General features: G+C 56.5%; 3 protein-coding genes across 7 annotated transcripts; all 3 read left to right on the top strand.

Annotated features, from left to right (window-relative positions):
- The first annotated feature begins 6,829 nt into the window (after positions 1–6,829).
- CNN2 (calponin 2) lies at positions 6,830–14,961 on the top strand. The gene is made up of 7 exons (XM_079772544.1): positions 6,830–6,987; positions 10,562–10,683; positions 11,385–11,451; positions 11,553–11,690; positions 13,097–13,213; positions 13,331–13,477; positions 14,003–14,961. The coding sequence occupies exons 1-7, from the start codon at positions 6,925–6,927 to the stop codon at positions 14,276–14,278; spliced, it is 930 nt and encodes a 309-aa protein (XP_079628670.1). The 5' UTR covers positions 6,830–6,924; the 3' UTR covers positions 14,279–14,961.
- Positions 14,962–16,933: 1,972 nt separating this feature from the next.
- On the top strand, positions 16,934–37,524 carry ABCA7 (ATP binding cassette subfamily A member 7). 5 transcript variants are annotated; one of them, XM_079772540.1, is made up of 45 exons: positions 16,934–18,191; positions 18,279–18,372; positions 18,549–18,690; positions 18,778–18,911; positions 19,031–19,110; positions 19,448–19,528; positions 19,751–19,955; positions 20,036–20,175; positions 20,382–20,498; positions 20,718–20,885; positions 21,049–21,314; positions 21,917–22,093; positions 22,440–22,662; positions 22,799–23,020; positions 23,103–23,304; positions 23,555–23,665; positions 23,879–24,050; positions 24,353–24,484; positions 24,584–24,723; positions 24,970–25,107; positions 26,318–26,502; positions 26,593–26,665; positions 27,000–27,202; positions 27,402–27,450; positions 27,627–27,731; positions 27,816–27,970; positions 28,160–28,284; positions 28,364–28,462; positions 28,599–28,886; positions 29,074–29,106; positions 29,226–29,403; positions 29,490–29,659; positions 29,950–30,127; positions 30,358–30,473; positions 30,747–30,915; positions 31,003–31,126; positions 31,511–31,833; positions 31,908–31,970; positions 32,510–32,616; positions 32,805–32,946; positions 35,271–35,405; positions 35,490–35,593; positions 35,912–36,004; positions 36,650–36,890; positions 36,999–37,524. In XM_079772540.1, exons 1-45 carry the CDS (start codon positions 18,126–18,128, stop codon positions 37,152–37,154), a joined length of 6,624 nt encoding a protein of 2,207 aa, XP_079628666.1. In that variant the 5' UTR covers positions 16,934–18,125; the 3' UTR covers positions 37,155–37,524. The 5 variants fall into 5 exon arrangements, 4 of the variants coding, with proteins under 4 accessions (XP_079628666.1, XP_079628668.1, XP_079628667.1 ...); XM_079772542.1 differs by having other exon boundaries at positions 27,402–27,462; positions 27,657–27,731; XM_079772541.1 differs by having other exon boundaries at positions 27,402–27,462; positions 30,771–30,915.
- A 1,156-nt stretch (positions 37,525–38,680) lies between these two features.
- On the top strand, positions 38,681–51,467 carry ARHGAP45 (Rho GTPase activating protein 45). Its single transcript, XM_079772543.1, has 23 exons — positions 38,681–38,954; positions 39,794–40,124; positions 42,709–42,852; positions 43,071–43,155; positions 43,237–43,309; positions 43,418–43,484; positions 43,603–43,740; positions 43,841–43,905; positions 44,074–44,184; positions 44,259–44,339; positions 45,800–45,988; positions 46,197–46,334; positions 46,431–46,621; positions 46,733–46,851; positions 46,961–47,044; positions 47,183–47,287; positions 47,396–47,568; positions 47,741–47,929; positions 48,023–48,160; positions 48,417–48,643; positions 48,727–48,934; positions 50,081–50,189; positions 50,283–51,467. The coding sequence occupies exons 1-23, from the start codon at positions 38,865–38,867 to the stop codon at positions 50,612–50,614; spliced, it is 3,387 nt and encodes a 1,128-aa protein (XP_079628669.1). The 5' UTR covers positions 38,681–38,864; the 3' UTR covers positions 50,615–51,467.
- The last annotated feature ends 2,855 nt before the right edge of the window (positions 51,468–54,322 follow it).

Genomic DNA, 54,322 nt, shown 5'->3' with positions numbered 1-54,322 from the left:
ACAGACCCATACCTGCGCTACCACAACCAGGAGGCAAACGTCATTCTCTTCCTGTGCCCCTCGTGGTGCCTGCATACAGTAGATGCTCAAAAATGCACACTCTTGAAATTATTATGCATCACCCCCACCCCCCACCCCCGATCACTTCTTAGTTGCAAAGGAGGGAAAATAATTTTTTCCAGTGGAGAGGCCAGGCCAACTTTATCCCCTTGACCTGGGGAGCATACCCAGCCGCACTGCGGCAGGCGCTGTGGGTCTCTGATATGTCCACCAAGGCCCAATGCACATGGGCTCCTGAGCAGGGAAATTTAGCCAGTGTGGCCAAGAAGCAGAATTTTAAACTTAGTTTATTTTTATCAATATAACTAGGGGCCCAGTGCACAAATCCGTGCACCTTGAAAGGAACTGTGGGCCGAGAGGCTGCGGTGGGCACAGGGGCGGGTCTTGGCCCATCCTCTGCGCCCCTGCCCGCCCCTCCCGCTATGGCCCCCAGTCCTGCTGGCACTGCTTTCATGGACTGACAGCGCCCCTCAGGAGCAGGGGGAGGTGGAGAAGCCATCAGGGGTGATCAGGGCCAGCAGCGGGTGTGAGTGGGGCTGGCACCAGCAGTGGGTGCAAGCGGTGGCTCTGGTGCTGGCAGCAGGTGCGAGAGGGGGTGACTGGGCGCTGGCAGCGGGTGCAAGCGCCGGGCAGGATTGTGGCATGTGGGAGCAAAGAATTTTCAATAACCACCAGAGGCTCGCCCCAATGACAGCAACTGGCACCCCACCTTGGTCTGGCACCCCTGCTCACCTGCTCCACTATCCCGCTGTGGCCGACGCCCACCATGTTCCATGCACACCTCCTGGTGGTCAGCACACATCATAGTGACTGGTTGTTCGGTTGTTCCTCCGTTTGGTCTATTTGCATGTTAGGGTTTTTTATATATAGATAATATACATTGAAATAGCCCCACGTACCAGTGGCTGCTGTATCCAGCAGTGCAGTCTAGAGCTCACTCCCACTTAATAGATACACAAGACCCACGATGCCAGTGCAACTTCACCACGAGTTAAAACTGGCCAGCCTCTGGACAGTGCCTGGCCTCCTTGGAGAGTCACCATCAAGAAAAAGAACAAGTGGGGAAAGACAGTTCTAAACCTAAACCACAGAGATAGAGGAGGATTGAACGCCTCGCTATCCTTCTGGGGACAGCAGGGAAGTTAGAAGCTTGGCTGGATTTCCGAGGGTGCTGTGGGGTGTGTATAAGTGGGGGGTGTAGCTGGTTTGGGGCAGGTTGAGAGTTACATTGGGACTTGTGAGGGGGGCACTGAGCAGATGACCTTCCAGCAGGGGCTGGAAGGAGGACAGTGCTGGAACCAGGTAGAGAATGTCAGGCAGAGGGCATAGCTGAAGCAAAGGCCCTGAGGCAGAGCAAGGAGAAGGCCCGCATGCCCTGAGCAGAGCATGGTGGCCTAGCAGACACTTTTGTAGAGGGGTCAATGGGGATCTATGGCGGATTGTGAGCAAGAAAGATTCCTGATCCGAGTTAATAGGCTGAGATTGTTACTTTTGTTGTTTTTGCTGCATCATGCTTGTTTTGTCTGAAGTGTCCAGGAGCAAATAATTCCTTTTTGCAGAGAGCAAGGGAAACACCTGAAGCCCCGCCCCCCTCCGGAGGCGCCCAAAGCCTCTGCTGAAGGCCCAGTCCTGGGTCCCACCCTGACCCTCTGGGGTCCAGCTCAGAGCCCAGACACTGCAGGGAGAGGATTGCCATTGAGGTGGCTGCCTCTGCTCCTTCAGCCCCCCTGTGCCCAGACACCAAGACCCCTGGGCTCATACCTGGCTGGCGTGGCTCAGTGGTTGAGAGTCAAACTATGAACCAGGAGGTCACTGTTCAATTCCCAGTCAGGGCATATGCCCGAGTTGCAAGCTCAATCCCCAGTGTGGGGCATGCAGGAGAAAGCCAATAAATGATTTTCTCTCATCATTGATGTTTCTATCTCTCTCTCTCCCACTCCCTTCCTCTCTGAAATCAATACAAATATATATTTTTAAAAAATATCTCTGGGCTCAGACCCCTGCCCAGCACCCAAGACCCCTGCAACCACTGGTCCTCCAGCCCCTGCATTCTCCCCAGGTTTCAGCCTGGTTGGATCAGTGAGTGCCGTGGGTTCAAGGGCACAGGGTAGTTGCAGAAGCTCAAGACCTCCCTGCCAGGTTCCCTGGCTGAGGCCAAAATCCCTAAGATTTTGACATGTGTAACTCAACAGCCTTTATCTCAGAGTTTACACAGATGAATCCACAGATGTCACTCCTAAGGGCAGTAGGTGCTTTACAGACAGGAGAGGGAGGCACAGAAAGGTGGAGCATAATTGTGGAAGGCCACACAGCCAGGTGGGCAGTCATAATTTGAACCCAGGCTCCAAGGCAAGGGACATTGAAGTCAGACAACTAACTACACAGAATCATACTAGTATAATTCTACTAGAGGCTGGGTGCACAAATTTGTGCACCAATAGGATCCCTCAGCCTGGCCTGTGCGGGGATCAGGCCGAAACCAGCCCTCTGACATCCCCGAGAGGTCCCAGATTGCGAGAGGGTGCAGGCCAGGCTGAGGGACTCCACCAGTGCATGATCAGGGCCGGGGAGGAACATGGGAGGTTGGCCAGCTGGGGAGGGACCGCGGGAGGGCTCCAGGGCATGTCCCGCCCATCTGGCTCAATCCTGATCAGGCCGGACCCCAGCAGCAAGCTAACTTACTGGTCAGAGCACTTGCCCCCTGGTGGTCAGTGCACGTCATAGCGAGTGGTTGAGTGGACTTAGCATATCATTAGCATATTACACTTTGATTGGTTTAACGGACAACCAGACAACCGGATACTTAGCATATTAGGCTTTTATTCTATAGGATCGGTCTGAGTTCCTTGGGCAGAGGTCCTGTAATTACAAGCACACCTCATTTTACTGAGTTTCACTTCCTTGTGCTTCACAGGTGTTGCAGTTTTTACAAATGGAAAGCAAGACCCTCCAGTGGAAAAGCAAGACCCTCCACCAACAGAAAGGTTATTACCTGCTTTATTTCGATACTCACTGTGTTAAGATGGTCTGGATCCAGCCCCACAGTATCTTCAAGGTATGGGTATATAAATAGTCTAAGCTCTGGAACCCCAGGATTTCAAAGTCTGGGAGGTCTGAGTCTGGATTTCTAGGGTTCTGGGGGACTCAAGAGCCTAGACCAGGGGTTGGCAAACTTATCTGTAAAAGGCCAGAGAGTCAGTATTTCAGCTCTGCAGTCCAGAGACCACCCAGTCCTGCAATAACGGTTAATGCTAAAGGTGAAGGGTCAATAAGCCAAGTAGCTGGGCACCAATAAAACTTTGGACACCGAAATTTATTTATTTATTTTAGTTAGTTAGTTTTGGTTTTCTTTTTTTGTATTTTTTTGAGGGGTAGGGTACCGAAACTTAAATAGTTTGTGATTTCCAAGCTTTGTGTAATAGTATATATTTTTTTAAAAAACATTTTTTTAAATTGATTTCAGAGAGGAAGTAAGAGGGAGAGAGAGATAGAAACATCAATGATGAGAGAGAATCATTGATCGACTGCCTCCTGCACGTATCCCACACTGGGTATCGAGCCCGCAACCAGGCATGTGCCCTTGACCGGAATCGAACCTGGGACCCTTCAGTCCTCAGGCCGACGATCCATCCACAGAGCCAAACTGGCTAGGGCTGTAATAGTATTTTTTTTTTAATTATTTTCACCCAGCTGGTGTGGTTAGGTGGTTGAGCATTGACCTATGAACCGGGAAGTCACAGTTTGATTCCAGTCAGAGCATATGCCCAGGTTGCGGGCTCAATTCCCAGTGGTGAGTGTGCAGGAGGCAGCCGATTAATGATTCTCTCTCATCATTGATGTTTCTCAGGCGTCCTCAAACTACGGCCCGCGGACCACATGCGGGTGTTTTTGCCGTTTTGTTTTTTTACTTCAAAATAAGATATGTGCAGTGTGCATAGGAATTTGTTCATAGTTTTTTTTAAACTATAGTTCGGCCCTCCAACGGTCTGAGGGACAGTGAACTGGCCCCCTGTTTAAAAAGTTTGAGGACCCCTGATGTTTCTATCTCTCCCTCTCTTAAATTAATAAAGATATACTTACAAAAATTCTTTCCAACCACTTAAAAATGTAATATCCATTCTTAGCTCACGGGCCACCAAAAAAAAAAAAAAAAAAGGCAGTATCTGGATTTGGCCTATGGGTCCAAACAGCCCCGGCCAGTAGAAATACAAGACAAACCACACACATAATTTTTAACTTTCTAGTAGAATTAAGAACAGTTTTGTAAAATGTTTCACATCACTCTATATCTCAAAAATATGATCATTTCAGCATGTGATCAATATGAAAAATGACGAATGAAGTTTGTGACACCTTTTTCTGGATCACATCTTTGAAATCTGGCGTGTTTCCCACTCACAACACAACTAGAAACATCTATGAGAGAAACATCCATCAGTTGCCTCTTGCATGCCCCACACTGGGGCGTGAACCTGCAACCAGCCATGTGCCCTGACCGGGAATCAAACCGGTGACCTCGGTGTCTGGGACAATGCTCAATCAACTAAGCCACATGGGCCAGGGCTAAGGTGCCCAGCTCTTATGTGGCACAACATCCCAGGCGTCCCAGGCATATTTGGGGGCGTGTGGTGAATATCAGTGCCTGGGAAGCAGACCATTTCACAGGTGGAGACTGAGGCTGGGTGGTTTTGCAGGGCTTGCCCCGGTCTCCAGGAGGCGCACAGGCTGGCAGGTGCTTCTAGGATTTGGAGCCATCTAGGCTCAGTCTTCCTGTTTCTGTTTCAGCTCCTGGCCTCCCTAATAGAAATGCTGTAGGGGGACCCAGCACCCCGGGATGTGGGCGGGCTACTGTCCTGTGAGTATGCCTGCCTGGACTGGCATGAGTTGGACATAGGGCTGTAGGCATAGGTGGGGGGGTCACATGCAACTTTTCAGAGACCCCCAACTCAGATGGTATCCCTAGGGCCGTGGTCGGCAAACTGCGGCTTGCGAGCCACATGCGGCTCTTTGGCCCCTTGAGTGTGGCTCTTCCACAAAACACCACAGCCTGGGCGAGTCTATTTTGAAGAAGTGGTGCTAGAAGAAGTTTATGTTTAAAAAATTTGGCTCTCAAAAAGAAATTTCAATCGTCGTACTGTTGATATTTGGCTCTGTTGACTAATGAGTTTGCCGACCACTGCCCTAGGGAGTAAGTGGTTGCCCACTGGACAAGCACCAGGGGCCAGGGCATGGCAAGGAGACCCATGGCCATGTTGCCAGCAGCCACTGACCTCTGCAGGCCGCCTTGAGACCTCTTCATAGTGCCTCCAGAGTGCCCTGGGGCCCACCTCTTGCCCAACAGGACCTGCATGGAATCTACCTGAACACCCCATGCCCCTACCACCCTCACAGCTCCCACCTAGACACCAAGAAACTGCACTGTCCCCATACTCAGGGTTGCATTGCCTCACTGTTGACCCTCCCACTTTCACTGGTCCCCATTTCACAGATGATGAAACTGAGACCCAGAAGGGAAGGGACTCCTCCAAGACCATCCAGCTAGGACTTGAACCCTGAAGAAAGGAGTCTTCAGATAGATGGAATGGGAGAATGACAGGCAGAGAAAGAGGAAGCAAACATTGAGAGAGTGGGGAGCCAGCGATGAGTGCTCCCCAGGGAAGGGGCATCGGTACGTCATCTCTGAGCCCTCACAGAGTCCAACCAGCCACTTGTCAAATGTGTCAAACTCCTATACATGCTTCAGAACCCCATCTCATGTCTCCTTTTATGTGCAACTTTCCTTGATCCGTCCAGCCAGTGGAGCCTCGACTTCCCTTCCAGGTTCCTCCACCCCAGACCCCTTTTCTGTACTGTACTTGTTCACATGGGGCAGGGGACTTTGTGCCTGGCTCTGTCTTCCCAAGGACGGGCAGGAGCTAAGGTCTCATGGAAGCCAGGATTGCCTAGCAAGGAACTGGCCCAGAGGCCGTGTCAGGGAACTTTTGATGAATGAACAAATTACTGAATAAGTGAATTAATTTATTCTGTTATTTATTAATTTATTGGTTTTTCTGTACAAACAAACATCACCTATTGAGCACCAACTGTGTGCCTGGTCGGGTAGCTTGGTAGCTTCAGCCTTAACCCCAAGACATCTCCTGACTTCAACTCTGCTATTTCCTACACCCCTCCATCCCCCATCATTCCTCAGCCCAGAATTCAAGGTCCCTTCTCATCCCCCATCCCCCAGTCTATCTGATTGATCTCTACACGCTTTGGATCACTGATGGTCCCTCTAGATCTTTGCACCTTTTTTTCTGCCAGGAACACGAATCCCTTTTGGACTGGCAAACTCCTACTCATCCATCAGAGCCCCAGCTCCAATGCCCCTTCCTCTGAGGACTCCTCTAGTTCCCTGGTCCACCACCCATCTATGGAGTTCCTGGAGGGAGGCTAAATTGGGAGGTGCTTCTAAGTGGCAGGGAGGAGTCCTCACTCGTGCACCAAGGGAATTAGGGTTCCATCCAACAATTCCCTGTCTGCCATCACTGCAGAAAGGGAAACTGAGACCAAGAAAGGGTGAGAGAGCCACTTATTGGGCCCCCAGCAGGGAGAGGGCAAGCGTGCCACGCCTTGGCAGTCGAAAGCCCCTGCCCCTCCCTTCCTCAGTTTCCCTTCGGGACTCCTGGGAATGCGGCGCTCCGCCGGGGCGGGTGTAGGGGCGGCCGGCCGAGTGCAGGAAGTCCGCGGCCGCAGGAATCCAGCGCATCCCGGCCTTATAAGGACAAGTGCGGAGGGGCCAATCAGCGGTGGGGGCGGGGTCGGACCCGCGCGTCCCGCCGGCGCACCCGCCAAGTCGTGGGTCCCGCCGTCGCCGCCGCCGGCATGAGCTCCACGCAGTTCAACAAGGGGCCCTCGTACGGGCTTTCGGCTGAGGTCAAGAACCGGGTGAGTGAGGGGCGCCCCCGGAGATCCTGCACCGTCTAGGCTCCCGGACATCTAGGCATAGTGGCTCTGGGATGAAAGTGGCCCTCCTCGTCCCCAACATCTGCGGTTCTGGGGGCGCCCACCGAGACTCCCGAGATGCTGGGGGAGCAGAGAGATCTGCGACCTGGCACTGCCCCAGCGCCCAGGAGTGATGGGGTCTGACCCCTTCCCCCGCCCTCCCCACCTAAACCCCACAGCCCTGGGCCCTTCCAGCGCTTCAAGGCCCGAGAGAGCACTGAGGGGCTCAGAGGCTCCGGCAGCCCCTCCTCCCCGGGCCACACGTCTGTTTGGGGGACACTTAAGCGTAGGAGGGGAAGCGGGCGGGCCAGGTGTTCTTTTTAAATTAGGGTGTGGGCACCCCCCACAGGAATTTCCCAACCTCTCACACCTGGGAGGGAGGCGACAAGGGGAAGTTGTTCGGAGGAGGAGGAGGCCGGCTTGGGCTGTTCCCTGTCTGTTCTCTTTGTCTCCGTCTGACAAAGGAACAGCAGAGGGGTCCTCAGGACGCCCGGGTTCCCTGAAATGTGTGTTTCATAACCTAGAAACACGGGGTGGGGCCAATGGGAGACACTTTGTAAGAAAACTCTTGTGGTTCTGGCTCAGAGAGGGGCAGACACTTTTGGAGGGTCACACAGCCTGGCCCATCTAGGGAAGGGGGAGCACAGGGGGTGATTCCAGATCCATGGGGAGGTCTCAGGCCTGATAAGCAAGGGCCTTTCCAGCTGAGGGGCGTTTGCCATCCCCCTCCCCCCCCCCCACACACACACACATACATCCTCCCACCAGACATCTGGGAAGGAAGCCTGCCTGGGCATGCTGAGGACACAGTCCGGCCAGCCCCGGACGGGGACCTGCAGTTGGCACCCTAGGACCTTCAACAGGAGGGAGAACTCTCCATTGCCTCAGTGGGCTCCTTGGAGCCTCCCTCCATCCCTTTGACAAAAGGGGAAGCTGAAGCTTAGGAAGCCATGAGATAGAGAATAGTCACTCAGCTGGCTCTGCCCCCCGCCCCCCATGAATCCCCCTCCAACAATAATCCCACAGAGTGAACACGGAACGTTGACAGACTGCCTGTGCAGGCACCTGGCATGCTGTCCCACACAGCCCAGGCAGTTTAAGGGCCCCAGTTTGCACACAGGGCCCAGAGCTGCCCAGGACCACACAGCTTGCAAACGGCAGAGTCAGGACTGGAACCAGACCTGTTGCATCCAGCGCCTGATGACCCCTGGTCCTCCTGGACCTGGCGCTGACCCCTGGGCAGCAGGAAGCGTGTGAGACCCGGGCAGCTTCAGAGATGGAGTGAGATGGGGCAGGTTGATACCTGCACAGGCGAGTGAGGTCAGAGGCTCCCTGAAGTCAGGCCTCGGTTTGCAAGTTTGGAGTGTGAGTTGGCCACCTACCAGCTTGCCACGGCCACTTGTCCCTCTTCCTATGGCTTGGAGCCCAGGCCCTGCCCACTTTTCCAGCTACTTAAGACGGGGGAGACCCAGAGACCTCTGTCTGGCCCCCGTGCCTCAGTTTACCCCCAGCTGGATGGCCTGAGGCAGGCGGTTGTCCATTGTGTCCCTCTGAGCAGCTGTGGCCACTTGATTCTGGGCTGGGTGACCGGCTTTTAGACCATTGGGAACAGCTGGTCCCAATTTAGCAGATTTCGCAGAAGGCGGTGGCTGCATTCCTGGCAGTTTGCGGTGGTGAAGAATGCTTCAGGCCACTGTGGGGAGGGCCAGACGCCTTTGCCCAGGACCCTGGCCCCCTTGAGCCGCCCTGGACGGGCCCCAGCTGGGCAGGCGTTCCAGGCATCCAGACCAGCCCCTCTCCCTCCGGCTCAGCCATCAGGACGTGACCCTGCTCATTCCTCAAGCTGAACAAAGCTTCCTCTGGGCTGGGCTGCGCCCCCAGCCCTGGGAACCGGGAGCCGGCAGCCTGAGGGGGTGGGCCGAGCGGATCGGGTTAGCCGACCAGCCTCCTGCCTTTGTCTCCCCTGGGCTCTGGGCGGGGATTCCGTATCCTATCACGAGGGTTTATATGCAGTCACCGGGAGGCAGGCCAGGGTTCAGGAGACCCCTGTGCAAACCGTTCCAAACACTGATGGGAAACTGAGGTACGGGGAGGAGAAATCATGGGGGAGGTGGGGCGGAGCTGAGAGGAATTAGGTCTGCCAAAGGTTTCAGTCCCCTGGGGGATGGGAGGAGAGGGAAAGGGAGGGCCTCCCCAGTGGGGATCTGTGAGTAAAGGTGGGCAGGGGGTCTGGAGCAGAAAACGCACCCAGTTTTATCCAGTCTGGTCCTGAACGGGGGCTGGACTCAGCTTCCCACCACTCCCAAGGACTGCCCTGGGGCTGACCAACTCTGCCCATTTTGGCCTGGGTCTCCCTGACTTCTTGGGGCTTCCCGGGGCTTCAGCCATTCTGACTTCCTCAGCCGTCCGTGCTCTGAGATGCTGCCACTGGAAACGGTGTGTGTGTGTGTGTGTGTGTGTGTGTGTGTGTGTGCTTGTGGGCAATGGGCGTGCACTGATGGGGGACCAGGAGTACTTTTATCCAGAGACAGCACTGAGCTGGACAGCAAAGCTCAAGGGGGGTGGGGGGGGATGCATCATAAGCGAGAAGCTGTATTATAACAGAAGGTGGGGATAAAAGACAGAAGGAAAATAAGGAGGCAGGGCCAGGGAGAGAGGGGTACCCGAGGAGGGCCGTCATAGCTAGCGTGGTCAGGGAAGTCCTCTCCAAAGGGGTGGCCTTCAAGCTGTGACTGGAGGGAAGGTAGGGACCCAGCCATGCAAACATCTGAGTCAAAAGGAACAGCACATGCGAAGGCCCTGAGCCAGTAACTGGTGTGGCCAGTTCTAGGCACAGGGAACGGTTTGGTGGTCCCTCTGTAAGTCAAACAGAATCACCACGTGACCCATCCATTCCACTCCTAGATAGGTTCCCAAACTAATTAAAACAGGTGTTTAAGAAAACCTGTACATGGATATTCACAGCAGCAGGATTCACAATGGCTAAGAGATGGAAACGGCCTAACGGCCCATCAACTGGTCAATGGGTACACACAGTGGGGTCCATCCACACAGCGGAATATTACTCAGCCATGGAAAGGAATGGGGCACTGACACGCTACCACATGGATGGACAGACCTTGGACACATGCCACTAGTGAGAGAAGCCAGACGCAAAAGGCCACACGGTGTGTGAGTCCATTTATGTGAAATGTCCAGAACAGGCACATCCACGGACAGGAAGTGGGAACAGAAGGGTTTGTCTCTAGTGCAGGTAGAGCAAGGAGATGAGGGTGTGGCACCATTGGAAGTGGATTAGAGCCAAAGTTTGTCGGGGGGAGATAGGAGCGTGTCTGTGGAGGGGGGTTTATCTGTGCCTGTGAGTGTCCCTGCTGATGGGACACGGCGCCGTAGTGTGGGGCCGTCCAGACCCCTCTGTCTCCTCCCTGTGGGGCCACCAGCCTCACCCCATCAGGAGCTTCAGAGAACCTCTGCCGGGTGTGTCCTCAGCCCCATCTTCTGCCCTCTGCTCCCGCAGCTTCTGTCCAAGTATGACCCTCAGAAGGAGGCGGAGCTCCGAAGCTGGATCGAGGGACTCACAGGCCTGTCTATTGGCCCCGACTTCCAGAAGGGTCTGAAGGATGGGATTATCCTGTGCACGTGAGTGTGGGTGTGGGCACGGGCTTGTCACCGGATTGTCCTGCACAGGGTGGCCGTGCTCCACTTGCCGTTTGAAGCCTGCTTGCTTTTCCCTCAGTGAGTCTGTGTCTTTCTGCGTGTGTGTGTGTGAGTGTGAGTGTGTGTGAGTGCGTGTGTGTGAGAGTGTGTGAGTGTGTGTGTGTGCGTGCGTGTGTGTGTGAGTGAGTGTGTGTGTGAGTGTGTGTGTGTGTGTGTGTGAGTGTGTGTGTGTGCGTGTGTGTGAGTGTGTGCGTGCGTGTGTGCGTGTGTGTGTGTGTGTGTGTGATTGCTTTGTTGAGGATTGCTAGCAGGAAGCATCCTTGCCTTGTGCCCTTTCCTGGGAGAGCCACTGAAGTTTCCGGAGGCCTTTGCTGCATCCTGCCCGACTACAGTTCAGACATTCCGTGGTTTGCACATGTGAATGGAAATTCTCAGATTCGCTCCCCGAAGTCAGGGCTTCTGGATTATGCTCTCAACACCCATTATTGTCACTCTTTAGCATCTTTGCTTTGTGGGTGAAGATGCCATTGCAAGAGGGGAAACTAAGGCCCAGAAAGAAGCAGTGAGGTGGACAAGGAAAGTGGCTAAGAGTAGAATTAGCCTCTTGGGTCTGTGACATCCAGGCTCACCTGTGCTCATGGAGGTTCCTGTTTCCTCCCCACCCATGTCTTCCCTCCCCCCAGGCTCATGAATAAGCTGCAGCCGGGCTCAGTCCCCAAGATCAACCGCTCCATGCAAAACTGGCACCAGGTGAGGGACTGTCGGGCGGAGAAAGGATGGGGCTGGGGGACCCCATCTGACCTGCGGGCAGTCTGAGGTCCTCTCACAGCCCCTTTTGTGTCTCCTCCCAGCTAGAAAACCTCTCCAACTTCATCAAGGCCATGGTCAGCTACGGCATGAACTCTGTGGACCTGTTCGAGGCCAATGACCTGTTTGAGAGTGGAAACATGACACAGGTGCAGGTGTCTCTTCTGGCTCTGGCAGGGAAGGTGAGGCCCAGAGAGGGGCAGAGACCTGCCCAAAGCCACACAGCAGACGATACAGATTTACAGAGGCTGACAGTCTACCCCTTCTTGGGCTCACAGTCTGATAGAGGAAGCAGACAATAAACCAAAAAAAATTTTTTTTGTTTAAAAAGTCTTTTTTTTTTAATATATTTTATTGATTTCTTACAGAGAGGAAGGGAGAGGGATAGAGAGTCAGAAACATCGATGAGAGAGAAACATCGATCAGCTGCCTCCTGCACACCTCCCAATGGAGATGTGCCCGCAACCAAGGTACATGCCCTTGACCAGAATCGAACCTGGGACCCTTGAGTCCGCAGGCCGACGCTCTATCCACTGAGCCAAACCGGTCAGGGCTAAAAAGTCTTTATATTTAAAATTTTTAATTTTTTTTGGTATTTTTTGTTAATCATCAACAAGGATATTTTTTCATTGATTTTTAGAGAGAGTGGAAGGGAGGGAGGAGGAGAGAGAGAGAGAGAAAGAGAAATATTGATGTGAGAGAGACACATCGATTGGTTGACCGGGGCCAGGGATTGAACCTGCAACCTAGATATGTACCCTTGACTGGGAATTGAACCCGAGGCCCTTTGGTGCACAGGCGATGCCCCTACCACTGAGAAACACTGGCCAGGGCAAAACTTTCTGTTTTAGAGCAGTTTTAGGTTCATACCAAAATTGAGAGGAAGCTACAGAGATTTCCCATATGCCCCCTGGTCAGGTACAGCCCACCCCCGCTCAGACACAGCCTCCCCCGCCATCCACATCCCCACTGGAGTTTGAACCCTGTGTCACCACTGATGAACGGCCAAGCCCAGAGTTTACAAGAGGGTTCCCTCTTCAAGTCATTTTCTTATAAGCTGTAAGTCATCGATTGTGAGACATGCCTGGAGGAAGAAGAAAGAATTAGACCAGGGTGTGGGGTCTAGTGACCCTTAAACAAAGACCAGCATAGGTTGGAGCAGTGTTTCCAGAGGAAGGAATAGCCAGGCCCTGATGTAGGAACAGGGAGGAGGTTCTCATGTCAGGAACGGTGTTCTGAGTGGTGTTTTCAAGGGCTGCCCCATGAAGACTGGGGACGGGGAGATCAGCGAGGACCCAGGGGCAAGTGTCCAAGTGAGAGATGGTGGTCATGGCCTGAACAAGCAGCAGTGAGAGTTGAGTAGAAGGAGATGAAAGATGAGGATCCCCCCCCCCGCCCCAGAATGCTTGGCCTGAGCAACAGGAAGGCTGGGGGCCAACAGCACCTCTGAATCTGAAGCCTAAGTCACTGGGCAGCAGGCGAAGGGGACAGGTTGCAGCCCGATCCTCCTCCAGGCTCACACACTCTGGGACTGGCTCAGGAGTCCAGGCTGCCCCTCCCTGATACTCCCAGCCCCCCTTCCCTCCAGGCCAAGACTAAGGGGCTGCAGAGTGGCGTGGACATTGGCATCAAGTACTCAGAGAAGCAGGAGCGGAACTTTGATGACGCCACCATGAAGGCGGGCCAGTGTGTCATCGGGCTCCAGGTGGGCACCAGGGCCCATCGGGGGTAGGGGGGAGATTCTGCTGTGACCCCAGCCCTGTCCCACTCCGTGGCCTCTTGAGTTTTGGGCAGCCTGACCTCTCCTGCCATCTTCCTGCAGATGGGTACCAACAAGTGTGCCAGCCAGTCGGGCATGACGGCCTATGGTACAAGAAGGCATCTGTACGACCCCAAGAACCATATCCTGCCACCCATGGACCACTCAACCATCAGCCTGCAAATGGGCACCAACAAGTGTGCCAGCCAGGTGGGCCTCACCCAGTCCCCCTCGGGCACGCCCCCACCTGGCCCAAACCCTTGTTCTCCATTGGCACCCCCACCCTGGGCTTCCCTCCTGCCTTCTCTGTCTCTGCCTCAGCTTACTATGTGTCCCCAAGGAAGTTTCTACCTAGCTCTATGCCTCAGTTTCCCTCAAGGGATTGACCTGAGGCCCGTTCAGCTCTGACATTTTTAGACCCTGTGGTTCTCCCTTTTCCTTCTGTGTCACATGTCGCAGTGTGGTGGGGGTTTTCAGGAGGCCTTGGCTCCAGACTAGGAAGCTTCCTGACTGGCAGGGAGAGCTGGACCCAAACACCCGTGGTTCCAAAGGACAGGGTCACTGGTAATGAATCCTCTCGGCATAGTCAGGAAAGAGGGTGTCTGAGCAGGGCTTGGAAGGGCGCAGAGGAGTTTGTACTGTGACCGTAAAGGGAGACGGGAGATGGTGTGGAAATTTTGGGGCGTTCCATATCCCTCATCCCTCCCATCCTGATGCTCTCTCTTCCCTCTTCAGGTGGGCATGACGGCTCCTGGGACCCGGCGGCACATCTATGACACCAAGCTGGGGACCGACAAGTGTGACAACTCCTCCATGTCCCTGCAGATGGGCTATACACAGGGTGCCAACCAGAGCGGCCAGGTCTTTGGCCTGGGCCGGCAGATATATGACCCCAAGTACTGTCCACAAGGCCCCATGGCTGACGGGGCTCCAGGCTCAGCTGGCGACTGCCCAAGCCCAGGGAAGGCCCCGGAGTACCCTCCATACTACCAAGAGGAGGCAGGCTACTGAGGGCCCATCCTTGCAGAGTGTCTCTTCACGTCATTGTCCCATCGGGAATTTGGGCTTTTTTCTACGTTTTCATCTTGTTTTTCTATGTGTTTAAGTTGAGGGTCTGTGAAAGCCAGATCCAGATGCATATAGGATGGGGGTCCCCGCTAGGGCACACCCAGGTAGCAAATTTCCCAGCAGGCTTAGGGCCAAGCAGGGGCGGGGGGAGGGGGGGCAGGGAGAAACCTGTGCAGGGAGGGAAATTGGCCCCAAATGCTTCCGGTTGCTTCTGCCCCTCTTCTCTTTTCTCTGCTGATCAGTTTGTGGTTTCTGCACCAACAGAAGTTTCAGGCAGTTGTAACAAAAGTAATTTTTTTTTGGGGGGATGGGGTGGGAAGGAAGTTCCTTGGGAGAGGGCTGGACCATAGTCCCCAGATATTTTAGGCATGGTGAGGGATTGCATTTCCCCAGGACCCGCACAGGGCACCAGTGGGGAAACAGGCAGACAGGACAATAGAGTTCTGAGTGGTTGAGGCAAACCCAGACCCCCACCTCTTCCACGCTTGTCCCCTCTCCCCCGCCAAGTACTGCACAGGGACCCCCACTAGGAGGCCCTCCCTGGGACCAGCCCCACCCAGGAGCCCTGGGACCAAGAGATAATGTGAAATACCAACTGTGGACCAAAGGCAATAAAAACCTCTTTTTAAAAGGAAAAGGTGAATTTTCTCTTATTTCTCTCTTCTCATCCTCTCAATTTCCTCTCACCTCTCACTTTTCTCCTCATTCTCACTTTTCTCAGACCCCTCTCTTCTCTCCTTATTCTCTCAATTTGGTTTTCATGGACCTAGCCCAGGACAGCCTAGTCAAGGCCAAAGAGCTGAATCTAGTCCCAAACAGCTGACACTAGTTCCAAAGAGCCAGCCTAGACCCTGAGTCCGTCTAGCCAAAGCCAGTCCTGGAGGGCAGAGCCAGACCCCAAGAGCCCCACCAAGACCCAAATAGCTGAAGCCAGTCCCAAAAGGCAGAGCCTGAGTCTGCAGAGCAGGGGTCCTCAAACTTTTTAAACGGGGCCAGTTCACTGTCCCTCAGACCGTTGGAGGGCCGGACTATAGTTTAAAAAAAACTGAACAAATTCCTATGCACACTGCACATATCTTGTTTTGAAGTAAAAAAACAAAACGGCAAAAACACCTGCATGTGGCCCACGGGCCGTAGTTTGAGGACGCCTGCTGCAGAGCCTTGTGCTCTATTAAGGAATGTTTTACTTCATTTGATTGTTTACAGGAGTAGAGAGATAGCTGCAGTCTCCTGGGCCCGTCCCAGGTCTCTTCAGAGAAGAGCCGAGCTGCGCCCCGAAGGGCAGAGACCAGCCCTAAGAGCTGAAGATAGTCCTGAAGGGATGACCCGGCCCCAGTTCCTAAGAGCCCAGCTTAGTCCGGAAGGGCGGAGCCTAGCCCCCAAGAGCCTACTCTATCCCCAAGGAGTTGAGTTGAGGCCTGAAGAGGTAAAGCTAGTCCCCAAAGGGTGACCCTAGCCCCAAAGAGCCCAACTTAGCCAGGAAGAGGTGAGCCCTGAGCTGAAGGGTGGAGTAAAAAATAATAATAAAAGGAAAAGAAGGTGCTGGGATAGTTGGCAGTCAGGAGGTGTTCGCTTGGATACTTTCTGGGGTCCTGAGGGGCCTGGCGGGTGGGACAATGGGACAAATATCTGGTCCTCACAGCTTCTTGGGAGAAGGAGAGGCTGAGGCCAAGGGCACAGATCAGTCTGGGTTGAAACAATGATTTGAGGGCTAGGACTTGGGATAGGGGAAGAGGCTGGACCTCCATCACCACCACCACCCACCCATCCCCACCCCCTCCCCCAGACACACACACACACACACACACACACACACACACTGAGAGCTGGGGCTCCACCCAGTGCTCCAGCATCCAACCTCCAGGCCTTTGCTTGTGAATGGACTACCTGGAGTTCTCTCCTTGACGACAAACTCCTATTCATCTGCAAAGTCCCAACAGCAAAACCACCTTCCTCCACAGACCCTTTCCCCCCACACTGCTCACTCTTCCCAGCACCTTGTTTCATCTTGACGATCGTGTGAAACACACCCACTTTAACGGAGTGAGAAACAGTCGGGATGACCGTTAGGACCCCGGACTCTAATCTTAGAATGTTGGGGGGCCCCCTTCCCTTTCTGCCATCACTTGTATCACTCCAGGGACCAACGATTGTGGGGTGAATGATGAATAAATAGAAGCCCATTTTTCCTGATGGACAAACACAGTCTCAGGGTAATAGGGCGAGTGTGGCGAGGGCCCGGATCCTCCAGTGGAGAGTGGGGGGAAAGGGGTCTCCTGCGCCCCGGAGCTGCGGTACTGCAGGCTGCAATGCAGCCCAGCCGGCGTGTGCGGAGGCGGCCCGGGTGAGGTGAGCCTGCAGCCGCCGCACCTCACAGTGACGCAGCAAGAGGCGAGGGGTCCTTTTTTAGAAAACCGGTCCTTTTAAGAAAACCGGCTCGGCGAGGCCCTGCGGTGACCCCACCTACTTCCTCGGAGCGCGGCGCTCCCGCTGCCCAGTCTGTGAGTGGCGGTTCGGCAGCCAATAGCAGCGGGTGGAGACCGGGCCCGGCACTGCGGGGCGGGAGGTGGGGCGGGAAGGGCGCACCAGGTGCTGGCACCAAAAGTTCAGGGCCCCGGCCCGCTAGGGGCCTTTTCTTTAAAGGGCCGTGCTTTCCTGGCTGCTGTTGGGCAGAGCAAAGGAGGCTAACGCTGGGGGCCGGGACGGTGAGAGGGCCCCGGAGAGAGAGGAAAGCCCCATGTGGTGCGGGTGTGGGGATGGTGTACGAAGGCAGGTTCCCTGGGAACTAGGGGGTGCGGGCGGAGTCCAGACTCTCACTCACCTTTGCTTCCTGCGGATGAGTATTGGGGGACGGCAGAGCTGGCCATTAATTTTTAAGGGGGAGTTTGGGCATGAGACTCACCTGAGAGGGGCTTGGCCAGCGTACACCTGCAGCCCCTTTCCTCGTTAGAACCCCTCCAAACCTGCCCCCGTTTTACCAAGGGAGAAACTGAGGCCGCTCCCCCAGATCCCACTTTATGTAAAGGAGAGTTCTAGAGTGGGGTCGGAGGTACACCTGCAGCCCCTTTGTATGTGAGCTGTGGCAACTCCCTGTCCCCCTGGCGACCTCAGTTTCCCCATCTGTACAGTAATGAAGTAGGCCAGAGCTGGACAATTCCAAGCAAGTGATGGGGTCAGGATCACTGGTTCCAGGAGCCTCCATCACTGTCCCTTACCCATTTTCTAGATCTTGGGGGTCTTCTGAGCGATAAATAACACATGAGGGGTAGGTAGAGCTGGGGTCCGGCCTCCAGCTGGATGACTGCCTATCTCTGGGCTCCTGAATTGCCCCCTCTTCCAGCCAGGCGTGTAAAATGTTCACAGTAAATACTTTGCTATTATCATTGGGGAAGAGCGGGGGGGATCCTTCCCCTGGTCCAGGATAAGGTTGGAGGCCAGGATCTGGAGGCCCTCAAGTGGACTTACGGTAGACCCTGGTGATGAAAGAGTTACGATAAGGCCCCGCCCCCAATAATTAGTTGATAGCCTTTCGACACCAGCTGCACTACAGGGAGTGATAGCCCTGGCAACCAATCAGATGTAAGGATGACCTCAGGCAGGGCTCCCATTGGTTCCCTTCGGGGAGTAAACACTTTAAGTGTTTACTGTTTGCCTAGCTCTAGGCAGATGTCCAGAAATTCTGCACAATGGAATAGAGAAATGAAGTTCCGAGAGGGACAGGGAGTTGCCCGCAGCTGCACAGCACATCTTCAGTCTGACCCCTCGGTCCTGCCCCCTGTCTATTTCCACCATGGCCTTCTGGACACAGCTGATGCTGCTGCTTTGGAAGAATTTCCTGTATCGCAAGAGACAGCCGGTAACGCCCGGGCGTTTAGGACAGGTTGGGCACGGCCCAAGCGCTCCCCACTGTTCCCCACTGTCCTGCTTGTTCTGTCTACCCCAGATCCAGCTCCTGGTGGAGTTGTTGTGGCCTCTCTTTCTCTTCTTAATCCTGGTGGCCGTCCGCTCTTCCCACCCCCCATTGGAGCAGCATGAATGTAAGCCCCCTCCAGGGTCCAGGTGCTTTGATGGGGGGGGAGGCAAGGGAGTCACCCTATGCACAGGGGCCCCAGTGAGCAAACGCCAGAGAGCACAGACCCAGCACCCAATAAATGGCTGAGTGGGATCATGGTGAGGACTCTGACAAGGCCCTTAACACCTGGCATTCCCGCAGGCCACTTCCCCAGCAAGCCGCTGCCCTCTGCAGGCGCCGTGCCCTGGCTCCAGGGTCTCATCTGCAACCTGAACAACACCTGCTTCCCGCGGCACATGCCCAGTGAGGAGCCAGGTGTCCTCAACAACTTTAATGACTCCCTGTGAGCAAGCGCTGTGGGTGCGGAGGCCACTGGTGGGTGCGGAGATGCCCACTGAGCCCCTGCTTCCCGCCCTCTCTGTGTCCCCAGGGTCTCCCGGCTCCTGGCAGATGTCCGTGCTATCCTGGGGAGCCCCAGGGCCCACAGGGTGCTGGCCAGCCTGGGGAAGCTGATGCCCAAGTTAAGGACTGCACTAGGAGCAAGTGGGAGGCCAGGGTCTTCTGGTAGGTGGTGCTGAGCTCGGAGCCTCCACCTGCCTGGCTATGAAATGGGCACAGGTGGAGGCGTGATGTTTCAGGCTAAACGTTGCCTAACCCTTGTGCTTCCTGTGTGCCTCCTACAGTCTGGCCTCAGTCAAGTGATCAGCTGCAGGAGAGACCATCCCTGGCTACTGAGCTGCTGGGAACACTGCTGCTGCGAGGGGTGAGGTGGGGCTGGGTGCAATGTGGCCGACTCTGAGACACTGCTCTCAGGAAGTCCCGGCCCTGCCCCATTCTGGGCCAGGTGACTCCCTCCCGGAGCGGTGGATTCCAAACCTCCAGACTTTTGTCTGGGCTGTCCCTGCAGCCTGGACAGGCTGTGTCCGGCATGGCGGTGGACTCTAGGCTTTGAGACCTTGAGCAAGTCCAAGTGCCTCTTGGAGCCTCAGTTTCCCCATTTATAAAATGGGGTCTGTACCCATAGTATAAACTGCCTGGCAAAGTGCCCTCTAGTGAGACCTCAAACAAGGTCGTTGTCACCCTGTTATCTTTCTTCCCAGGAGTCCCTGAGGTCTCTGCTGGACCAAGCCCAAGGGTCCGTGGGCAGCTTTGTGGAAGCAGCAGCGGACCTGGCCCAGCAAGTAAGGGTCCCCTCATCCTCCACCCCATGCAGGAAACTAGAGGGGCAGATGGGAGGTGACAGGGTAGTCCTGGGTGCTCACCTCGGGTAAGATTTTGGGGGGAATTTGGGCAGAAAGAGGGGGAGAAGGTGCTCCTGGTGGGGTGCCCTGCCTGGTTAAGGATTGGCAGTGGGACTGTGCAGGAGGGAGGACTGACAGCACCCTCTGGTGACCTCTCTGCAGATCCTGGTGCTGCCCAGCCTGGCAGAGCTTCAGGCACTACTGCGGAGACCCCGGCTGACAGGCGGGCCCCTGGAAGCAGCGTTAGAAGCCTTCTGTGGTGACAAGGGGCCTAGAGTCCCTAGGGAGCCCTCCCTCAACAGGTATGAGGCCGGTGATCTGAAGGAGTTGGTGATGCAGGAGCCAGCCCTACCTGACCACGGCCTGAGTGAGTGATTGACCTTGGTGTCCCAGTTTGGGAAGTGGAGTGTGGGTGTGGGAGCATGGCCTCATGGCACCTCTGACCAGGCCCTGCCTGTGCTGAGCTGATGGGGATCCTGGACATGCACCCACTGTCCCACCTGCTCTGGAGGCGCCTGAAGCCACTGGTCCTGGGGAAACTGCTGTTCGCACCTGACACACCCTTCACTCGGCAGCTCATGGCACAGGTTAGGGTGGGAGGGGTCCCTGGTCCTCCCTCAGCTCAGGGGCTGAGGGCCAGGCCTGAGAGAAGGCCCTGGGAGGCATGTGCCAGTGCTCAAAGGCACAGGATGGAGCAAAGCGGAGGAGAAAGAAGTAGGCGGGGGGTCCTCTGTTAGAAGGTGGGTCGTGAATGGGTGAGCATGGCATTGATCTGGGCTCCTGCCTCCCGCAGGTGAACCGGACCTTCCAGGAGCTGACTCTGTTGAAGGATGTCCAGGAGGTGTGGGGGGTGCTGGGGCCCCAGCTCTTCAACTTCATGAATGACAGTGCAAATATAGCCATACTGCAGGTGGGCCCACAATGGAGAGTGGCAGATTTATCTACAGCCTCCCCAGTCTTATCACCCCCTGCTGAGAATTAGGGCAAAGGGCAGGTCAGGGCCTCCTGGGCAAGGGTGAAGAGGTGCAATGTGACCTCCATGTTGAGGACAGACCCCACGAATGGGAAGACGGGTAACAAGACAAGGAGTGCCCCATGCAGACCGCCATGTTCCCCTGCCATTCCCCAGAGGCTCCTGCAAATTCAGAACAAAGGAAAGAGGCAGCCAGGACCCAGAGGCCTGCACCAGATGGAGGCTCTTCAAGCCTTTCTGGATCCCTATAGCGGTGGCTATAGCTGGCAGGAAGCTTATGCAGATGTGGATCATCTGGTGGGCATACTGGGCCGTGCTATGGAGGTGAGGGGCCATCCACTTGGGAAACTCTTTGGAGGGGAGAACTGGCCTGTCCTGTGGGGGATCTGCTGGAGGGGTGGGCCCTGCCTTGGGAGAGAGCTTGGCTCAGCCCCGAGGCCCGGACAGGACCAGGGCCCCTCTGACCCAGGCCTTGTACCCTCTCCAGTGCGTGACCCTGGACAAGCTGGAGGCAGCACCCTCGGAGGCGGCCCTGGTAGAGCGGGCTCTGGGGCTGCTTGCCGAGCACCGCTTCTGGGCAGGTGTTGTCTTCCTGGGCCCCAAGGATTCCCCGGATGTGGGCCCCAAGGATTCCCCGGACGTGGGCCCCAAGGATTCCCCGGACGAAGAGCAGCTCCCCGGCCCAGGCCACATACGCATCAAGATCCGCATGGACATTGACAATGTCGTCAAAACCAATAAGATCAGGGACAGGTGGGAGTGTGGCCATGTGTGGGGGTGGGACCAAGATCATGATGGATGAGGCCAGGGCATTCTTCCCATTGTCTATCCCCCACCCCCCATCCCCCATTAGAGATCAGGCAGGCAGAGTCTGACTGATGCCTTAGACCCGTGGTCGGCAAACTCATTAGTCAACAGAGCCCAATATCAACAGTACAACGATTGAAATTTCTTTTGAGAGCCAAATTTTTAAAACTTAAACTTCTTCTAACGCCACTTCTTCAAAATAGACTCGCCCAGGCCGAGGTCTTTTGTGGAAGAGCCACACTCAAGGGGCCAAAGAGCCGCATGTGGCTCACGAGCCACAGTTTGCCGACCACGGCCTTAGACCAATTGGGGTCCATGGTGGGCGGGGCCTAGGTTGTGTAATGGGCCTGCTGAAGGGGTTGGTGGGTGGGCTCAATGCCTTGGCTTCTGTGGTAAATGGGAGTGGGTGTGGGACAGTTGGGTAGCAGGCCTGGCCAGGCCTGTAGTGGAGCCTGTGGGTGTGGACAGAACGGAATTTGTAAAATGGGCACGGGATGGAGGTGTTTCCAGCCGGTCCCTGCAGCCAACTACTGTGCTCCTTGTTGCAGGTTTTGGGACCCTGGCCCAGCCGCTGACCCCCTGACAGACCTGCGCTACGTGTGGGGGGGTTTCGTGTACCTGCAGGACCTGCTGGAGCACGCAGCAGTGCGTGTGCTCAGTGGCAGTGCGCCCCGTGCCAGCCTCTACCTGCAGCAGATGCCCTACCCGTGCTATGTGGATGATGGGTGAGCGCCCCCTCCCCACTCACTCCCCAGCTGCAGATACCAGGTCTCAGGTGGGAGCTGGTCTCCATTTGGAACATTCATGAAGTCAAGGCCGTGAATAGCTGGCTTAGGTGGGCCACCCCCAGAGACCTGTAGAGGAAGAACAGGGACCTCTAAGGGCCTGGGGCCCCCTGGCACAGAGAGAATGTGGCCTGTGCTGACAGCTCGGACCCTTAGGCTGAGTAAAGAGTCCGAGGATAAGAGGACAAATGTCCATAGCTGCCTGTGCCTTAGGATCGTGGGGTGGGAACCACGGTGTCAGATGGGGGCTGCACAGGGTCTCCAGCCTCCACCCCTGCCGCTCCAGGTTCCTGCGAGTGCTGAGCCGGTCGCTGCCACTCTTCCTGACGCTGGCCTGGATCTACTCAGTGTCACTGACAGTGAAGGCCCTGGTGCGGGAGAAGGAGACGCGGCTGCGCTATACCATGCACGCTATGGGACTCCGTGGTGCTGTGCTGTGGCTGGGCTGGTTCCTCAGCTGCCTTGGGCCCTTCCTTCTCAGCACTGCACTGCTCGTGATGGTGCTCAAGGTGGGGGTGCCCTGTCTTCCTGGCTGCAGGGTGGGGGTGCGCGCGCAGAGGAGGGTAACAGGCAGGAGGAGCCTTGTGCGGGTGCGCACCCCTGGGCAAGTCTGGGTCTCATCTGAGTCCCCTTTGTCTCCTGCAGCTTGGGGACATCCTCCCCTACAGCCACCCCGTCGTACTCTTCTTGTTCTTGGCGGCCTTCGCTGTGGCCACGGTGGTCCAGAGCTTCTTGCTGAGTGTCTTCTTCTCCCACGCCAACCTGGCAGCCGCCTGCGGGGGCCTCATGTACTTCGTGCTCTATCTGCCCTATGTGCTGTGCGTGGCCTGGAGGGACCAGCTGCCCGCGGGCGGCCGCGTGGCCATGGTGAGAGCTGGGCCGGGTGAGGCGCAGGACGACGGTGGCTGCATTCGCTCTCTGACCCACCTGCCTCTGCCCCCACCCGCAGAGCATTCTGTCACCTGTGGCCTTTGGCTTTGGCTGTGAGAGTCTGGCGCTGCTGGAGGAGCAAGGCGAGGGCGCACAGTGGCACAACATGGGCACTGGGCCTGCGGCTGACGTCTTCAGCCTGGCCCAGGTCTCGGGCCTTCTGCTGCTGGATGCCGTGCTCTATGGTCTCGCCACCTGGTACCTGGAGACGGTGTGCCCAGGTGGACTCTATGAGTAGGGACTCCTGACTGCACACCTGTACCAGGGAGGCTGGGCTGAGGGGCGGGTCTGCTCAGGATGGGACCTCCAAGGTGTGAGGGGGGGGCTTCCTGACACGTGCACACAGGTGGCTGCATTCGAGGACAGCCTGGGGAAGGAGGGTGGGGGTCTCCTAGTCACCTCCTTTCCTGAATGCCAGGAATGCTCCAGGGGAATGAGGCTCAAAGGATAACTGAGCACCGCTCCCCCCAGGCCAGTATGGGATCCCTGAACCATGGAACTTTCCCTTTCGGAGGAGCTACTGGTTCGGGCCTCGACCCCTCAAGAGTTCTGACCTGCCCCCAACCTGGCAGGACCCACAGGGTGAGGAAACAAGCCTTAATAGCTGCTTCCCCAGCTGGACCCTAAGGCCCCTCCAAAACCCAATCAGATCCCAATCTCTGGACATCTTCAGCTCCCCACATCCTTGGGGGCTTCCCTGACTCCTATAAGCTGGAGCCTGACAGATCCCTGACTACACAGACAGGTTCTAATGGCTGCCCAAGGCTCCCGCCGCTGACTGCCCTCTTTCCCCAGAGCTGGTAGAAGAGGCTCCGTCTGGCCTGATTCCAGGGGTCTCCATTCGGGGCCTGGAAAAGCGCTTTCCTGGCAACCCAACGCCGGCCCTCTGCGGGCTCAGCCTGGACTTCTACCAGAACCACATCACCGCCTTCCTGGGCCACAACGGCGCTGGCAAGACAACCACACTGTGAGTGGCCACACCCCCCCCCCCCCGGCCTGTTTGCATATCTGATTAATGTGAAAGGCATCTGGGGCCAGAAGGTTCCTATCTCTGCATTGGGGGTGTAACCCCCAGATCACTTTGAGTGCATGATAGGCAGGTAACAAGTATTTTCTTTGACCCTCAGTTTCCCTACGATAAAACAGAGATATAACTCCACCTTGGTCTGGGCATGCAATAGGTGCTCCATAAATGCTGGTGCCCCTTCTTTGGGGGCCTCAATTTCCACTTTGGAAGGAACAGATGCTCTGAGACCCCTGCACCTCCAGGTCCATCCTGAGTGGCCTCTTCCCACCCACTGGTGGCTCCGCCTATGTCCTGGGCCATAACGTTCAGACCAGCATGGCAGCCATCCGGCCCCACCTGGGCGTCTGCCCTCAGTACAATGTGCTGTTTGACCTGTGAGTCCTGAGAGGCCTGGGGTGTCACAGCGGGCGGGGCTGGGTGTGCGCTAAGACCCTGCCCGCTATGGCGGCCGCTGTCCTTGCCCGTGGCTGCAGGCTGACTGTGGACGAGCACATCTGGTTCTACGGCCGGCTGAAGGGTCTGCGTGCGGCCGCCGTGGGCCCAGAGCAGGACCGTCTGCTGCAGGACGTAGGGCTTGTCCCCAAGCGGCGCGCACAGACACGCCACCTCTCGGGTGAGCCCAGCCTGGGGAGGAACCTCCAGGTCGGGTTGGTGGAGAGGAGGCTGGAGAGGGGGCTGGGACTTTATCCAAGGGTACTAGGAAGCCAGAGGAGATCTGGGGCACCCAGAATAAGCCAGGTGCTGAGGTCAAGGTGGGGCGGGGGGGGGAAAAGGGCATGGAAAGGGGAGGCAGCCCTGTTCAAGACGGGGGCGGGGGACGGGGGGTCATGCTGAAATCCAGGCCCTTATCCCTGCCCAGGAGGGATGCAACGAAAGCTCTCCGTGGCCATTGCTTTTGTGGGTGGCTCCCAAGTCGTTATCCTGGACGAGCCTACAGCTGGTGTGGACCCTGCTTCCCGTCGCAACATTTGGGAGCTGCTGCTTAAATACCGGGAAGGTAAACGCTGGGGGCAGCACAAGGTTCCCCTGGATTCTGTTTGAGGGGCCAGAAAAAGGTTTCTGGTTTTTCTCTGTGGGTTGCTGCTTGAAGTGGTTTGTTTGTTTTGTTTTGTTTTTTGGTGTGTGTTTTTAGTGGCATTTTTCTTCATTGTCTGCCCTAGCGACTAGTAAGGGTGCAAAGTGTTTTTGTTTGTTAATATATTTTTATTGGCCCCAGAGAGGAAAGGAGAGGGAGAGAGAGAGAAACATCAACGATTAGAGAGTCACTGATCAGCTGCCTCCTGCACACCCCCCACTGGGGATTGAGCCCGCAACCTGGGCAATGTGCCCTTGACCAGAATCGAACGTAGGACCTTTCAGTCCGCAGGTCAACACTCTATCCACTGAGCCAAACCGGCCAGGGCAAGGGTGTGAAGTTTTAACCGGATATCTTCAAAGGCTTTGCCGACTGGCAAACTAGCTTGACTAAAAAACAGGAGAGGAACATTTGAGTTCTTGTTCCCTGGCAAGCTCCCTGGCATATGTCCTCAGTTTGGCTCATATAAAGGCTTATAAAAATTCTCACAAAAGCCCTGGCTGCTTTGGCTCAGTGGATAGAACGTCGGCCTGAGGACTGAAGGGTCCCGGGTTCAATTCTAGTTAAGGGCACATGCCTGGGTTGCGGGCTTGATCCCCAGTAGGGGTGCATAGGCAGCCGATCAACGATTCTCATCATTGATGTTTCTATCTCTCTCTCCCTCTCCCTCTCCCTTCTTCTCTGAAACCAATAAAAATATATATATATATATTTTTAAAGGTTTCTGACAAGGAGAAAAGGCTTCTCAGGAGGAAGTGTTAGGGATGATTTTTTTTGTTTATTTGTTTTGTTTTTAAATGTTTTATTAATGCTTTTAAAGAGAGGAAGGGAGAGGGAGAGAGAGAGAGAAACATCGATGATGAGAGAGAATCGTTGATCGGCTGCCTTCTACATGCCCCACACTGGGGATCAAGCCCACAACTCGGGCATGTACCCTGACGGGGAATTGAATTGTGATCTCCTGGTTCATAGGTCGACGCTCAACCACTGGGCCATGCTGGCGGGCAGGGATGGGGTTTTGAGAGATGAGTAGGAATTTGCCACTTGGGGCAGGCAATTCTTGTCAGAGGCTACAACACAGGCAAAGACCGGATGACCTGATGATACATGTGTGTTGGGTTCCTACGCCCAGGTCGCACACTGATCCTTTCTACCCACCACCTGGATGAGGCGGAGCTATTGGGAGACCGGATAGCAGTGGTGGCCGGTGGCCGCTTACGCTGCTGTGGCTCCCCACTCTTCCTGCGCCGTCGCTTGGGATCTGGCTACTACCTGAGGCTGGCAAAGTGTCCCCAGCCCCTGGCCACCAGCACAAAGGTAAGGGCTGGGGCTGACCTTAGACCCCGAACCCCTGATGGCCCTATCCAGCCCCAAAGGCCATGCCAATTGGTGCCCCTCTGCCTGCAGGGTGACACTGACCTGAAGGACAGCGTGGATGCCAGGCCGGAGAGGGAACTGGGCAGCCGTGGCAGCAGGGCTGGTGAGGGCCGGGGGAGGAGAACCAGAGGGAGGGGCCAGTGGGTGGCAGTGGCTTGGTTCAGGGCAACAGGGCTTTATGACCCCGGATTGGACCCCTGACCCTGGGCTGAGCCCAGAAACCTACCTCTGACCTCTGACCTTGGGTGAACTCCAGCTCTGATCCCAGATCAAATCCTGCCCTGAGGTGCTTAACCCTGACCTCCTCTGTCCGCAGGCTCAGGCCCTTGTGAGTCACCCAAGTCCCTTCCCCAGGGAGGCTGGGATGAGAGGGGTGAGGCAGGAGCCAGGGCTGCCCACCCTGCCAGGGCCCCTGATACGCCCCCCTGCTCACCCAGGTACACCCCACCTGCTGGCAGTGGTGCAGCACCAGGTGCCCGGGGCACAGGTGGTCGAGGACCTGTCGCATGAGCTGGTGCTGGTGCTGCCCTATGGGGGTGCCCTGGATGGCAGCTTCGCCAAACTCTTCCATGAGCTGGACCAGCGGCTGGGGGAGCTGGGGCTGGCAGGCTATGGGATCTCGGACACCAGCCTCGAGGAGGTGCGGTTGCTGGGGGAGGGCTGCCGGGAAGGAGGAGGCGTCTGCTTATCTCCAGCAAGCACTCCAGGGAGGAGGCAGGGCGCTGGTGGATGCCTGGAGACTTGGAGTCCCTTGGAGAAATGGAGGATGGGAGGGTCTTGAGTCCCTGGCTCCCTCCTGTGGGTCTTCAGGCTTTGAGCCCCCTATTCTGTCTCCCCAGATCTTCCTGAAGGTGGTAGAAGACTGTGCTGTGGACACAGACCCAGAGGGTGCGGCTGCAGGTCTCTGTCCTAGACCCCTAACACTGGTCCAGAGTTGGACCTCGCTTTATACCAAGTCCCAATTCCTGGCTGAGTCTGGCCAAGGCATAACCCTGACCTCCACCTCTGACTCCTGAACCCCTTCATCTGTGCCCCCTTGACCTTGTCCCCTGGTGGTTCCACAGATGGTCGCCACAGACAACACCCCTGTGTAGGCATTACTCAGCCAAAGGTGACCCAGGGGCTCAGGATTCTGCCAGAGGAGTCAGCCTTGGAGGACAGGGACCTGGGTGAGTTGCCCCACCCTGACCCTGTGGCACCATGGCCTCTCCCAGTCCCCATAGCATGAACACTGACCCTCCCATCCCCCACAGCTGGCTCTGACCCAGAGACACAGGCCCTGCAGGTCTCTGGGCCAGACATCGTGGACCGGGTACAGGGCTGGACACTGACCCGCCAGCAGCTCCGAGCCCTGCTTCTCAAGCGCTTTCTGCTTTCCTACCGTAGCCGCCGTGGTCTGTTCTCCCAGGTGAAGGGGGATGGACACTAGGGAGGACCCTCTGCCTAATTCAACTGCCTAACCCCAGGCATATCCCCTACCCTGCACGCTTTTATTGAAAGCACTGGGGAGCCACAGATGGTTGTAGAGTGGGAGCTGGAAAAGGTGTGGCGAGACTGGAGGGTAGGTGGGGAGGGCAGCTAATGGCCGGTCCTTCAGATCCTGCTGCCTGCCCTGTTTGTGGCCCTGGCTTTGATGTTCAGCCTCATCATGCCGCCTTTCCAGTACTACCCAGCTCTGCAGCTCAGTCCCAGCATGTACGGTGCCCAGGTATCCTTCTTCAGGTTGGTGCAGAGAAGAGGGTGCTGGTGGTGGGAGGACCAGGGACCCATGGACACAGCCCTGACCCCACACCCCCAACAGTGAGGATGCTCCAGGGGACTCCGCGGGTGCCCGCCTGCTGGAGGCACTGCTGGCGGAGGCAGGACTGGAGAACCCCTACTTGCATAACAGCTCCCACAGGTGAGTCCCTCAGCCTGGACCTAGCTCTTTTCTAGCCTTGGCTTCCCTCTCTGGGCTCTGGCCAGTGGGACCTGGGAGCCTGCACGTTCCGGCCCCCCTGGAAGCTGCATGCCCACAGTTCTGCCCCGTTCCGCAGGCCCCCCAAGTGTATGCAGCCCACCGTCTGCTGGTTCTCAGTGCCCAAGGTTCCCACAGAAGTGGCGGAGGTCTTGGCCAGTGGCAACTGGACCCCGGAGTTTCCATCCCCTGCCTGCCAGTGCAGCCAGCCTGGCACCCGCCGCCTGCTTCCCGACTGCCCGGCTGCAGCCGGTGGCCCCCCACCACCCCAGGCGCTGACTGGCTCGGGCGAAATTGTGCAGAACCTGACGGGCCGGAACCTGTCGGACTTTCTGGTCAAGACCTACCCACGCCTAGTGCACCAGGGGTGAGCAGCAGCAGGGCTTGGTGTGCCTGGCTGTTGTGTGGGACCTCGCTCTGGTCCACAGGGAGGTCAGGGTGGATGCCTGGGCTTGAGTGCCCTCCATGCCCAACCCCCTTCTCGCTGTCTCGCCAGACCCTCCAGCATCTTGCACCGTCTCACTCACCTCTCTCCTTGTCTGTCTGTCTCTCAGGCTGAAGACGAAGAAGTGGGTGGATGAGGTCAGGTGAGGAGGCCCTCTGCCTTGGGTTCCCTTCCCACACCCTCTGTCGTTCCACTCGTGGGCTCTCCCGTCCCATTCTTCCTGGCCCTCAGCTGCCCCTCCCTGCCCCCACTGTCCCATAGGTATGGGGGCTTCTCTTTGGGGGCCCCAGATGTGGGCCTACCCTCAGGGCATGAGGTGGGGCGCTCACTGGAGGAGCTGCGTGCGCTGCTGAGCCCCCAACCTGGTGGGGCCCTCGACCGCATCCTGAACAACCTCATAGCATGGGCCCATGGCCTGGATGCTCAGGACAGCCTCAAGGTGGGAACTGGGGGTAGTGGACAGGTGGCTAGTGGGGGAAGGGCTGACTTTGTCACCCTTACCCCTTGGCCCTGACCCCATCTTAGATCTGGTTCAACAACAAGGGCTGGCATGCCATGGTGGCCTTTGTCAACCGAGCCAACAATGCAGTCCTACATGCCCGCCTGCCACCAGGCCCCACCCGCCATGCTCACAGTATCACCACACTCAACCACCCCCTGAACCTCACTAAGGAGCAGCTATCTAAGGCCACCCTGTGAGTCTTTCTGCCCTGCATATTCTCTCCCACCTCAGTTTCCCTATTATTTTGGGTGATGGGAGGGGCTCGGTGGGGGGGGGGCGCGGGAGAGAGGCTCACGTCTTCCCCCAATGGCCCATGTGTACTCATCACATAAACCTTTATCTTACTGGAGATTTGTAAAACCTCTCCCTGCCAAATGACCCAGCCACCCTCATCCCAAAATGGCTTGAACCAGCCCCGTGGATCTTGGTTCCATCAATGGAATGCAGCTCTGCCCTGAGCAGCTCATGTGCCCCCGCCTCCAGGATGGCCTCCTCAGTGGACGTGCTTGTCTCCATCTGCGTGGTCTTCGCCATGTCCTTCATCCCGGCCAGCTTCATCCTTGTCCTCATTGAGGAGCGTGTCACCCGAGCCAAACACCTGCAGTTCATGGGGGGCCTGTCCCCCACTCTTTACTGGCTTGGCAACTTTCTCTGGGACATGGTGCGGGGACTCCCCAGAGGGGTGGGGGCCCAGCTTTTTGCTACTCTCCATTGCCTCTCTGGCCCTTTCTGGGCAGGGACTTGTCCAGGATGGCTGGGGTGAAGTTTTGGGGATTGTGGGACCTCATGTCCTGATACCTAGAATGCAGAGAGGTTAGGGTGGGTTGCAGGGCTAAGGATGGCAGCTCCCAACCTTGCACACTGATGGGGTAACTGCCATCTCCTATGCAGTGTAACTACTTGGTGCCAGCATGCATCGTGGTGCTCATATTTCTGGCCTTTCAGCGGAGGGCATATGTGGCCCCTGCCAACCTGCCTGCCCTCCTGCTGTTGCTACTACTATATGGGTGAGGCCCCCATACCCTCAGGGCCTGTTCTTACCACACCCCCTTCCCAAATACTGTTGAGGGAAATGGGACTCTGCAGTAGCTCCCAAGGAGAAGAAATAATATGGTGTTTGAGGTAACTCCAAGTGTGATCTAATTCAGTGGGGTGTCAGAGTGGCCTTAAAAGCTCATCTTGTCCCAACTCATATTAATATGGTTCTACAATGCAGACTATGGGAGGGAAGATATGTATTCCTCTCAGGGCTACTCAGCCCCCATCTGTGTGGTTACCAGGCAACTCCTGTTGCTCCCCTGCAGCTGGTCGATCACACCACTCATGTACCCAGCCTCCTTCTTCTTCTCCGTGCCCAGCACGGCCTACGTGGTGCTCACCTGCATCAACCTATTTATTGGCATCAATGGTAGCATGGCCACCTTCGTGCTTGAGCTCTTCTCTGATCAGGTGGGACTCTGCAAGGCTGGGCCTCAGGCTGGGGTGGGGCTGGGGCCTTGGCCCCTGACCCACCTCCTCCTTCCTGCCCCTGAGCAGAAACTGCAGAAAGTGAGCCGGATCCTGAAACAGGTTTTCCTTATCTTCCCCCACTTCTGCTTGGGTAGGGGGCTCATCGATATGGTGAGGAATCAGGCCATGGCTGATGCCTTGGAGCGCTTAGGTGAGAACTTTCCTCCAGGTGGGGTGTGCCAGCCAAGAATCAGTTATACAGGGTAGGGACAAACAGCAGACCCTAGGAAGAGAACCAGAGGGCTGAGGTGGCCCCAAGTTTGGCTCAAGTTAGAGATTCAGAAAAGCAGCCATAAAAGCTAATTCCATCTTGGGTTATATCACAGAAGTCTAAAGCCCTAAATAATGGCGGTGAAAAATAAATAAATAAGTAAATAAGGGAGGTGGTGATATCATTGTTTTCTGTAACAATTAGACCCCAGTTGAGTGGCCTAACCATTTTTTGATCCTTTAAGAACTTAAGGTGACTTAGATGAAAAGGGGCTCAGAAACCAAGCCCCTCCAAGGACCCAGTCTCCTCTTCCTCGTCCCACAGGAGACAGGCGATTCCAGTCACCCCTGCACTGGGAGGTGGTTGGAAAGAACCTCTTGGCCATGGTGATACAGGGGCCCCTCTTCCTCCTCTTTACACTTTTGCTGCAGCACCGCACCCGCCTCCTGCCACAGTCAGTGGGGACCAGGGAAGGGTGGCAGGGGCTGGGGTCCAGCTTTGGGCCCATTGATATCTCTGTTCCTAGACCCAAGCTGAGACCACTGCTTCCACTGGGAAAGGAGGATGAGGATGTGGCTCATGAGCGGCAGCGGGTGGTTGAAGGGGCCACCCAGGGGGACGTGTTGGTGCTGCGGGACCTAACCAAGGTGGGTGCAGAGTGCTAGGTGGGGGGGCTCCCATTGGCCCACTCACATTTCTCAGAGTCCTGCACTTCTCCCAGGTGTATCCCTGGCAGAAGATACCGGCTGTCGACCGTCTATGCTTGGGGATCCCCCCTGGTGAGGTGAGTCCATAATAGAGGTCCTGGTGCAGGCGCAGTGAGAGATTGCCCTACTGTGTACCCACTGCCATTTACTTACTTATTTATTATTGATTTCAGAGAGGAAGAGAGAGAGAAACATCAGTGATGAGAGAGAATCATTGATTGGCTGCCTCCTGCATGCCCCCTACTGAGGACAAGCATATTCATTATTGAGCACCTAGTGGGTGTCCACACATGCGCCAGTAACCTTTATGAAGTAATTACAGTGTGCAGCCTGAGTATTCCCCATATGGCAGGAAATATTTGGAAATCTCGTGCCCCTCTATGTATGGAGCAGTTGCTGTAGGATACCTACAGTGCGCCAGGATTGATTGAACACATCCCATGTGCCAACAACCATTGTTTGCGAAAGCCTTCTGCCTTCTGCCTCCCCGCACACCCAGGAGTTTCCCTTGCTCACAGCCCAACACACAGAAACTTAGAAATCCACCCGGAGTCAGAAGTGCTGGGACGCAGGGAAATGAGGCCTTGTCGAACCCCCTCTGTGGGTGTCATTGCAGTGTTTTGGGCTGCTGGGCGTGAACGGAGCAGGGAAGACATCCACATTTCGCATGGTGACTGGGGACACGCTGCCCAGCAGCGGCGAGGTCCTGCTGGCAGGCCACAGGTAAGGGGCTTCTGGGTAAGGGTGGGGCAGGCTGTGAGCCTCCACACCCCCAAACATGGACAGGGTGGGCCCGGAGACACCATCGTCCCTTAACAGAGTGGTCTTGGGTGGTGAATGAGACCCCTGTGTTTGCCCCAGCATGCCTGGCGCCTAGCCAGCTCCCTGAGCCCCTTGTCCTCTATCCTCAGCGTGACTCAGGAACCAGCCGCAGCGCTCTGTCGCACGGGCTACTGTCCTCAGTCGGATGCCATCTTTGAGCTGCTGACAGGCCGGGAGCACCTGGAGCTGTTTGCACGTCTGCGTGGTGTCCCCGAGGCCAAGATTGTCCAGGTGACCGCTGCCCCTTATTCTGCTGGGACCTTTGGATCCCTGCTCACACTGGCTCTGCTTGGCCATGCCTGGAGCCCAGGTCCACTGGCCCTCTCTAGCCTCCCCCAGCTCCTACAATCCTGTGGGTCTACTGTGCTTTCTTTCTTTTTTTCTACTGTGCTTTCTGCTCTCATCCAAGCTGCACCCGCCAGCTCCCTGCTCTGGGACATCCCCCTCCCCTGCTCAGAACCCGCCCCTTCTCTCCTGTCTGTGGCTGTCTCCACTCTCTCCATGACTCCACCTCTGACTGAGGACTTGGAGCCTTTCTGCCCCTGGGTCAGGTCCCATCTTTCATTCACTGTGGCCCCAACCCACGTGTCAGTCCCACCCTGTTCTCATTCTGTTCCTGCCCCTTTATTTACCTTCACCCCACTCTTGCCCCAGCCCCTCCATTCCTGTCCTCTCTCTGGTCCCGCCCTGAGGAGGTTCCACCCATTCACTGTGCTTCCTCCACCTGGTCCCACCCTCACTCTGGTCATCCAACATTCACTCTGATCCACCAAAGGTCACTGGCCCCCCAACGCGCACGCTGGACATCCCCCTACCCATTTACCCTCGTCCTGTCCCCCATACTCACTCTGGTCCCCTCCTTACATGGTTCCCCCCATTCTCACTGCTCACTTTTTAAAAAATTTATTTTAGAGAGAGAAACATTGAATTGTTATTCTACTTATTTATGTATTCATTAGTTGATTCTTCTTTATTTAAGAGGAGAAGGTCTATTTTATTAATATTTGAAGCTGGAACTTGAGTATGAAATCTGGCATCGTAGGGCACAATAATATATACACAGTAGGCAATCAATAAATACCTGTCAAATGCCTACACGAAGGAATGAATACCTGGCAAGAATGAATCCATGCCCTAGCTGGTTTGGCTCAGTGGATAGAGCGTCTGCCTGTGGACTGAAAGGTTCGATTCTGGTCAAGGGCACATGCCTCAGTGGCAGGTTCGATCCCCAGTAGGGGGCATGCAGGAGGCAGCCGGTCAATGATTATCTCCCATCATTGATGTTTCTATCTCTCTCCCCCTCACCCTTCCTCTCTGAAATCAATAAAAATATATATTAAAAAAAAAAAAAAGAATGAATCCACCTGCTACCACGCCTTCCTCCCTGAAGAATTACATTTTCCCATATGCTTGGTGCAATGCACTTCTCTGAAGTACAAGAGTGACGATTCCTTCCCACTCATCCCCCTTATCTGCCTTTGCCTGTCAATGCCAGTGTTTGTGAGTTGTTCTTTTTTTGTTGTTGTTATTCCTCACCTGAGTATATTTTTTTCAATGATTTTTAGAGAGAGTGGAAGGGAGGGGGAGATACAGAGAGAGACACACATTAATTGGTTGCCTCCTGGCTGGGGATCAAGCCTAAAATCCTGAGGTTTCATCCCTTGACCAGAATGAAACCAGTGACCCTTCAGTCTTCAGGCCAACGATCTAACCACTGAACAACCGGCTAGTGTTTTATGGGAAAGGTAGTTTTAGCACTCTTCATCCAACCCCCAGCAAACTGAGCCCAAACTAAACTTTCCAGCAAGCAGCGCACCATGTACTAGCTATAAACTAGATACCTCTGGAACTACATGAAGAGAAGAAAAAATGTACCCAGGTAGCAACATTCCAAAAATCGGTGGGTGGATTTACTAGTTTTCTCTACCAACTCATTGGTTGATTCTTATGTGTACCCAGACTGGGTATTGAACCCACAACCGTGGTTTATTGGGACGATGCTCTAACCAACTGAGCTACCTGGCCAGGGTCCCATCTACTCAGTCTTGTCCCCTGTTCTCTCTGCTCCCCACACTCACTGTGATCCCTGCCACATTCACATGGGATCCCCCTGGCTCACACTGACCCACCACTCTGGCTCCCTCACCCACGTTAACGCTGCCCCCCGCTGCTCACTCTGGTCCCCTCCTTACATTGGCCCCCCACTCTCACTCTGGTTACCTTGCTCACGCTGATCCTCCTGTTAACTTTGTCCCCACCCACATTCTGGCCCCCCTGTTCATTCTGCACCCCCCCCCCCCAAGTTCACTTTAGCCCTCCTGGCTCACTCTGGTCCCCCTGCTCACGTGGGTCCCCACACTTACTCTGGTCCCTCCACATTCACTCTGCCCCCCTTCTGACTCTGGTCCCCCACAATTACTCTGCCCGCCCCCCCCCTCCCCCGCATGCTAACTCTGGCCCTCTGTGCTAACTGGTCTTCCCTGCTTACTCTGGCCCCCGCGACTTTAATTGGTCCTCCCACATTCACACTTTCCCCTCCCCCGGCCTGCCCACAGACAGTAAGCTCGAGCCTGGCAAACCTGGGGCTCCAGCATTATGCCGACCAGCCCGTGGGGACCTACAGCGGCGGCTACAAGCGGAAACTGGCAACAGCTGTGGCACTGGTGGGCGATCCGACAATGATCTTCCTGGTGTGTGTGTGCTGAGGCCTGGGTGAGGGTGGGGCCGGGCAGGGCAGGGCCAGTCTTGCTGAGTCCTACCCCTGCCCCTCCCAGGATGAGCCAACCACCGGCATGGACCCCAGCGCAAGGCGCTTCCTCTGGAACAGCCTCCTGGCCGTGGTGCGGAAGGGCCGCTCCGTGGTGCTCACCTCGCACAGGTGGGCCCTGCCTGAGTCAGGGCTGAGGGTCAAGGTGTCTCGTCACCCTAACCCCAACCCCCACAATTCCCCACCTTCACAACCCCTCACCCCCCATCCAGGCTCTGGAGAGAGGCTGTCACTCAGAGCACAGCGATACACGGGATGGGTGGTGCTGACCCGAGGGGAGGATGCGAGGCCCCGGTGTGAGGACACGGGGCAAACCCGGGAACTGAGTGGCCTGGGCGCAGCCGCACATGTTCCGAGTAGAAGCGTGGTCCAGGCCTGGAGGGGAGGTGGTCTGGCCTGGCCGGAGCTCACAGCACTCGGTCCTGACAGCATGGAGGAGTGTGAGGCACTCTGTACGCGCCTGGCCATCATGGTGAATGGGCGGTTCCACTGCCTGGGGAGCCCGCAGCACCTCAAGGGCAGGTGAGCTGGGTCAGCCCTCAGGGCTGGTGTTGGGGCTGGAAGAGGCTAGGGAAGCCTGGGGCAGAGAGAGACTAAGCTTAGGGCTGGCCTGGCTCTAGCAGGTGAGGAGGTAAGGAGGTGAGCATCATGGACTGTCCAGGGGAGGTGTTGAGGGGGCATGGCAGGGCCTGGGTGGGCCGGAGTCTTACGGGGAAGGGTGGGCCCATGGGTAGAGGTTGAGGAGGGTGAGGTGAGGAGGGGAGTCAGGTGGAGGCGGGGCCTTGGGAGGGGAAGGGTTGGAGAAGGGATGAGCATTTTAACCCTTTGTACACCACAAGCGTTTATAGACGCAGAGGGGATGGTTTCCGTTTTGGACGCGTGGCAGTTAACTGGTTAAAGGACATGGAGGGGCAGGGGTGGGGTCACGTGTGCTGGGTAGGGGGTCAAGAGGGGCCTAGCATTGAGGGTGGGGCCAGAAGAGAGGAGGAGGGTGGGATGGGTGGGTTGGGCTGTAGTAGGTGTGTTTGTCGTCACCCTCCCCCAATCCCCACAACTCCCACCTTCACAACCCCCCATCCCCCATGACCTCCCACAACCCCCCTTCACCACCAACCCCCTTAACCACCACCCCCTTCACCATACCACCCCCACCCCCTTCACCACCAGATTCGGTGCTGGCCACATGCTGACCCTGCGCGTGCCCGTGGGGAAGTCTGAGCCGGTGGCGGCCTTCGTGGCAGCTGCGTTTCCAGGGGCTGAGCTGCGGGAGGCCCACGGAAGTCGCCTGCGCTTCCAGCTGCCACCGGGAGGGCCCTGCACCCTAGCGCGTGTCTTTGAAGAGCTGGCCGCACATGGGGCAGAGCACGGCGTGGAGGACTTCTCTGTGAGCCAGACCACCTTGGAGGAGGTGCCCGAAGTGCCTGGGGAGCGGGGGCGCTGGAGGCAATGGTGGGGCTGGGGGCCGGGCTCTCAAGCTGATTTCCCCTCTTGTTCCCTCCGGCTATCCACCTGCTAGGTGTTCCTGTACTTCTCTGAGAACCAGGGGAAGGAGGAGACCGAGGAGGATCACCAGGAAGCAGGAGTGGGGGTGGAGCCTGGGTTAGGCCCACAGGTCCCCAAACGCATCACCCAGTTCCTGGATGACCCCAGCATGACGGAGACAGTGCTATGAGCCTCCCTCCTCTGTGGGCTGGAGGGAGGCCCTGGGAGTGACAAAGGCAGGACAGAGGGCCCGGAGCTGGCTCCCAGAGGGCCTGTCCCCCGGAGGAAATAAAAAGCAGCTATCCTGTGAAACTGTGCACGCATGTCTGTGTGCTGGGCTGCATGTGTGTCCACAGATGGCTCTGTGCACTCATCTGGATCCAGCTTGAGTGTGTGCATGCATTGGTTTGTGGACACATGCAACTCATAGGGCACAGGTGAGAACCAGCTCCAGCCGCCTGGACCCCCCGCTGGGAAGGCCTCTGGTGGGCCTGGGAAGTGGGTTTTATGTGGGCTTCATAGAACCTGGACACTAGTCCCAGGGTCCCTAGTGCCCACATGGGTCTGGCCGTGAAGTGGGCATGAGGTCAGGGCGTGGGAATGTCCAGAGCAGCTTAGAGAAGTCCAGTGGGGCAGGGGGGCTGGGACATGGGGACCTCAGGCTTTCTGCCCAGGCCAGAAGCTCGCCAGCTAGCCAGTCTGCCCTCACCACCTGGTCTCGGCCCCCAGAGCAATGAGTGCTGGGCAGAAGGGACTTCTAGGCTGGGCGTGCAGATGGGCCTGGGCCTGGAGAGCTGGGTTTGGCATAAGGAACTGCAGCCCACGTGCCCTGTGCCCGGGAGACCCACCCTTCCCACCTGCGGTCAGTGCGGGTTGGTGTTGGGTAAAGGAGTTGGGGATTGGGGGGTGGGACTCTGGAAGTGTGGGGGAGAGGACCCAGGCTGGGGAGGCTCCAAGAGAACAGGTGGTCATGGGGGAGGGGAAGGAGGTCCAAGGAGGGTAGAGGGAGGGGGGCGGGGTTCTGGACACTTGGCTGATACCAGGATGTGAGGAGGTGCGGAGTGGCCTCAGGAGTGTTATCAGCCCTGCTCCCCAGCATGTCCTTGATCAGCCTGTATGTCCCTGGAAGGTAGGGTGGGGCATGGGGGTAGGGAGATGAGCTGAGGCCTGTGCAGACGCCAGGCTGAGGGCATGACCTGCTATGCCCTGTGGAGCTGAGGCCCTGGGATCTATGAGGGTGAGGGGTTGTCAGGGACATAGTGTGGGGCCCCCCATGAGAGGACAGGGGGACTGGAGGGAGGGTGTCTGTGTCCCAGGTCTGAGTGCAAAGCTCCAGGTCATCCATTTCGTCTGCAGAGCTTCGTGGAGTCTGAGCATGCGTGTGCATCAGTGTCCCTGCATGTCATTGTGCCCGAGAGCGAGTCTTATTCCCATGTCATGTGCCCCTGTGTCCGTGTCCCTGTGCCGTTCATGCCCGTGTCCGTGTACTCCTGCTTGCATCTGGGTGTGCCTGAGTAAGGGTCAGCCTGTGCTTCCTTGTGCCCGCCATGCCAACAGGGGGCGCCCAGTCCAATGCACATGCAGAGGCTGGAGGCGGGGCCTGGTCTGGGGGCGGGGCGGGGGCGGGGCCTGGGACCCCTCCTTCAAGCCCACTCTGTGGAGGGACAGCCTGAGGCCCGGGAGGCTGGGGGGGTGGGTCTGCGTCACCACCTCCGGAGGCCTTTTCCTGTGGGGGGAGGGCCCGCCAATGAGGGCTGGGCCTGTCACGTGGGCCTGACAGCTGGGGAGGGGGTGGCTGGGGACTATGTGGTCCTGAGGGGTCAGCTCCTGGAGCGGCGGCGCTGAGACCCCCGGCCTGCTCTACCCGCGCCTGCTGCCTGGCTGCTCCGCTGGCCCCACCATGTTCTCCAGGAAGAAGCGCGAACTCATGAAAACCCCTTCTATCTCGAAAAAGAACCGGGCGGGAAGCCCCAGCCCGCAGCCCTCAGCAGTGAGTGAGCCTTCTGGGGAGGAGGAGCGGGTGGGGGCCTTGGAGCAACAGGGGGACAGGGTGCTCCCTCTACCTGGGCGGCAGGGCAGAGGCCCAGAAGTAACATGCTGGGCCTGCGATGGGGGGCTCACGCCAGCTACAGCCCCCACCAGGCAGGCCTGCAGGGGCCACGCAGGACCAGCCAGGACGCTGGCATTCGGCTCAGGGTAGGAGTCCTCGGGTGGCCATTGCCTCCCTCATCTGGCCCTGGGCTGGCTGTGGGACGCAGGGAGTGGGGTGGCGGTGCCAGGGTGGGGGCAACACTTGCTTGTGGGCTCTGTAGGATGGCGCTCAGAATTTGGGGGCTCTGGTGCTGTTGGGTGTGAGAGCTAGGGCGCAGCGGAGTATCTAACGGGATCCCTGGGTGTAGGGCCTCCAGGGTCCAGGGGGTGTACACAGTTTTGTAGTGTTTATGGGACTCGGGGGTCTCCAGGAATTGACAGAGGTGTCTTTACCAGGGATCAGGTGCGTCTGCCACAGCCTGAGGTGGGCTACAGGGTCCGGAACCCTCTTCTGGCCCGCCCTCCCCCACCAGGAAGTGGGGTGTCCGCACCCCCGCAGGCCCCGCCCCTGGCTGTGGTTTGGGTAGACGTTGTTTGTGAAAGCTCTGGGGAAGAGGATGTTGAGTAACAGGTGTGGGTGGGGCATAGCCCCAAATCTCAGCCCTCTGACCTCTGGCCTATGACCCTCATGGGGTCAGGTTGAAGACCCCCCAGAACCCCATTTCACTATTGAAGAAACTGAGGTAGTACCTGGGCCAGAGCACCCGCCTTACCCCACACACACCCACCCCCCTCCAGGAGCTGCCCAGGAAAGATGGGGCCGATGCTCTGTACCAGGGACCCAGCCTGGAGCCACTGAGTGTGACCTCCAACGCCAAGGCCACGGGCACGCTCAAGAGGCCCACGAGCCTGAGCCGCCATGCCAGCGCTGCCGGCTTCCCTCTGCCCGGTGCCAGTTCCTGGACGCTGGGCCGGAGCCACCGAAGCCCACTGACAGCAGCCAGCCCCGCCGAACCACCCATTGAGGGGCCCTGGCCCGATGCCGTGGAGGACATCTCCCAGCTCCTGGTTGATGTGGCCCGCTTTGCCGAGGGCCTGGAGAAGCTCAAGGAGTATGTTCTACATGACGGTGAGAGCCAGCGGGGACACTGAGGCCTGGGTGGAAGACTGAGGTAGATACAGATATCCCAAACCCCGTGGGCTCCAGGCAAGGTAAAGAGAAGGACTTGGGGAGGCTCAGAAGGGGGTCCCAGGGAGGGCTTTATGGAAGAAACCGCTGCAGCTAAGGCTTCCAGGGATGCGTAGGAGTTTGGTGGGAACTAGGAGGGAAAGGTATTGGAGCAGAGGAGACGTCATGTGCACTGGCTCAGAAACATGACATGGAGTTGTATTTGGAGGAACATGGTTTGCTGGTATGTGAAGTGTGTGAAGCGGAAGGTATTGAGGATGTCAGGGAGAAGGATCTTGGACATTATCCTGCGGGCAGTGGGGATCCACAGAAGGTGTTAGCGCAGAGGTCAGATTCGTGTGTTGGGCCGAGGTGGGCTAGAGGCAGGCTGAGGGCTGATGGAGAGTCAGAAGGGACAGGGGCAGGACAGCATGTGAGCTGCAGGAGCGAGCGGCTGGTGGGATGGCAGTTCCGTTTTCTCCTCCACAAGACTGACAGCCTGGCTTCCTGCTGAGTTATTTTCATCTGTTTCCTGTTTGTCCCTGGCAGCCCTGGCAGGCACCTCAGACCAGGCAGGCACAGCACCTTGTGTGCTGCCTGCTCCTCCCGGAAACCACAGTGCCAAGACCACACCAAGTGCTCTGACCAGCTCGCGTTGCCCTAGGCACCCATTTTATAGATGGGAAAACTAAGGCCAGGAGTGAGGCACTGATCTCCGGCTCACCCAGCTAAGGAGGGGTCAGGGCCAGATCCAACCTCAGCCTGCAGTGGCCTCTGTGTCTTCAGGGCGCTACTGAGGGGCTCTGTGTAGAGGCCCAGCCCCTTGTGGGTGGGAGTGGGAACCCCTAAGGTTATCTGGTCACAGAGGCAGGGCCTGAGCTCTTTCCTGGGGAAACTCGCTAATCTCGGTTCCTTTCCTATTCTGGCACTTCCTTGGAGGCCTGGTCTGGGTGGGGCTGAGTCCTGGAGGCCGTTGGGATTGGGTTGGAGACACACTTCATTATGCCTCGGGCGTCCTGGGCCTGGGAAAGAGACTGGAGCAGAAGGGATGTGGGTTTGAATCCTGTGCTGCCCCTGCTTGTCTAGCTGTGAGGCCTTGGACCAGCTGCCTCCCTCTCTAAGCCTCAGGTGTTTTATCTGTGAATCAGGGCAACTGTATGCTCAGGGCTTATGGTTGCCCTGATTCACAGATAAGATACCCGAGTCTTAGAGTGACTGTTGCCAGGTGTTCTCAGCGTATTGTGTGTTGTCTGGGGGACCAATATGCTGCTGCATGGGACCCCGAGGTGAAGGGACAGAGCAGGGTGCGGGGTCCCCAGCCCTCTGGGAGCACGTGGCGCTTGGGGACGCAGCAGCTGCTGCACTTGGCTTGGCCATGCCAAGCTGAACATGTCCAGGCTTCGCTGGAGTCGGCTTCCCTGGCGTCAGCTTCCCGGTGGGGGTGCTGCAGGGACCCGGGTGGCTGAGGCCAGGCAACCCGAGGGGCGAGGGGCCAGGTGTGTAGAAGGAATGTCCTGGGAAGGGGCATGGCCGGGCCTTTGCCCAGCATCTTCCCTGGGTTCCTGAAGCCCCTTTATGCCTCTGAGTTGGCGTCGGTATCAGGACCCCCCTAGGTTTTAAGGCACGGGGGCCATCCAAAGGGGTCCCCCGTGCTGAAAAGGGTCGGGCCTCTTTTCAGGTTCCACTATGTTCGGAGCAGGCCCACCAGGCACAGAGACAGGGGGTCATCCCAGCCAGCCCCCAGGCCTCCTGGGTCTTAGCACCTAGCTGTCCCTCCCCCTTACGTGCACGGCTGCGGTTTTGTTTTTATTGGTGTGTTTTGCACACACTGCTCTGCCTGCACATGCTGCTTTCCAGAGCGTTTGAAGAGAGCGTTTACAACCACAGCTCTAAGATACAGCGCTAACCTTGACCCCCTTTGCTCCATCATCGTCTAGGGCTCCCCTTTGCCCTCGAGATAAAGCCAGGCAGGGTCCTTCTGTGTGGCGTTCTCACCCCTTCAAATATAGTGTAGGTGGAAGAGCTGTGTGATCCTTGAGAAATGACTTTCCCTCTCAGTGCTTCCGTTTCTTCATCTGCAAAATGGGGCTGATGACAGTGCCTGTGTTAGGGGCGGCCGTTGGGAGAGTGTGAGCTAACAGGGTGCTTGAGGCCTGGTATCCAGGCAGGCAGGGAAGGGAGAGAGCTGGATAGAGCCTTGAGCAGCCCTGAGGGGTTGGGGCAGGGGAGGGGCCAGGTGGGCTGCATGGAGGAGGAGGTACAGGACTGCAACTTGAGGGACAAGCAGTTTACTTTCTGGAGGGATGAGGAAAGTGTTCTGAGCAGAAGGGACTGCCTAGGCCAAGGTCTGGCCTTGGTTGTCCAGGCCAGCAGCCAAGAGAGGGGCAGTGCCTACCTGACGTCCCATAGTAAGCCTCGGGCAGCGGCCCCCTCCCACCTCTGCCTCAGTTTTCCCACCTGGGGACAGGATCTTTGGGGAATACGTGGGCAGGTTTTCTCTGGGGCCACCCCCTCCCTCCCTGCTCATACCCGCTCTGCCCAGCAGATCTCCTGGAGGCCCGCCGGCCGCTGGCCCACGAGTGCCTGGGCGAGGCCTTACGAGTGATGCGCCAGGTCATCTGCAAGTACCCACTGCTGAACACTGTGGAGACGCTCACCGCTGCGGGCACCCTCATTGCCAAGGTCAAAGGTCAGCTGGCCAGGACAGAGCAGCAAGGGCTCTTCTCTGCCTGGAAGGGCTTCCTGGAGGAGGGGATGTTTGCAGTGGGTTTTGAAGGATAGCTAGGAGTTTGATGGGCACACCTGCTCCAATGATTTCCCTGGGCTCAGGGCCCCCTTCAGTTAGTTGTAGGGGTGGTCACATCCCAGAGTGAGCCAAGCCTCCTCGTCCTTGTCTCTGCCCGCCAGCCTTCCATTACGAGTGCAACAATGAGTCAGACAAGCAGGAGTTTGAGAAGGCCTTGGAGACCATTGCTGTCTCCTTCAGCAGCACGTGAGCGCGGCTCTGTGGGGCGGGAGCAGGGGTGTGTGGGGCCCTTGTACCTCTGGATACTGACAGCCCCCGACCCTGCAGTGTGTCCGAGTTCCTCATGGGTGAAGTGGACAGCAGCACCCTCCTGTCAGTGCCCCCTGGGGACCCGACCCAGGTGAGCAGGGGTGGCCGCCTCTGCTGGGGGCGGTGATGGTCTCCGGATGGGTGGACATCACCTGGGACCCAGCACAGGGCTGGACTCACCTGGCCTCCCCCTGCACAGTCCATGGAGAACCTGTACGGACAGGGAAGTGAGGGCGCCCCCCCCAACGCTGAGGACTGTGATGCCGGTGAGTCTGAACCACACACACTGGGCGGGCATTTGCTTGAATGGTGGATGGAGGGGCAGAGGACTGGGACTGAGGGTGTGCTGGAGGGTGGAGCCCGGGCTGAGAGGCCACTCTGCAGGCTGCCTGCTGCCCGAGGAGGTGGACATGCTGCTGCAGCGCTGTGAGGGAGGTGTAGATGTGGCCCTGAACTACGCTAAGAACATGGCCAAGTACATGAAGGACCTCATTGGCTACCTGGAGAAGCGGACTGCACTGGGTGAGTGCTGGCCTGGGGTGAGATCTGCCAGGGGACTCCCTCCCCTCACATGCCCCTTGCTCACTCCCCTCCCCGCTGCACTGACTCCTCTGCCCTGCAGAGATGGACTTTGCCAAAGGCCTGCAGAAGATTGTCCACAACTGCAGACAGAGCGTCATGCAGGAGGTGGGGCCACGTGCCTGGGTGTGAGTCCCTGCAACTGAGAAGGGCCAAAAGGAAGGGGCTCCCTGTCTTTGCTATGGTGGTGGCTGAGGGAACCCGAGGGAACCAGGGAGGGCTTCCGGGAGGGCCTGGGTGCTGACCCACCCCGCTAACTGCCGCCCTCTCCCAAAGCCCCACATGCCCCTCCTGTCGATCTACTCGCTGGCCCTGGAGCAGGACCTGGAGTTTGGCCACGGCATGGTGCAGGCGGTGGGCACGCTGCAGACCCAGACCTTCATGCAGGTGGGCTGCACCCCGGAGGTTGGGCTAGGAGGGGGGTTACCAAGGTCTCCTGCTCATGGCCCATCTCACCCCAGCCCCTGAACCTGCGGCGGCTTGAGCACGAGAAGCGCAGGAAGGAAATCAAGGAGTCCTGGCACCGTGCCCAGAGGAAGCTGGTACCTCGGGAGGCAGGCGGGCGGGTAGGGTGGGGCGGGCTGGCCTCTGAGCTGGTGCAGTGCCAGGCATAGGCCTACACCATACTGTGGTGCCTCTTGTACATTCTGTGACATCTTACTGAGCATCTGTTCTGGTCTCTTACACTCACCCCACACCCAGAGGTGTGCTCCACCTCAATCCACCCTCCTCCCTTTTGCCAGGCCCTTTACAGGTGCTTAGCTGCAGAGATCATGTGACTTATTTCACTAAATCTCTATTGATGGCTATTTTAGTTGTTGCTGTATCAAACACCACTGCTATGATAAGCCTGTGCCCTCTTTTGAATGTGATCAAGCATTTATTTCAGATCTTTGCCTGAAAGGGCTGGTTTGGGATGTGAGTGTATGAGCTACCCCCTTGAACCAGAGCTGCACTTTCCCCCACTCTGTGAAGCTCGGTCCATATCCTTTGCTCCCTTTGGATTGGACTGTGGTCTATTTCTTATTGATTTGCCAGAGCTCTTTACATATTAAAGAGCTCAGCCTCTGATGGTGTGTGTTAAGATCCCCCCCTTGGCCTATTTTACAAGGTAGAAACCTGTGATTGCCAGCAGTAGTCTTTTCTTTTGTTAATCCTCACCCAAAGATATTTTTTCCATTGATATTTACAGAGAGTAGTAAGAGAGGGAGGGAGAGAGAGGGGCAGGGAGAGAAACATCCATGTGAGAGAGATACACCAATTGGTTGCCTCTTGCACACGCCCCAACTGGGGACAGGTATCAAATCTGCAACTAAGATATGTGCCCTTGACTGGGAATCAAACCCAGGATCCTTTGGTGCATGGGCCGACGCTCTAAGCACTAAGCAACACCAGCCAGGGCAATAGTCTTTTCTTTTATGGTTTTTGGGTTTTGTGTCTTGCATTAAAATTTTTTATTTAAAAAATTCCTTCATGGTTTCTCCTAGTACCTATACCAGTTCCTTACGTTTAAGCCTCTGAAGGTGCAGGCTGCAAGGTGTGGCCCCAGAAGGCCCATGGGTTTTGACTAACTGCCTTCCTGCCCACCCAGAGGGTGCTTGACTTCCTGCCTGGGCGGCTGCACTGTTCTCTGTGAGAGGGGAAGTGAAAGAGAGTGTGCGTCACCAGCCACTCTGACGGGGGCGGGTATAGGTGTCGGGCTGATGCAGGCCGTGCCTCGTTCAGAGCTTAGCTATGCCTCCGCTTCCCGGGCTGTCAAATGGGCACACCAGATGCCAGTTCCTCCTGGAGTCCCGTTATAGGTGTCACCTCCTATTCTTCTACTGTCAGTTCTTGGGCAGGTGCCTGTTTGGCCACTGGGCCATGGGATGGTACCATGGGGCATGGGTGGTGGTGGTGCCTGACTCGGTGTCTGGCTGCTGGGGTGGGAAGTGGGGAAAGCCAGGACACAGCTCAGTTGAAGGACAGTTTGGAAATGGTCCCTTTGCTCCCACGCCCACAGCAAGAGGCAGAGTCCAACCTTCGCAAGGCCAAACAGGGCTACGTGCAGCGCTGCGAGGACCACGACAAGGCCCGCCTGCTGGTGGCCAAGACAGAGGAGGAGCAGGCGGGCACTGGGCCTGGGGCAGGGGGCACAGTCTCCAAGGCCCTGGACAAGCGGCGGCGCTTGGAAGAGGAGGCCAAGAACAAGGTGGGTGTGAGTGGGAGGCGGCAGTGGAGGGTGAGACCCGGTGGGGCAGTTCCTGACGCACTGTGTGAAGTTTCCCACCTCCAGGCCTTTGCCTGGGCGGTGCATCCTGCCGGGAAAGCCCTCCCACCCTGTTCCGCTGGCTGGATTTCTGTGTGGGTCTTGAATCCCAGGCTGACGTCTCTCTGTGCACCCCTATGCCCCACCCCAGGCAGAGGAAGCCATGGCCACATACCGCACATGTGTGGCGGATGCCAAGACACAGAAGCAGGAGCTGGAGGACACCAAGGTGACAGCGCTTCGACAGATCCAGGAGGTCATCCGGCAGAGTGACCAGACCATCAAGTCGGTGGGTGCCAGGTGCTCCCACACCCTGGCTGCTGGCAGGCTGCGCAGCTACCTGTGCAAACTGCTGACCTCACTGCCTGTGCCCCATCTCCGTCAGGCTACCATCTCCTACTACCAGATGATGCACATGCAGACGGCCCCGCTGCCTGTACACTTCCAGATGCTGTGTGAGAGCAGCAAGCTCTATGATCCGGGCCAGCAGTACGCCTCCCACGTGCGCCAGTTGCAGCGTGATGAGGAGCCTGATGTGCACTATGACTTTGAGCCCCATGTCCCCACCAGCAACTGGTATGGCTGTGCGTGTGCCCTGGGATCCGGCTTCGCACTGGAGATGGGGGTAAGCATGATGCCTCTCTGACCCCCATCATGGCTCCTCCTCCTGGCTTTTATTCCCACCAGGTCCCCCGTCATGCGCGGCCGGAAAGGCAGCTTCAATGTTGGTGACGCTGCGGAGGCTGCTAGCGGCCCTGCTGATGAAGGTGGAGCCAGCGATGGGCTGCTTGTCAAGGAGCGCAGGGGTGAGTGCCCAGCGGGGGTGGGTGCCTGGCAGGATTGTGGGGTGAGTGAGGCCTCCCTCCAGCCCTTCTCAGCCCCACCCAGCCCTTCACTAGATGCCCCATTCTGCAGGTGGGCGTGGACACCAGGTGCACAAGTCATGGCCAACCTCCATCCCAGACTCTGATGGCAGTCTGGACCCCAGCCCTGGCTCAGGTGAAGGACCTGCCCTGCTGGCTGGGACAGAGCTCACCATGTGGCCAGGGTGATGGAGAGGGCCCTTGGGGGAGCAGCTGGCCAACCAGACCCCTCCCTCTGGGCTTGGGGTCTCTGACACCCCTATTTCCTGCCCAGGGGACTTTAAGAAGTTTGAACGGATGTCGTCCAGCGGCACCATGTCATCCAGCGAGGAGCTGGTGGACCAGGAGGGCAGTGCAGGGGCGTCAGCCTTTGAGCAGGGTAAGGGGGCCTCTGACCCCGGCAGTAAGGGGAGAGTGGGTTTAGACTCTGCCTGTGGGCCTGGTCCTAACCTGCCTTGGCGACAAGGACCACCTGTCCCACCCCCAGATGACCTCAACGGCATGACCCCTGAGCTTCCGGTGGCTGTGCCCAGCGGGCCCTTCCGCCACCTGGGACTTTCCAAGGCAGCCCGAACTCACAGGCTCCGAAAGCTCCGTTCACCAGCCAAGTGCCGGGAGTGCAACAGCTATGTCTACTTCCACGGCGCCGAGTGCGAGGAGGTGAGTGGGCCCCAGGGATGGCTGGAAGGTCCCGTGCGGAGCACAGGGGACTCTTGGAGTGGCCATCTGGACTGTGCTTTCAGAAACTGCCCTGGGGGGGGGAGTGGGTCATGAGGGCTTCCGAGAGGAGGGGAGGGGGCCCGGGCTCTCTGCTCACTGTGCACTGCCCCAGTGCTGCCTGGCCTGCCACAAGAAGTGTCTGGAGACCCTGGCCATCCAGTGTGGACACAAGAAGCTTCAGGGCCGCCTGCAGCTCTTTGGCCAGGACTTTGGCCAGGCAGCCCGTGGCACTCCCGATGGCGTGCCCTTCATCGTCAAGAAGTGTGTTTGTGAGATCGAGCGGCGGGCTCTGCGCACCAAGGTGACTACTGCGGGGACAGCAGCAGGGGCTTCATCCTAGAAGCACAGGGAGGGGAGGCAGGTGTGGGCTGAGGCTGACCGGGGACCCCCACAGGGCATATACCGGGTGAATGGGGTGAAGACGCGTGTGGAGAAGCTGTGCCAGGCCTTTGAAAACGGCAAGGAGCTGGTGGAGCTGTCGCAGGCCTCACCCCACGACATCAGCAATGTCCTTAAACTCTACCTGCGCCAGGTGAGCCCCATGGGGCAAGAGCAGATACCGGGCAGGACCCATGGCTGGCAGGACCTGTGCCTGGCAGGGGCAGGGCTTCTTGGGGTAGTGGGCTGCGAAGCCAGGGCAGGAGCAGATCTGGTTATGGGTTGGGGTGGGACCAGCACCTGGCAGGGGTCGGACTGATGCTAGGGGCATGGCCAGGGAAGGACAGGAGGGAACCGGGCCAGGATCATTGATGACACCCGCCCCCCCATCCCCACCTGTCCCTTGGCAGCTGCCTGAGCCACTCATCTCCTTCCGCCTCTACCACGAACTTGTGGGGCTGGCCAAGGACAGTCTGAAGGCAGAGGCTGAAGCGAAGGCAGTGTCCCGGAGTTGTCCGGATATGGCCGAGAGCGAGGCCGTGGCCATGGCTATGGTGGGCCGGTTGCGGGAGCTCCTGCGTGACCTGCCATCCGAGAACAGGGCCTCACTGCAGTACCTGCTGCAGCACTTGCGCAGGTGAGGGTCAGCCAGGCTGGGGTCCAGGGTGGCTGGGTCCAGGGACCCACTCTCACCTGCTTCTGCACCCCTCGACTCCTCAGGATTGTGGAGGTAGAACAGGACAACAAGATGACCCCCGGGAATCTAGGCATTGTGTTCGGGCCCACGCTGCTCCGGCCACGGCCCACAGAGGCCACCGTGTCCCTCTCCTCCCTGGTCGATTACCCCCACCAGGCCCGCATCGTGGAGACCCTCATCACCCACTATGAGCTGGTTTTTGAGGAGAAGCCTGAAGAGAATAGGGGACAGGTGAGGTGGCAAGTGGATCAGGGGAAGGTGCAAGGGTCTGCTCATGGGGGGATGCATTGGGGAGGACCGGGAGGTGTCTGGTTTCCACAGGGGCAGCCTCCGGGGGGGCCTTTTAAGCAAAGTGTGGGCTCAAATCTGGGGGATACCCCACTCAGTGCAGAGGCTTTGGCTCGTCCTGTGCCTTCCAGCCAGCCCCTTGGCTGGGTCCAACTTGCTACTTTACCTGGCTGCTGGGTTTTAATTTTAAGCCAACAGTTTTTGTTTCTGCAGGTTTTGGTGTCCAAGCAGCCCCCTGCTCTAGTATATCTATTTTTGAAGTCTTACCTGAGGATATGTTTTTTTTATTTATTTCAGAGAGGAAGGGAGAGGGAGAGAGAAACATCAATAATGAGAATCATTCATCGGCTGACTCCTGCATGCCCCCAAAAGGGGAGCTTGAGCCTGCGACTCTTTTCTTAGAGCAGTGGTCGGCAAACTCATTAGTCAACAGAGCCCAATATCAACAGTACAACGACTGAAATTTCTTTTGAGAGCCAAATTTTTTAAACTTAAACTTCTTCTAACGCCACTTCTTCAAAATACTCGCCCAGGCCGTGGTCTTTTGTGGAAGAGCCACACTCAAGGGGCCAAAGAGCCGCATGTGGTTCGCGAGCCGCAGTTTGCCGACCACGGTCTTAGAGAAACATCAATGTGAGAAACATCAATCGTATGCCTCATACACACCCTGACTGGGAATTAAGTCCACAACTTTTTGGTGTACAAGACAATGCTCCAACCGAGTCACCTGGCCAGGGCCCTGCTCTAGTATTCATCCCCTTTGCCTTGAGTCTTTATCTGTCTTTAGGCACCTCTTGGGGTTTGGGCAGCAGGTCCCTAGTCTCTAGAGGCAAGATTGGGCGTGGCCTCAGGATCACAGCGTCCTTGCAGGCTGAGGGTGGGAGGAAGGAACCCAACTGCCAGGGCCTGCTGCCCTTGCTGGAAGAGCTGTCAATCATGACATGGGAACGGGGCCCTCATAGCCTCAGGTGCAGGGGGTGGTGACAACTGTTAGGGATTTTAAAAATGAAGCTAATTTACAAGACAGAAAATGGAGCTTGGATGGGCTGGATTCCAGGCCCCTCCCTGACCTCCCTGCCACCCCTGCAGCATGAGATGCCCACCCAGCGGGCTGAGGTGTTGCTCCAGGTACCCTACTCGGAAGCCAATGAGGGGGCTGCCTTCCCCCTGCAGGAAGAGGCTGAGGACGGAGGCCCAGGTGAGTGGATCGGCCTAGGGACCTCAATGGGCGATACCTCTCCGTCTCTCCCTCTCTCTCTCATGTCTCTACCTCTGTCTCTCGCTCTCACAGACCTACCAGAATCCCATGTTGCCTCCAACGACTCTGACTCCGAACTGGAGGAGGCCCCAGAGCTGCTGTCCCCGGCAGAGGGGGGAGCCTTGCACCACCTCAGCTTTTTGGAGAAGCAGAGCAGTGAGGCCAGCGTGGAGGAGGCTGGGGACAGCGGCAGTGAGGAGCAGCTGGGACGCTCAGCTGGGGAGGATGGTGACTGGGAGGGGCTGTCCCAGTACAACACCAACCAGTGCAACAATGTAGCTGCGAGTCCAACACCCGCCATGAAGCACTGTGACAGGCATGTCATAGCAGGCACTGACCCGGAGAGCAGGCCAGAGTTTGTCTAGCTGGGACCTTGGGTGGCCTGTGTTGGGGCTGGAGGCCGAGCACCACCCCATTCCTAGCTCTTGTCACTGTGGATGTCCCCAGGCCTGGCCACTCTGTGCCGAGGCTGCAATGGCCCACAGTGGTGAGGGCATCAACAGCCACCTTCTCCACAAGCTCCCAGGACCAAGTCCGTGGTCCACCCAGTGCCCCTTTGCATGACCTGCTTGGCTGAGCTGGGGACTCTGCTCTCAGGAGTCACCGAGGGGCTTTGTGGAGAGGAACTGCCTGAGTGACCCCAAAGTTCTGCTCAGGGCTGGCCACTCCTTGGACCTGCCCTGACCTATAACTTTTGGTTGCTGGGCTGTGTAAGGCCACTCTGACAGCCAGACAAATGTCAGGGACCAGATGGCAGAATCGGGTTTGGACATCTGGGATTTAGGTACATGGTGGGGTCTCCCTTTGCACATGTATGTATTTTGCTTAAAATAAAGTTGTTGCCCAGCCGGTGTGGCTCAGTGGTTGAGTGTCGACCCATGAACCAGGAGGCCACATTGCAATTCCAGATCAGGGCACATGTCCAGATTGTGGGCTCAATTCCCAGTAGGCAGCATGCAGGAGGTAGCTGATAGATGTTTACCTCTCATTGATGTTTCTATCTCTCCCTCTCCCTTCCTCTCTGAAATAAATAAAAATACATATTTTAGCCCTTGCTGGTTTGGCTCAGTAGATAGAGCGTCAGCCTGCGGACTGAAGGGTCCCAGGTTCGATTCCGGCTAAGGGCACATGCCCAGGTTGCGGGCTCGATCTCCCAGTGGTGGTGGTGGTGGTGGGGGGGGGTTTGCAGGAGGCGGCCAATCAATGATTCTCTCTCATCATTGATGTTTCTATCTCCCTTCCTCTCTGAAATCAATAAGAAGTATATATTAAAACAAAACAAAAATACATATTTTAAAAAACATTTAAAATAGAGTTGTTAATCTGAGTGGCAACTTGGGGATGGGGACACTGGGGTTCCTTTGCTTCCTCACTGGGGAGGGTATGAGGAAGGAAAGTCTACCCCAAATGGCCCAGTGAGGTGTGTGAGCCCAAGGAGCCTTTGAGGCAAGCTGTGCAAACATGCAGATGTTAGATAACTACCTCACATGAACGCCGCCTTGGCACTATCCAGTAGAATCTTCAGAAGATGAAAAACACTCTTCATCTGTGCTGTTTGAGTACCAGCTGCATTTCCTTTTTTAAAAAATGTATTGAAAAAACTAAAAATGGAACTCCCATTTGACCCAGTGACCCCACTTCTAGGACTATATCCCAAGAAACTAGAAACACCAATCAGAAAGGATATATGCACCCCTGTGTTCATAGCAGCACAATTCACCATAGCTAAGATTGAGAAACAGCCTACTAGTGAGTGCCCATCAGCAGATGAGTGGATTAAAAAACTGTGGTATATCCACACAATGGAATACTACGCTGTGGTAAAAAAAAAAGGCATTCTTACCATTTGCAACAACATGGATGGAACTGGAGAGCATTATGCTAAGCAAAATAAGCCAGTCAGAGAAAGATAAATATCACATGATCATTTGTGGAATATAATGAACAACATAAACTGATAAACAAAAACATCCCAGAATCAGAGAAGCACCAATCAGACCGTCAAACCTCAGAGGGAAGGTAGGGGTAAGGGAGAGAGATCAACTAAACGACTTGTATGCATGCATATAAGCCTAACCAATGGACACAGACACCAGGGGGGTGAGGGCATATAAGCCTAACCAATGGAAACAGACACCAGGGGGTGAGTGTGTGTGTGTGTGTGGGGGCAATGAGGGGAAAAGGACATATATGTAATACCTTAATCAATAAAGAAAACAAAACAAAACAAAAAAAGTATTGATTTGAGCCCTGGCCGTTGGTGCTCAGTGGTTAGAATGACGGCCCATGGACTGAAGGGTCATGGGTTCCATTCTTAATGAGGAGCGTTTACCTGGGTTAGTGGTTCACTCCCTGCCCCTGGGCACGTGCAGGAGGCAACCAATTGATCTCTCTCCCCCTCCCACTCTCTGAAAAATCAATGGAAAAAATATCCTCAGGTGAGGGTTAACAACAACCAACAAAATTTAAGAGATGGAGAGAAACATCAATTTGTTGTTCCACTTACTTATGCACTCATTGGTTGATTCTTGTATGTGCCCTGACCAGGCATCAAACCTGCAACCTTGGCATATTGGGATGCTTTAACCAACTGAGCTACCCAGCCAGGGCTAGCTGCATTTCCCATGGGTTCTCAGCACTTGAAATTAGGCCAGACTAACCTGAGGAACTCATTTACATTTCATTTAGTTTGTTGAGATTGAAGAGCCTCAGGAGGGTGGTGGCCACCATCTAGGGCAGCACAGGGGGGACAGGTAAGGACTCTCCCCAATGCATACTACCTCCCCACAGCCAGGTTTATACTGGAGGGCAGCCCAGCAGAGAAGAGCCCCAACTTGCTTTTTTTATATTAACAGATATATAAGCTTTATTTGAGTGCCTGCATAAATATGACTTGAGGTGAAACAAGATTTTCCAAAGGGTTAAAATGTATTAAACAATAGAACTTGTCCTTCCCTTTAGTCTGTCTCTGATCAGTTGACTAGCCTGCCCTCTCTAACCATTTTCATCAGACACAAAATCTAAAACTCTTCGGGTGGCATTTCCCTTTTGTCTGGAAATCTCTTCAAGTGCTGCTCCCTACTCCACTGGAGGTAAAAACACATCCCTGGGCTCTCCTGTTTAAATGTCAGTGGTTTGCAGTGTACACATGAAGAACTTAATGTTAACACACAAAATGTACATGTATGCTGTTAACAGTAATTTGCTTTAAGCTTTTTTCATTAAATAATTATTTTTATTTTTATGATCTCTCCACAAAGAAGTTATGAAAATACCTGTCAATATATTGAAAAGTCACTTTAAAATCCTGGGATGAAAAATTCTAAATATGTTATATCTTCTGTGATTTACAAATAACAAAATTCTATAACTTAGAGCTTCTGAATGATTTTGACAGGCATTTACTAAGAAGAGTCAGAACATTCGATATTCAATTTCCACCCCAACCGAGTTTTTGAGAAGCTACATTTGTTGACAGTCACCACACACCGACTCCATAGCCCAATGGCCTGACATTGGTACCATTGGGCTATGGAGTCAGAGCGTGTAGAAGAGCCCCAACTTTTAATTCAGTGAAGAATTAGGCAGAATCCACACCGTTGTAACAAAAGCAGCCAGGGAGCAAGGGCTTCCCCTCCTGATACGGAACAGTCCCCTAAAACCACATCACACCCCAGGCATAGCTAAGAAGTGGCTGTGACAAGTCAGTCAGCACACTGCAACAGCAGGCCTCGTCTCTGCAGAAACTTCCTAAGAAAGCCAGAAAAGGAGACCACGCGCCAGCAAACTGCAGCCCGGTACCGTTTTTGGGCAAAGATAAGTTGGCACATAGCCACACACTCTTGTTGACAAACCACCCTGTATGCCACTTGAGCCCTAGAGCTGGGTCATTGTCTAGCCCTTTACACAAAAGATGTGTACATTTTGATCTACATTTTTTAAAGGACAGAAGAATTAACAGCTAAAACTAATAGTCCAGAGTTCAGCTGGACAGCAGCTTTTCACTACTGGTATTAGTCAGAAAGCAAATGCCATGTAAAGCACCCCATTCTTGGATGCAAAAGCATCTCTGG

Source organism: Cnephaeus nilssonii, assembly GCF_951640355.1.
Source record: "Cnephaeus nilssonii genome assembly, chromosome: 5".
NCBI classification, from domain to species: domain Eukaryota; kingdom Metazoa; phylum Chordata; class Mammalia; order Chiroptera; family Vespertilionidae; genus Cnephaeus; species Cnephaeus nilssonii.
The sequence above is the reverse complement of the archived record's forward strand: the minus strand, read 5'-3'. Positions and strand labels throughout refer to the sequence as shown.

Excerpts from the sequence above, each read along its gene's own strand:
- CNN2 (XM_079772544.1), top strand. The coding sequence starts at position 6,925 with ATGAGCTCCACGCAGTTCAACAAGGGGCCCTCGTACGGGCTTTCGGCT. Across the intron at positions 6,988-10,561 it reads CGGCTGAGGTCAAGAACCGG|CTTCTGTCCAAGTATGACCC; the intron begins GTGAGTGAGGGG and ends CTGCTCCCGCAG. Across the intron at positions 13,478-14,002 it reads CCAACAAGTGTGCCAGCCAG|GTGGGCATGACGGCTCCTGG; the intron begins GTGGGCCTCACC and ends TTCCCTCTTCAG.
- ARHGAP45 (XM_079772543.1), top strand. The coding sequence starts at position 38,865 with ATGTTCTCCAGGAAGAAGCGCGAACTCATGAAAACCCCTTCTATCTCG. Across the intron at positions 43,906-44,073 it reads GACAGAGCGTCATGCAGGAG|CCCCACATGCCCCTCCTGTC; the intron begins GTGGGGCCACGT and ends CCTCTCCCAAAG. Across the intron at positions 48,161-48,416 it reads TTAAACTCTACCTGCGCCAG|CTGCCTGAGCCACTCATCTC; the intron begins GTGAGCCCCATG and ends GTCCCTTGGCAG.
- ABCA7 (XM_079772539.1), top strand. The coding sequence starts at position 18,126 with ATGGCCTTCTGGACACAGCTGATGCTGCTGCTTTGGAAGAATTTCCTG. Across the intron at positions 18,691-18,777 it reads AACAACTTTAATGACTCCCT|GGTCTCCCGGCTCCTGGCAG; the intron begins GTGAGCAAGCGC and ends CTGTGTCCCCAG. Across the intron at positions 36,891-36,998 it reads GCCAGACCACCTTGGAGGAG|GTGTTCCTGTACTTCTCTGA; the intron begins GTGCCCGAAGTG and ends TCCACCTGCTAG.